The sequence below is a fragment of the Triticum urartu genome, chromosome 2 (assembly GCF_003073215.2).
Source record: "Triticum urartu cultivar G1812 chromosome 2, Tu2.1, whole genome shotgun sequence".
Taxonomy (NCBI): Eukaryota; Viridiplantae; Streptophyta; class Magnoliopsida; order Poales; family Poaceae; genus Triticum; species Triticum urartu.
The window spans coordinates 550,127,340-550,199,428 of NC_053023.1; the positions used below are offsets into that span (position 1 = coordinate 550,127,340).

Here is a 72,089-nt window from a genome sequence, read left to right on the forward strand (position 1 = left end):
GCACGCATGAGATTTGGCAACCAAATTATGAATAAATACCACATTATAGCATGCAAGCTTTGAGTCATATGTGCATGATGTAGATGTTCGTTTAATTCTTATAGTTCATTTCATTCGAAATCATCTAGTTTTTATAAGAAAGCTAATCTATTTTAAGATTCATGGAATTGTGCGTCGTAAGACATAAAGTAAAAACAAATAATGGCAAATCATGTAGAAAAACATTTGGGCAATTCTGATACGGAAGATTATAGAACAAATAAGAAGTGCTTGTGTTTTGATGTTTGTGCATTATGCTTAAGTTCAACCATGGAGTCTTCTAGATTATACATGTGGCGAAATCTGGTGGAATCTAGATGATATCCAACGGCCAGTAGTGCTCAAATTTGCCATCTTTGGACCATCGGATTCACCTCATCCAACGACCATCTTTCAAAGTTAAAGTTACCCACACACAATATAAAAATATATATAATATAATATATATAGGGGTATAGATATAGATATGTGATGCAAAAGCCACCCATCATCTCCAATTAGAATAGTGTGTCCATGCATGGATGCGACGGGGCCAAATGATGTCTGTCATCGGTATCTAAAATTCAAATCAGTCTGACCTTGTTTAATGTGTATACATTACAACATGCTCGTTTCCAAACCACACCGCTCAGATCTCCATTATATTCATGCATGCATGGGTTTCAAACATCAGGATCTCTTATTCAAATATTTGAATTCAACTTTACATTGATTATGACCTCACCTATTCAGCTATTTTTTTTACACCCACACAGTAGTCTTCTCTTTATAATTGTACCACTAACTTTCTCTCGTGCATGCATGCACACACACTACCAATCAGCATTATCCATCGCACGCATGCAATCTTTTTCTTTAGGTCGGTCTCCCATGAAGGCACACACCAACACACATCCCCCTCTCCATCATATCGGGCATTCTTTATCTCTCACGCGTGCATGCGCAACGATCGATGTTCCTCTATGTATGTGTGTATATAGCTAGGTCTTTCATAGTTTTCCACACAAACCGATCAATCGATATATCCAGTGAGGTCTCACCCTCTTTCCCACGTCCACATCGATCAATCTATACCTCTCTATATAGGATTAACATATATAGCTAATACACCCACATTAATTATGTATCCAACGTCCCCCTCTCATCATCCATGCCTTCCGCTTCATCTCTTAGATGCGTGCACAATGGCGAAGACAGGGGCGGTAAGGGCCCTGCCCCCTCCCCCCTAACATCACTATATATCAAGGCTAATATGAATGTGATCATTAGACAATTGCTGCTAAAAATGGTTTAAGTTCATGAATTGACCCTCCTCGTAAAGGATTAGCAATGCTTGGGCCCCTAGCTCATTTATTTTTCATGGCTCTGCCAATGCGCGCATCAGCGCACGTGTTCGCCCCCTCTCTCTAAATATCGATCTCGCACTTGTGCATTCCTTCATAGTCTCCCTCCACTCGGCCCCTCGCACCATCTTCTAGCCCCCACCGGATTTTGCCACATGTACAATCTAGCAGACTCCATGGTTGAACTTAAGCATAATGCACAAACCTCAAAACAACAGTGGTTCTCTTTTGTTATAGAATCTTCCGTATCATAACTGCCCAAACTTTTTTCTAGTTGAATTGCCATTATTTGTTTTTTACTTTATGCTTTACAACGCATAATTCCATGAATCATAAAATAGATTAAGATCTTCTTTGATTCAAAGGATTCTCAAAGGAATTTTGGAGGATTCTAATCATTAGGAGTTTTTCCTATCTTGGTTGTTTGATTCGTAGGATTGTAAACCATAGGAACTTTTCCACATGATTCATTTGCACTAGATTTCATAGGAAACATCCCATCCACTCAAACCTCTTTGAAAGAATTCTGCATTTTTTTCTATGCACAATCAAACACTCGTACAATCCTATAGGATTCAAGACGACATTCCACTATAATCCCATGTTTTTCCTATTCCCGCGTTCTTAGCTTTTTTTATAAAAACTAATTGATTTTGAATGAGATGAACTATAAGAATTAAACGAAGGGCTACATCAGGCATATATGACTCATAGCTTACATGCTATAGTGTGGTATTTATTCATAATTTGGTTGCAAAATCTGATGCGTGCAATGCACGTGTACCTTACTAGTACTTCGAGTATGTGCAAAACACGTAAATTAGAATACCAATGGCACGCTACATAGTGTCTCTCTTACAGTTCATGAAGCCATGTGGCACATGTGTAGGCGTTGTCGCGACCTCCTTGTGTGGATTGATCACAGTGACGTGCTGCTGGTTCCAGAAGAATGTACTCGTCCTCCCTGAGCCATACTGGCGGTACATGCACGAAGCGAAGATGTGCACGCACGCCATGCACACACTCATTCCTCGCACGCACACACGGGTACGCGGGCGGACACAATTTTGTACCAAGATCCACCCCATGTGATAATTTGACGCGTGTAAAGTCGTTCACTTCATTGATGGTCAATTAATACAGCGCATGCAAATTGAGTGGACGTGAGGGCGGAAGAAAGACATTATTACTCCACCGCGCGCATGCAAGTAGTTAAATCGTGGGTTGCTAGTAGTACTTCCATTGGTCTACTTCGTATTTTGTGCCAATTTTTGACAGTAACATAATATTTACGCATTTGGCAGTGTAGTACTTGAAATTTATGTTCCGCTAAACTCATCGGGAGCCGTTTCGGGCCTCGAAACCAAAACCATCAATTAATCTTTACCTTGTTCCCATCACATTCGAAAGCCTACTCACACCTACTAGTAGTACGTACCAAACCTGAACGTGTTCCCACTATGCAGGTATTAGTACTAGTGCTAGTACTTAGGTTATAAAAAGGGGAACTACCTAACCGAAAATCACTCTACCTTTCCTCCTCATAAGTGCTTCTTCTTCGTCTGTCGTTGCCATGGCCGGTGAGCAGATCTCTAGGTCGAGAACTACTCGTAACAAGGGAGCGGCAACCAAGGCTGCGGACAAAAAGAGAGGGCTCGCCGCCACGCAGAGACCTCGAAAGATCTCTCACGGGCAGGCGATGGCTCCCAGGAGCGCCCTAGCCGCGGAGGCGAACATGCCGAGCCGGCGGAGCTGGAGTCGTTATCCCTCAACGGCATGCCCGATCAGCTCAATAAGCAGAAGGAATTCATCCAAGGCTTGATGGAGTTGCTGAAGGAGAGCCTCGACGACATGCCCGCTGAGCTCAATCAGCAGGGGGAGTTGACCGCTGGCTTGGTGATGCTGCTGAAGAAGAGCATTGCCTCGGAGAAGAAGGCGACCAACGAAATCCTGCGACTTTGGGAGGACAATGCGAAGCTCTGCCACGAGATCGACCTATTGAAGGAGAAGAACGCCGGCTGGAAGAAGCTTCATGAGAATAGTAGTTCCTCGATGAAGATGTTGCAGGCCCTCGCCATGGAACAGAAGGAAGAGTTGGCGAAGCTCCGCATCGAGCACCCGGCTGCTGTCAAGGTACGTAATATGGCCGTGGAACAGATGAAGAAGGCTCGCGTCGAGAAATGCCGCGTCATGGACACAATGATGAAGATGGCGGAGGAGACGCGCAAGGAGATGGAGGTCATGGAGGCGATGAAGAAGCAGTTACGACTCCGCGGCGAATTAGATCATTTGGGGTGATAATCTTCCTTCTTCTTTTGCTCCTGTGTTTCATCTTTTGCTTTGGGTGTTTCGCCGCACGTGTCACGTTCTCTGCGAGGCATGAATAGAACACTGTTTTTTTTGAGGGAATGAATAGAACAATGCTAACAATGATATGGCTAGCAAATTAGATCATTTTTTATCGCCATATGGCACTGGGCTGCCGTGTTTCGTGCTCCTCCGTCGCAGTACTACTCCAGTGGAAAACTTGAGTATACCACACGGTTCTTTGCTCCTCCTCGATCAGGTCGTCGGCGCATTTATACGAGCAGTCAAATCACAAGGCCACGCCTTCCAGCAGTAATGAGCCATCAAATCACAAAGGCCCTCGTCTCTCGTGAAACCGACCAAGCTAGACTGCCCCGCCCTCTAGCCTTTTAAAAAATGTATACTTTTGTACAGCAGTAGTATCGATGGATTGCGCCATGGAGCAAAACTTGAAATTAAAAAAAGGTGGTACATATAGAGAGCGCTCATCGCCAAATTATGCATATAGTACTATTAAAAAGGCTAGTCACAATAATGGTGTCCAGCACAACCCACCCCTCAAATAAAACTAAGAGGGTGCTTGGATACATTTTAGTCCCATGACTAAAAGTAGTGGGACTAAAACATGCTAGCCTCACCCATGCTTGGATCCAAATACTAAAAAGGCTAAAATCAAGTTAATGAGCATTTATTATCCTCCAAACCCTCCAATCCAGAACTCGCCTATGTTAAAGGAGAGGAGTTAAATGAGTAGAGAGAGGACTAATCCACATTTTAGTAGGGGTACCCCTGACTAAAAAAAATTAGTCTCAAGACTAGTTTTAGCCCCTCTTTAGTCAGGGGTGCTTGGAACTTTATCCTCTTAAAGAGACTATTTTTAGTTAGACTAAAATAAGTCCCTCGGATCCAAGCACCCTCTAAGCATCCTGGAATTCTTTGACAAAACTAAGCACCCTGAAATTCTTTGACAACTAAATTGCTGGCTATATGATGTTGGCCATATATAATATACGTATATAATGTGAAGAAATGAGTGGTAGTACTATACCAACTAAAAGATGAAATGTAAGAAATACTAGTATGTACGTACTGAAGAGTTAAAGTAACGCAAAGAAACATAACATAGTTCTGCTGGGGGCTCAGCACAACACACCCCTCAAATTAAATTAAGCACACCTGAAATTAAACTTTGCAACTATTCCGGTAGACACTGCATTAGAACCACCATGAGCAATGACACTACCACCTTACTCGGAGTCCTCGTCCACGTCCTCGACTTTGTCCTTGTCCCTCTTCCTCTTGGCCGATAGTTCTTTGCTTGAACCGCACACTTGGCTGTTGCTCTTCATCCAACCCTTGTAGACATTGAAGCAAAGGTAGCCATCCATTGCAGCGTAGTGGATGTGGTCTATATCTAGTACATTCCGCTGCCATGCATGACGATGAAACGTGTAATGAGGTTTCTCCAGTTTACCATACGAATGATGAACCATGGCTCCTGCCAGGGTCAGCATTGAAGGCTGACGAGAGGACACCAGCCGATTCTTTTGGAGATCGAAGGTGTTGCCTACAACGAGGCCTATCCGACGCAGGACTTCTTTGTCGTTACCAAAGTCTACAGTAACGAATTTGACTAGGTTGCTCTTGAGGAAGTTCTTAAAATCCTAGCACTCAACGTCGGCATGGCATATGTGGTAGACCAAGCAAACGTTATGTACGCAAACCTGGATCACGGCGGGCTTCTTCCTCTCTTCATCCTTTAGATCCTTCTCTCATCCCAGGACTGTGGTGTACTCAACATCTAGCCCAGCGACCCACTCATCATCTGAGTTTTCGAACATGCGTCTGAAGCGAGAAAGGCATCGTTTCACCGTCGCGGAAGAACGGGTGTAGATGATATCGAACTCATTGCCGGTGATGGTTCTAACCTTGTACTCACCGCCGATCATGGAGAATTGGGACGCCATGGATTTGGGAGGAGGTTTAGGATTAGTGGAACTGCCGTAATGTGAATGGACGGGACGACTAGGAGCGAACCATCGTAGTATTGAAGGACGTGCAGGGACGAGTAGGAGCGAACTGCCAGCGTGTGAACGGCAGGGTAGTGGCTTTCCATTCTCCCATGATACGGGCTTCCGAGAGCCCTTGGATCTGAGATCGAACGGTTGCATGGTGTGATTCTAGACCTATGGGTGAATATCCTATCCTGGAGGGTTATTCTGCAAATTTTCAGCAACTTAGCATGTGACCGTTTAATCTCAGATCCAAGGGCTGCCAGCAGCCCGTATCATGGTCGCGCCTACCACGACCGTCGCGTCGCTCGCGCGGTCGCTCCCTTGGAGACTTAACACGGTGCGTTAGGCTATCTGATGTTGGCATGTCATACATAGTCATCACTTAGTCACTCATACTACAACAAGGTTGGCTATAAGTGTATTTGTTTACTCCTCTCTATCTCTTTCTTCGTACTCAAGGAAGAAAGGGTGCTAAGCGCGTGTATTTATTGCATTTGCCAAGGAGTGACCTCTTCCAATGAAATGGTGTTGCTAAGTTTTCTTCATTTAATTAGCTATAGACTCAAAATTGTCTTTTCACCTAGGTACACGCGGTTAGCATCGTTTCTTCCTCGGGTCACCAAACTAGTCTCTCTCTTCTTGATTAACTTGCCACATCAGACTTTATGCCTATGTGGCAAGCTTAAGCACCTGTAGGAGCAAGTAAAAGTAAGTACAATAGTGCGCTTTACATGGCATTTTTGCATATGTGGAGGAAAGAGAGGCAAGGAAAAAGTGGAGAAGTGGGCTCTCATGCAAGAGCCAGCCTCTACTACATGGTGGAGCATTGGGAGAGGCACCTGTATGGAGGTGGTCAGGAATCTGGGAGACTCACGCCGGTCGTAGCGCCGCAGTTAAAATGATAATGGCAAGACAAATCACGGGGCCCCACCTGTCCAGCAGTAACTCGCTGTCAAATCACACAGCCCTACGTTTGCAGCAGCCTACTCCCTCGTCTTCTCGCGTCTCTGTCGAACCGACTAGGCGGAACTGCCCCGCCGCCTACCGCGCAGGAAAAGCCCCGCCCTCGACTTTTAAATAGTATACAGTATACTAATTTTGTATCCTTGGATTGCGCCCGTGCCATGGAGCAAAGCGTCTAAAAAACGGAGGAGAGACGGCGGTCTTGCAATAGAGAAGAGGGAGAGGCGAGACGGTGGTTTTGGAATGGAGATGATGGAGAGGAGAGGAGGTGGTTTTGCAATGGAGAAGAGGGAGAGGAGCGTGCGACAGCGATTTAGGATTGGACGAGAGGGCCGGCGCGCTCTGACTGGATCAAAATCAAAATCAATTTACCATTCAATTAAGAAAGTGACCCCACATTAACTAGTCTCCCTTTTATTCTGGGTCATAATTGACCATGATTTTCGCACATAAAACATATGTCATACGTTGTATACAAGGCCACTATCAAAATTACAATTTGCAACTATACAAGGCCACTAACATTAATCGAGGCAAAATTGATGGCGTTTGCCTCGTACTAGCACCCGAGGACATTAATATCCCTTGTGTGCATGCAGGAGTGAGAAGGTTAGCTTGAATTCCCAACATTAATCAACCAATGAGGAGTAAGAGGGTTGGCTTGTTGTGCTTGGGAGAGAAAACCCACATTAATTAACACGACAATCAAGGTGACAAGCTAGCTTGCAACATTGACTTAAACATAGCATTGATTTTTACCTTGGTACCTATAATATGAGTTTGTGGCCTTGTATACAAAAATGGAGGGAGTATAATTTGAAAGTACATTCAGATACGAACCAAACGATACAATTTTTGGTGACATGCATTCACATTTTGCTTGTCAAATACAGTACGTGGTCAAACTTTGACCCAAAATATGCGAAACAACAAAAAAATACTTCCAAGACCAGCGCCGCTATTCCGCTCTTCTCCTCTTCAACCACCGCCACTCCTCTCCTGTTCCAATCTAAATGCAGCACTGCTCCTCTCCTCTTCCATTTCAAAACCACCACCCCTCCTCTCCTGTTCCAGTCCAAAACCAGCATCGCTCCTCTCCCGTTCTAATCCAAAACCAGCGCTGCTCCTCTCCTCTTCCATTCAAAAACAACCACCGGCGAGTGAAGGTGCTGTGGAGAAGTAGATCGATGGAGGAGTACAACCGATATGTGAGGATCGCAGATGGCGACCCTGTGAAGCTAGCTAGGATGTTGGAGATACAGTCTTGGTTTGACAACAAGGACCAACTAGCGGCGACAGCGACATCCATGGCCAAATATCTGCAACAGAGCGAAAAGGCGGCGATACTCCCGGAGGGAGTCGCGTCGGAGTACATAGAGCTGCTCCTCTGGGCCATGGAGCAAACAGATTCACCGAATCCGATCGTGAGGGAGCAGTGGTGGGAGTATCAATCCCAGATGGAGCATGCACCAGAGATTGAAGGATCGAGCATCTACAGGGTGCCGTTTGTGAGGCTGTCCTGCCAGAGCGAGCCGGTGGAGTCTTCGTCGACCGAACCCAACTGCAAGAGGAGAAAAGCAGTTGGCCCGACGACGCTTCCCCTCCATCGTCTCCCTCGCCGTTCACATTGTCTCGCGGGGCGGCTGTTTGCCGCCGAGGAATAGGAGGGGGCTGCCCCCCCAGCCCAATAGTCAGGCAGGTTGTGAATTGTCAGGAGGAGCTTAGGGTTATCAGTATTTACAGGTTGTGAATTGTGTTTTGTGTTGTGTATTTTGAGAGTACTTTCAGATATGAATGTCTTTTGAATTTCAGATTTGCAGTATTGAGCATATAAAGTATTTTATAAATTCTAGAGATCTATTTTTAGCACTTAAAAAATGTAGTTTCATAGGAGTATAAAAGTGCAGACAATGTGATTCTCAAAGAAGAAACTGCAAGTTTCAGTTTCAGATAAGAAACTGCAAGTTCGGTTTCAGATAAGAAACTGCAACTTTCAGAGGCAGAGCATTTATATTAACACGGCCTTTTCAAACAGGGTTAACATCATGTTGGAAGTTTTATTCATGGTCGAAAATGGAAGTACCAGCCAGTTAACATCATGCTGATCAACATTCATGCATAGCACATCTTCATATGATGCTCAGTCAAAATGCCCACACAATGTCGAGTGTGCGAAACACAGAGAAAACGAGGGACGAAGTTTTGGCAAGTGTTGGACGTGGTTTTGGGCTGCCCTGTCTAGGCTTTCATTTTTAACATGCGCAACCCACGACCTCGGATGGGAGGTCCATAGGCCTGTTTGTATTTTCTTAGGGCCGTCATGTATCGACCAGCCTATGGACTTCCCATCTGAGGTTTTATTTTTGGCAGCCCAATTTATGTATTTTTTTGAAGAAAACGCAGAGGTATGTTCTATTTTTCTATATAAGAATAGGAACGCCAGGTCCAACTTATGTTTCCCTTCTAACTATATTATATATATATAAATTATTTTATATGTTGACTGTTTAGTTCACATACTCCCTCCTTTTCGGTTTGTAGGGGTTATCTCAAAATTTTAGTTTTTCCATTTTATAAGGCTCAGTTTGGTTGTTTTCCATCACATGTTCAGATTCCAAGGTGCATTAAATCATTGCATGCAAGTATTAAGAGAAAATTGACCAATGCATGTACTTTATGCATGCATGCATTGCAATTTATGCATTGATAAACATAAGTTTTTGAGGAAGACAAGTGCATTAATTAGGTGCTTTTGCAAACTACAAAAAGTATTCCACCATTCATCATCTACCTTGGTTGGTGAGATTTTTGAATTGAGCCCTATAAACCAAAAAGGAGGGAGTAATTGGCAAATAGATCTCGCCGCCACCCCCCGCCTCCTGACTCCGGGTGCGCCTGCCCCCCTCAGCAAGTCCGCTCGCGCGCCCCATGGAGTCGCCGGCCATATCCACGGGGGAATGGCTGGAAGACAGGCAGATGTACAAGATGCATCTCCCACATGTCTACAAAGCCTTCCCGCGGATGCTCCAGCCGCTCGACTCCGTCGTGCCGGTGGTGCTGCGGGAGACTCGAGGGAGGAGATGGAGGGAGCGGGCGATGCGGATCCGCGACGACGCTCTCTCCTGGACCCAGTGCATGCGCGAATGGAGGGAAGCAGAGGAGGAAGCTACGAGGGAGGAAGCCGAGGAGGGACCGAATCTGTTCTCTCACTCGTGCAGGTATGCTCAGATGTGCAAGGATCATGTGGATTGGAAGCTGCTGAATCTAGCCCTGCGGATCTACTTCAAAGGAGATTTCTCGGAGAAGTACAGGATGCCCCACCCCAGTGAGCCGCCGATTGCATTCGTTCGATGGGCGAAAGGAGAAGTGAATTCAGGAGATCCACGCCGTGCTGTGAGATGGGAATGCTTGACTAGACTCCTGCCCACCAGCACACCACCGGAGCCGGAGCAGGTGGATCCCCTACCTTACCTCTCCCCCAAACCTGCAGAAGATTGAAATTAGGCTTGCAATCTGCTTCAATTGAGCTGTCTGGTGGTTATTTCTGCTTCCTGAGAGACAACATCTGGCTAGAGGATGAGAAGGAACCAGGAGCTCTGATGAATTTCCCCTATCACAATGGGGAGAGCGCCGGTTGGGCGGTGGTACGGCCCACCTCCGCCCCAAATGGGGGCACAATCTGGGCAGGCTCCTGTAATTTCCCAAGATCAATCTGCTGGTGGTTCTGACTCTCAGATCAGTGGGAAATCTCAAGGCAAGAATCAGTAAAAGAAGAGATAGGACATCCAGAAAACTGCTCCTGCCCCTGCTTCGGGCCTTATGGCATACTCTGAGGTGATCTGCTACAACTGTGGGGAACCAGGGCATCATCATTTGGATAAATGTGTCAAACCCAAGAGTTGTTTTATCTACAAAATGGTTACCCATAAAGTTGAGAATTGCCCTGTCAGAAAAAAAACCCATAGTTTTACTAGATATGTTGGAAGTGCTGCTCCAAGATTATGTCCACCATTGACAGAATTTTCTGTGATACAGAATTAGATAGTTTCTTTCCCCTTTCTAGTTGTAGAGCTCTGCCTAGATGTGGTAGTGACCACACTCCTTTGCTCTGGAACTCTGGTCTTAACCAAACTCCAAAGAGCAATAGTTTTAAATTTGAAAAGTGGTGGTTGCTTAGAGAAGATTTTACTGAGCTAGTCAGGAAAATCTGGAATGAGCCTACTGGGAGCAGTTGCCCCCTAGAAAATTGGCAGATCAAAATCAGGAGATTTAGAAGAACTACCAAAGGGTGGAACTCCAATGAGGAAGCTAATCTTAGAAGATACAAAAGGCTTCTCCTCCTTGAGTTTAATTCTCTAGATATTAAGGCAGAAACCACTGACCTCTCTGAGGTTGAGACTAATAGATTAAACTTTGTCCATGGAGATCTCAAGAAAATTTGGCTTCAAGAAGAAATCAAAGCCAAACAAAGGTCTAGAGATAGGAACATTAAGGAGGGTGATAGAAATACTGCCTACTTCCATGCAGTAGCTAACCAGAGGAGGAGGAAAACCCTCATTCACTCCCTTGATGGCCCTAATGGCCCTGTTACTGAGGTAGATGAGATGCTGAAAGCGGCTAGTGACTTCTACAAAGACCTGTTTAAGAAAGAAAACCCTTCTGGGTTCTCTCTACAAAACAATTTTTTCTCTGCTTCTGAAAAAGTCTTTCCTGCTGAAAATGAGCTGCTAGAAGCCCCTTTTTTAGAGACAGAGGTGAAGGAAGCCATTTTTAGCTCTTATCCTGATGGGACTCCTGGTCCTGATGGGATTCCCTTCTTGTTTTACCAGCATTTTTGGGACTTGGTGAAAAATGATCTCTTAGATCTTTTCCAAGCCTTTCATATAGGAGAGTTGGATCCAGCAACTTACTCATGGGGGGTCTGTTGGGGTCAAGTTAAATAACTGTGAAAGTGATTTTTTCCTTGCTGGTAAAGGCCTTAGGCAAGGTGACCCCATCTCCCCGCTTTTGTTTAATTTAGTAGTGGACATTCTTACTAAAATGCTGAGCAAAGCTGCTGATCATAGTCTGATTGCAAGGCTCTGTCATGAGGTCTGCCCTGGTGGCATCATCTGCCTTCAATATGCAGATGATACCATCCTTTTCTTAGACAATGACTCCACACATGCTAGCAATCTGAAAACTGTTCTAAACTGGTTTGAACAAGTCTTAGGCATGAGAATCAACTACTCTAAAAGTGAACTCATCCCTATCAACATGGATGATCAGGAGTTAGCTGACTTCATCTCTATTCTAGTCTGTAATAAAGGTAAATTCCCCATTAAGTACCTAGGAATCCCTCTCCACTATGATAAACTGAGGAGAGAGGATATCCAACCCCTTCTGGATAAAATCATTAAAAGGATTGCTGGGTGGAGGGGCAAACTTCTCTCTTACAGAGGTAGATTGATCCTCATACAAGCTTGTTTGGCTAGCATTCCAGTGTATCTCCTCTCCTTCTTCAAGTTCCCTAAATGGGCAGTGAACCTCATCAATTCTCAGATGTCTCATTGCTTGTGGAATGATTTTGAGGGAAATAGGAAGCTACACCTTGCTAATTGGGCCCTAGTCTCTATGAAAAAAGATTTTGGAGGCCTAGGCATACCTAACCTCCAAGAAATTAACATCTGTCTTCTAGGGTCTTGGATTAAAAGATTCTATGAGGAAGACCTGAAACCCTGGAAGCTTCTTATTGCCCATAAATACCTAGGAAATAAACCTAATATTTTTGTCCCTTCCTCCAACCCTAAGACCTCTAGATTCTGGAAAGGATTAAAATCTATTATGCATGCTGTGAAATTTGGCTACAGATGGAACATAGGGGATGGGAGCAAAACCAGGTTCTGGGAAGATACTTGGTTTGGCACATCCCCCTAGCAGTCCAATTTTGGCCTATTTACTCTGTCCGCAATGAGCTTAACAAAAGTGTCAATGAAGTTTGGGACGGTCAATGCCTAAAACTCTCTTTTAGAAGGAACTTTAGTGATAGTCTCATGGAACAATAGTTCCAGTTGGAGGAAATTGCCAAAAGCATTACCTTTACTGCCGAGCCGGATGCCCTGATTTGGCACCTGGACAATAAGGGGAAGTATTCGTCCAGCTCCCTCTATCATGTTATCAACTTTAGAGGGGTTCAACCCATGTTTATCTCTGTTGTCTGGAAATTGAGAGTTCCCCCTAAAATTCATGTATTTCTCTGGCTTCTCTCCAAAAACAAATTGATGACTAGGGATAACCTTAGGAAGAGACACATCATCAAACCCCTTGATTGTGTTTACTGCTTGGAACAAGAGTCTTGTTCTCACCTATTTTTTGAATGTATAGTTACTAAACATCTCTGGGCCCACATTGAGGAATATTTCTCTAGTCAGATTGGCTCATCCTTCGAATCTGTCGCCAGATTCTGGATTGCTACCAAAAAGTGCTTAGTTTTAAACATTCTTAGCTCGGTTGTCCTTTGGTGCCTATGAAAATATAGAAATGCTATGATTTTCAGTAACACCTCCTGGATTTCCATTCCGCAGGTCTTGAGGTTGATCAGGAATATGGTGAGGAACTGGGCGATTCTCTCATCCGGATCGGATAAGGACAAGTTGATGAGCTTCATGAAAACCCTAACAAGATCCCTCCAGAAACCATTGGCGATCACTTGTGGCTGAACAAGGCTCGACCTGCTCTGGGGCTAGGCCCTCAAGATCTCTGATGAAGATGATGGGCACCTGGCGCCGAAAAAGAGGGACATCCACCATGCTACGCCTTCCAGCCCGGTGTCTCCGCTTGCTTACTGGTCGCCGCAGGCTGACACGGCCCCTCGGCTGAAGACCATGAAGGCCTCGCTGGACCCTCCTTGTGTCATTTGAGTGCTCTATCCGCTCTGCCTTTGGCACCGCTCAGGTGATTTGTGTTATTTAGAGAACTTGTTCATCCACCCCCTAGTTTGTAGCTTTTCTACCTTTGCTTTCGAACTGCTCTTTGAGCTGCTGTATCAGAATATGTTGTGGTTTCGTTCTCAGCAATGGAACCGGGGAGATGCTCCCTGTTTTTCTAAAAAAATTATTTTATATGTTATTATATATTATTTTTATTGTCATCATATATTTAACAGATACTTACATATGTAAGAAAACAATATCCCACATCTTATTAACTTATAAAAATAATTTCTTAACAAATAAAATCCTGAATTGTTTTGGCACGAAAATCCTAGTGATTGTGTACAAAAGCTTGGTAAGATTTAAGGACGAATGTAATAATATCACTTATTATTTAAATATATTTATAACAAAATGCTCAGCCCCTTTTTATTTTCTGATAACATTGCTGGCCCAACCCAACATTATAATTAGAATCAGCCCAGCAAAATCGTGTATTTCGAGAAAGTGCAAATGGCCTGTAATTTTTTAGGAAATAAAATAAACGGGTCGCATGGACGCTACATTATTTGTTCACCCAGCCCAGCTAATGGCTGTAATTCAAAAAAAGATCAAATTGACTGTAAATTCTACCGCGCAAAAAAAAGACTGTAAATTCTGAAAAAATGGATTGAATACGTGCCACATTTTTGAAGGCTGAAATGTGGGCCAATAGGTCGAAGCAAGTCGTTGTCAATTTAGTCAACAAATGATTCTGACATGTTAGCCGTTGGATTTACATCCAACGACTGGCATCCATCTTCAATCTCTCGTCTTCTTCCTCCAGCGCCGTCGGGACCACCTCCCGCCTCCTGCTGCTAGCAGCTCTGCTTAGCACGCTTCACTATGAAGCGCTACTCCACCGTTGGCCAGGCCATCCCTCCACCCCTCCACACCTCCTGTTCTTCTCCATCGACTGCCGAACCACACCGCACTAGAACCAGTTAACCCTCGTACACCTCTCTGTCTGCGACTCTACTCGTGCGTCTTCCCATCTCCGGCTCGTTGCTGTCTGGGGCCTCGCCGTCGTCCACCACCTTGGATGCGCTCGGCGCGGCGTGGTCAACGTGGTCAACGAACGACACCATCGGAAGTATACTGTGCGTGGAGAGGCTGACAGTTGGGTCCACGGCCGCACACAAGGAAATGCCTCCTTATTACGTGTAAAATAATGATTCCTCCACCTGATATCTGGGACCCACCGGAAAGGCCTCTGTATTTCGCGAAATAAAGTGCCCCCCGCTAACATGTCGGACCCACCAGCTATCTTCGCACGCAAGGAAGTGCCTCCTTATTACGCACAAAAAAAATGAATATTCCCCTGCCAGCTGGAACCCAGCATAGTGGGAGGCTGACTTGTGGGCCTACCAAGTTGACGGGGACGGAGGGCTTTGTCAACTTAGTCAATATGAACGATTCTAGCTCCTATTATCGTACGATGTTCATCCAACGGTCGTAGTGCTTCTTCAACCTCTGGTCTTCTTGCTCCAGCCGCCCAAACCAGCGCCGATCGTGTCGCGTGCTCCTGCCTCCCGTGGCCGGCTGTGATGTCGCGGAGGCCTCACCGCCCCCTACTACTCCCACCGCTGGCCAGGCCATCCCTCTACTCGCCCACACCCCCTGTTATTCTGCGGCGACAGCAGCCTCACACCGCAGCCGAACCAGTGAACCCTCGTACTCCTCTTCGCGTGGGCATCCACTTCTGCATCTTCCCCGGCTCCCAGTCATCCCCTTCCTAGTCCTCGCCGTCGTCCACCGCCCTGGTGCTCTCGGCACGGCATGGTCATCGTGGTCAATGACCGACTTCCATCGGAAGAGTACTGTACATGGAGAGGCTGACAGCTGGGTCCACAGCAGCCGCAAGGAAGTGCCTCCTTATTACGCGGAAAATAATTATTCCTCCACCTGACAGCAGTGACCCACCGGACGAGCCACCAGTATTTTGCAAAAAAAATCGTTTCCCCCTGACTGCTGGGACCCACCGGACGGGCCACCATATTTCGTGAAAAAAACGTTCCCCCGCTGTCAGCTCGGACCCACCGGAAGTGCCTCCTTATTACGCACAAAAAAATGAATACTCCCTCAGCTAGCTGGGACCCACCTTGCTGGGAGGCTGACTTATGGGCCTACTAAGTTGACGGGGACGAAGGGCTTTGTCAACTTAGTCAATATGAACGATTCCAGCTCCAGTGACCGTACGATGTCCATCCAACAGCCGTAGTGCTTCTTCAACCTCTAGTCTTCTTGCTCCAGCCGCCCAAAGCAGCGCTGGTCGTGCCGCATGCTGCTGCCTCCCGTGGCCGGCTGTGCTGCCACAGAGGCCTCACCGCCCCCTACTATTCCCACCACTGGCCAGGCCCTACGGCGATGGCAGCCTCACACCGTAGGCGAACTAGTGAACCCTCGTAGTCCTCTCCGCGCGGGCTTCCGCTGTTGTGTCGTCCACTTCCTAGGCCTCGCCGTCGTCCAGCGCCGTGGTGCTCTCCACGCGGCGTGGTCAACGTGGTCAAGGAACGACTTCCATCGGAAGAGTACTGTACGTGGAGAGGCTGACAGTCGGGTCCACGGCCACAGCCCAATTTTTTTGTGATTTGCCGAGTAAGTCGCTTTGTCAGGCCTGTTGGGCTACAAATCTTTCAAGACGAGGAGAGCTTTCATTCGGCTGGCCGAGAAAATGGCCCATCAATAATGAGAAATGGGTTGTACATTTTTAAAACACATCAAACCGGCAATTAGTTTCAAATATCTTTTTTTCATTTCAAGATTTTAAATTACATTAATTTTTATGCGTGGAGAATTTGTTGGATTTTATATTGATATACATTTATTTTTAAAATCAGTTTGAATGTGAGTCAAAATTTTGGGATTAAAAACAGTTCGGACCGCACCTAAATATGCAAAATTTCGTATAGTTTTTTAACCATTGCCACAATATGGGCTGTAATGCTAACAAAAAGAATATGGGCTCCAAAAAAACCTTAAGGATTAGCAAATGGGCTGTAAATTATTAGAAATAATGGCAGATGGGCTATATGTTGTTTTCCACAGATTTGAGGCCTTCCTAAAAAATGGTTGACGCGCAAGCACTGACTGTTGGATGTCCATCCAACGGCCATCGTGCTTCTTCAATCTCTGCTCTTCCTGCTCCAGCCGCTCAAACAAGCGCCGGCGGGACTGCCTGCTCCCTCCTCCTCGCGGCCGGCTGTGCTGCCACGCACGCCTCACCGCCCGACCATACTCCCACCGCTGACCTAGCCATCCCTCTACTCACCCACACCTGCTGTTATTCTCCAGCGACGGCAGACGAACCAGTATACCCTCGTACAGTCGTACTCCCCTCCGTGTGGGAAACAACTGTCGAGTCTTTCCTACCTACGTGTCGTCCATTTTCTAGGCCTCGCCGTCGTCCACCGCCCTGGTGCTCTCGGCGCGGCGTGGTCAACGTGGTCAAGGAACGACTTCCATCGGACGTGGGCTGTACGTGGAGAGGCTGACAACTGGGTCCACGGCCGCAGCAAGGAAGTGCCTCCTTATTACGCAGAAAATAATGATTCCTCCACCTGACAGCTGGGACCCACCGGACGGGCCACTGTATTTCGCAAAAAAAACGTTCCCCCTGACTGCTAGGACCCACCAGCTACATCTTCGCATGCAAGGAAGTGCGTCCGGGCAAAAAAACGATTCGCCCCCTGACTGTTGGGACCGACCAGCTACATCTTCACAGGCAAGGAAGTGCCTGACAGTCGGGACCCACCTGGTCGAAGCGTACGTAGCGTTGTCATTCTGGTCGTGAACGTGTACGTACATACTGGTCGATGTAGAGGCGCGCACGTGTCGTAGTAGAGGCGCGCACATAGCGTTTACACATACGTACAACGGCCAGGGTGCAAGAAAGAAAATACGGCCATGTATGTGTACATACGGGCGGGGTCTCGAACGCCTACTCGCGCATACGTACGGCCAGGGCTCATGTACATGGCTGGGTTGGAACAGAGAAACAGCGTTGTCGTCGTGTTCATGGGAAGGCAACAGAATGTGTCATGTTCATGGGGAGGCAACGGAATGCGTCGTGTTCATGGGGAGGCAACAGAATGTGTCGTGTTCATCGGGAGGGCTTGGACGGAACAGGCGATGGAAACTAGGCCTGGCGTACCACAGAATGGAGGAAACGGCCTTGTGTTCGACCGGCCACGTTCGAAACGGGATCCTATTCATCGGGAGGGGTCTGGCGTACCGCAAAACGGAGGAAACGGACCTCCTACGGTCGAAACGGGGGTCCTGTTGATCGGGAGGGGTGTGGCGTACCGCAAAACGGACGAAACGGACTTGTGTTGGAGCGCTACGGTCGAAACGGGGGTCCTGTTCATCGGGAGGGGTGTGGCGTACCGCAAAACGGGACTCCATGGGATACTGTTCATCTCCACCGTTGACCTCCTCCAGCCTCCATGGGCTCCTGTTCATCCAGCCTCCATCGCGCGCTACTCCACGGGTTACTGTTCAACCACCCCTCCACCGTCTACTGTTCATCCAGCCCTCCACACCACGGGGTCCTGTTCAACCACCCCTCCACCATCTACTGTTCATCCAGCCCTCCACACCACGGGGTCCTGTTCATCCACCCCTCCATGGGCACCCCTCCACCGTCTACTGTTTATCTAGCCCTCCACCACACCACAGGGTCCTGTTCATCCAGAGGCAACGCCACCGCTCACTGTTCATCCAAACCCGCCCGCAACGCTCACTGTTCATCCCATCGATCGGCTTCAGTTAGCAGCAGTAGCGAAGGAATCGCTCGATCGGGTTCAGTTAACAGTCATCGATCGAACGCTCGGGTTCAGTAACGCGTAGCCTGCAGTGCAATCGCACCGGTTCAGTTAGAGCCCAACGCCTCGCTCGGGTTCAGTTAGAGCCAACGCCTCGCACACACGTGCGTACGTGTACGAGAGAAGCGCGCATCGCTCAGCCCCTGACCTCCCACCGTAACCGGGAACTCCCCGAAATTTTCCTCCCCCTCACTTCTACCACGGTTTTTTCCATCATCGACGGCCCAAAGAATGTCATGCAGCTGCGTCTCCGGCCCGCCCAGGACGAAAAGCCCATTTTCTGTCATGATTTTTTGTCATAGAAGTAGGAGCCCACCACATCTATGATGATACCGGGTTTTGTCACAATTATCGTCATAGAAGTGTCATATGTATGACAGAAAAAAAATTCGTTCGGCCCAAAATATCACAGATGTGTCTTTTTTGTAGTGCACTAGTGAAACCTATGGCCCACGGGTCTATCTTCATCATATTAATCTTCCAACACTTAGTTATTTTCATTGCTTTTATTTTACTTTGCATCTTTATCATAAAAAGACCAAAAATATTATCTTATCATATCTATCAGATCTCACTCTCGTAAGTGACCGTGTAGGATTGACAACCCCTTATCGCGTTGGTTGCAAGGATTTATTTGTTTTGTGTAGGTGCGAGGGACTCGCGCGTAGCCTCCTACTGGATTGATACCTTGGTTATCAAAAACTAACGGAAATACTTAAGCTACTTTGCTGCACCACCCTTTCCTCTTCAAGGGAAAACCAAGGCAGTGCTCAAGAGGTAGCAAGAAGGATTTCTGGCGCCGTTGCAGGGGAGGTCTACGCGAAAGTCAAACATACCAAGTACCCATCACAAACCCTTATCTCCCGCATTACATTATTTGCCATTTGCCTCTCGTTTTCCTCTCCCCCACTTCACCCTTGCCATTTTATTCGCCCTCTCTCTCTCTATCCTCCCTCTCTTTCTCTATTTGCCTCTTTTTTGCCTGTTCCTCGTTTGCTTGTGTGTTGGATTGCTTGCTTGTCGCGATGGTCAAGATAACACTAAATTGTGTGACTTTACCAATACCAACAACAATGATTTTATTAGCACTCCGATTGCTCCTCTTACCGATGTTGAATCTTGTGAAATTAATGCTGCCTTGCTGAATCTTGTCATGAAAGATCCGTTTTCCGGCCTTCCTAGTGAAGATGCCGCTACCCATCTAAATAGCTTCGTTGATTTGTGTGATATGCAAAATAAGAAAGATGTGGACAACAATATTGTTAAATTGAAGTTATTTCCTTTTTCACTTAGAGATCATGCTAAAGCTTGGTTTTCGTCTTTGCCTAAAAACAGTATTGATTCGTGGAATAAGTGCAAAGATGCTTTTATCTCTAAGTATTTTCCTCTCGCTAAGATCATCTCTCTTAGAAACGATATTATGAATTTTAAGCAACTTGATCATGAACATGTTGCACAAGCTTGGGAGAGTATGAAATTAATGATACGTAATTGCCCTACTCATGGATTGAATTTGTGGATGATTATACAAATTTTTTATGCCGTATTGAATTTTGCTTCTAGAAATCTTTTAGATTCGGCCGCGGGAGGCACTTTTATGGAAATCACTTTAGGAGAAGCTACTAAACTCCTAGATAATATTATGGTTAATTATTCTCAATGGCACACTGAAAGATCTACTAATAAGAAAGTGCATGTGATAGAAGAAATTAATGTTTTGAGTGGAAAGATGGATGAACTTATGAAATTATTTGCTAATAAAAGTGTTTCTTCTGATCCTAATGATATGCCTTTGTCTACTTTGATTGAGAATAATAATGAATCTATGGATGTGAATTTTGTTGGTAGGAACAATTTTGGTAACAACCCGTATAGAGGAAATTTTAATCCTAGGCCTTATCCTAGTAATTCCCCTAATAATTATGGTAATTCCTACAACAATTCTTATGGAAATTATAATAAGATGCCCTCTGATTTTGAATCTAATATTAAAGAACTTATTACTTCACAAAAGAATTTCAATGCTTTGATTGAAGAAAAATTGCTTAAGATTGATGAGTTGGCTAGGAACGTTGATAGAATTTCTCTTGATGTTGATTCTTTGAAACTTATATCTATTCCACCTAAGCATGATATCAATGAGTCTCTCAAAGCCAAGAGAATTTCCATTGATGAGTGCAAAGAAAGAACCGCTAGGATGCGTGCTAAGAAAGATTCCTTTATAAAAGCGTGTTCTTCTAGTTACCATGATAATAAAGATGAAGATCTAAAAGTTATTGATGTATTCCCTATTAAATATTTGTTTTGCAATATGAATCTTGATAATGATGGGACTGAATATGATCCACCTTTACCTAGAAGGTGTTCCAAAAATTCAGAGTTTTTAGATCTTGATGCTAAATTTGATAAAAGTGGGATTGAAGAGATCAAAACTCTAGATGTTAATGAACCTACTATTTTGGATTTCAAGGAATTTAATTATAATAGCTGCTCTTTGATAGATTTTATTTCCTTGTTACAATCTGTGCTAAATTCTCCTCATGCTTATAGTCAAAATAAAGCTTTTACCAAACATATCGTTGATGCTTTGATGCAATCTTATGAAAAAAACTTGATTTGGAAGTTTCTATCCCTAGAAAACTTTATGATGAGTGGGAACCAACTATTAAAATTAAAATTAAAGACCATGAATGCTATGCTTTGTGTGATTTGGGTGCTAGTGTTTCCATGACTCCAAAGACTTTGTGTGATTTGCTAGGTTTCCGTGATTTTGATGATTGCTCTCTAAACTTGCACCTTGCAGATTCCACTATTAAGAAACCTATGGGTAGGATTAATGATGTTCTTATTGTTGCAAATAGGAATTATGTGCCCGTAGATTTTATCGTTCTTGATATAGATTGCAATCCTTCATGTCCTATTATTCTTGGTAGACCTTTCCTTAGAACGATTGGTGCAATTATTGATATGAAGGAAGGAAATATTAGATTCCAACTTCCGTTAAGGAAAGGCATGGAACACTTTCCTAGAAAGAAAATTAAATTACCTTATGAATCTATTATGAGAGCCACTTATGCATTGCCTACCAAAGATGGCAATACCTAGATCTATCCTTGCTTTTTATGCCTAGCTAGGGGCGTTAAACGATAGCGCTTGTTTGGGAGGCAACCCAATTTTATGTTTATTCCTTGATTTTTGCTCCTATTTAGTAATAAATAATTTATATATACTCTGTTTTGGCTGTGTTTTTTTGTGTTTAATTAGTGTTTGTGCCAAGTAGAACCGTTGGGAAGACTTGGGGAAAGTCTACTTAATCTTGCTGTAAAAAACAGAAACTTTAGCGCTCACGAGAACTACTTACATTTTATTTGGAAAGTGCTATTTAGTTAATTATTTTTTAAGATGATTAATAGATAAATTCCTCACGTCCAGAAATTTATTTTAGAATTTTTGGGGTTCCAGATCTTGCGCTAGCTATAGATTACTATAAACTGTTCTGTTTTTGACAGATTCTGTTTTTCGTGTGTTGTTCGCTTATTTTGATGAATCTATGGCTAGTAAAATAGTTTATAAACCATAGAGAAGTTGGAATAAAGTAGGGTTAACACCAATATAAATAAATAATGATTTCATTACATTACCTTCAAGTGGTCTTTTGTTTTCTTTCGCTAACAGAGCTCACGAGATTTTCTATTTTAAGTTTTGTGTTGTGAAGTTTTCAAGTTTTGGGTAAAGATTTGATGGATTATGGAACAAGCAGTGGCAAGAGCCTAAGCTTGGGGATGCCCATGGCACCCCCAAGATAATCTAAGGACACCTAAAAGCAAAATCTTGGGGATACCCCGGAAGTCATCCCCTCTTTCGTCTACTTCTATTGGTAACTTTACTTGAAGCTATATTTTTATTCACCACATGATATGTGTTTTGCTTGGAGCGTCTTGTATGATTTGAGTCTTTACTTTTTAGTTTACCACAATGATCTTTCTGAACACACCTTTTGAGAGAGACACACATGATTCGGAAATTATTAGAATACTCTATGTGCTTCACTTATATCTTTTGAGTTATATAGTTTTGCTCTAGTACTTCACTTATATCTTTTAGAGCACGATGGTGGATTTGTTTTATAGAAACTATTGATCTCTCATGCTTCACTTAGATTATTTTGAGAGTCTTAAATAGCATGGTAATTTTCTTAAATAATCCTAATATGCTAGGTATACAAGATTAATAATAAAATTCTCTTATGAGTGTGTTGAATACTATGAGAAGTTTGATACTTGATAATTGTTTTGAGATATGGAGATGGTGATATTAGAGTCATGCTAGTTGAGTAGTTGTGAATTTGAGAAAAACTTGTGTTAAAGTTTGTGATTCTTGTAGCATGCACGTATGGTGAACCGTTATGTGATGAAGTCGGACCATGATTTATTTGTTGATTGTCTTCCTTATGAGTGGCGGTCGGGGACGAGCGATGGTCTTTTCCTACCAATCTATCCCCCTAGGAGCATGCGCGTAATACTTTGCTTTGGTAACTTGTAGATTTTTTCAATAAGTATATGAGTTCTTTATGACTAATGTTGAGTCCATGGATTATACGCACTCTCACACTTCCACCATTGTCAGCCTCTCTAATACCGCGCACCTTTCGCTGGTATCATACACCCACCATATACCTTCCTCAAAACAGCCACCATACCTACCTATCATGGCATTTCCATAGCCATTCCGAGATATATTGCCATGCAACTTTCCACCGTTATGTTTATTATGACACGCTCCATCATTGTCATATTGCATTGCATGATCATGTAGTTGACATTGTATTTCTGGCAAAGCCACCGTCCATAATTCTTTCATACATGTCACTCATGAGTCATTGCATATCCCGGTACACCGCCGGAGGCATTCATATAGAGTCATATCTTGTTCTAAGTATCAAGTTGTAATTCTTGAGTTGTAAGAAAATAAAAGTGTGATGATCATCATTATCAGAGCATTGTCCCAAGTGAGGAAAGGATGATGGAGACTATGATTCCCCTACAAGTCGGGATGAGACTCCGGACGAAAAAAAGAGGCCATAAAAAAAGAGAAAAGGCCCAAATAAAAAAATGAGAGAAAAAGAGAGAAGGGACAATGCTACTATCCTTTTACCACACTTGTGCTTCAAAGTATCACCATGATCTTCATAGTAGAGAGTCTCCTTTGTTATCACCTTCATATACTAGTGGGAATTTTTCATTATAGAACTTGGCTTGTATATTCCAATGATGGGCTTCCTCAAAATGCCCTAGGTCTTCATGAGCAAGCAAGTTGGATGCACACCCACTTAGTTTATTTTTGAGCTTTCATATACTTATAGCTCTAGTGCATCCGTTGCATGGCAATCCCTACTCACTCACATTGATATCTATTGATGGGCATCTCCATAGCCCGTTGATACACCTAGTTGATGTGAGACTATCTTATCCCTTTTTGTCTTCTCCACAACCACCATTCTATTCCACCTAAAGTGCTATGTCCATGGCTCACGCTCATGTATTGCGTGAAGATTGAAAAAGTTTGAGAACACCAAAAGTATGAAACAATTGCTTGGCTTGTCATCGGGGTTGTGCATGATTTAAATACTTTGTGTGGTGAAGATAGAGCATAGCCAGACTATATGATTTTGTAGGGATAACTTTCTTTGGCCATGTTATTTTGAGAAGACATAATTGCTTAGTTAGTATGCTTGAAGTATTATTATTTTTATGTCAATATTGAACTTTTTTCTTGAATCTTTCGGATCTGAATATTCATACCACAATTAAGAAGAATTACATTGAAATTATGCCAAGTAGCATTCCACATCAAAAATTCTGTTTTTATCATTTACCTACTCAAGGACGAGCAGGAATTAAGCTTGGGGATGCTTGATACGTCTCCAACGTATCTATAATTTTTGATTGCTCCATGCTATATTATCTACTGTTTTGGACATTATTGGGCTTTATTATACACTTTTATATTATTTTTGGGACTAACCTACTAACCGGAGGCCCAGCCCAGAATTGCTGTTTTTTTGCCTATTTTAGGGTTTCAAAGAAAAGGAATATCAAACGGAGTCCAAACGGAATGAAACCTTCGGGGACGTGATTTTTGGAACGAACAAGATCCAGTAGACTTGGACCCTACGTCAAGCAACCAACAGGGAGGCCACGAGGTAGGGGGCGTGCCCTCCACCCTCGTGGGCCCCCTGTTGCTCCACCGACGTACTTCTTCCTCTTATATATACCTACGTACCCTCAAACGATCAGATACGGAGCCAAAACCCTAATTCCACCATCGTAACTTTCTGTATCCATGAGATCCCATCTTGGGGCCTCTTTCGGAGCTCTGCCGGAGGGGCATTGATCATGGAGGGATTCTACATCAAAACCATAGCCCTTCTGATGAAGTGTGAGTAGTTTACCTCAGACCTACGGGGCCATAGTTATTAGCTAGATGGCTTCTTCTCTCTTTTTGGATCTCAATACAAAGTTCTCCCCCTCTCTTGTGGAGATCTATTCGATGTAATCTTCTTTTGCAGTGTGTTTGTTGAGACTGATGAATTGTGGGTTTATGATCAAGTTTATCTATGAACAATATTTGAATCTTCTCTGAATTCTTTTATGTATGATTGGTTATCTTTGCAAGTCTCTTCGAATTATCAGTTTGGTTTGGCCTACTAGATTGATCTTTCTTGCAATGGGAGAAGTGCTTAGCTTTGGGTTCAATCTTGCGGTGTCCTTTCCCAGTGACAGTAGGGGCAGCAAGGCATGTATTGTATTGTTGCCATCGAGGATAACAAGATGGGGTTTTCATCATATTGCATGAGTTTATCCCTCTACATCATGTCATCTTGCTTAAAGTGTTACTCTGTTCTCTTGAACTTAATACTCTAGATGCATGCTGGATAGCGGTCGATGTGTCGAGTAATAGTAGTAGATGCAGGCAGGAGTCGGTCTACTTGTCTCGGACATGATGCCTATATACATGATCATACCTAGATATTCTCATAACTATGCTCAGTTCTGTCAATTGCTCAACAGTAATTTGTTCACCCACCGTAAAATACTTATGATCTTGAGAGAAACCACTAGTGAAACCTATGGCCCCCGGGTCTATATTCATCATATTAATATTCTAACACTTAGTTATTTTCATTGCTTTTATTTTACTATGCATCTTTATCATAAAAATACCAAAAATATTATCTTATCATATCTATCAAATCTCACTCTCGTAAGTGACCGTGTAGGGATTGACAACCCCTTATCGCGTTGGTTGCAAGGATTTTTTTTGTGTGTGTAGGTGCGAGGGACTCGCGCATAGCCTCCTACTGGATTGATACCTTGGTTCTCAAAAACTGAGGGAAATACTTACGCTACTTTGCTGCACCACCCTTTCCTCTTCAAGGGAAAACCAACGCAGTGCTCAAGAGGTAGCAGTATCCCACGCAAGACATGCATCAAGTGTTCTCAAACCCTTAAAGACTCAATCTGATAAGATAACTTCAAAGGGAAAACTCAATCCATTACAAGAGAGTAGAGGGGCAGAAACATCATAAGATCCAACTATAATAGCAAAGCTCGCGATACATCAAGATCGTACCACCTCAAGAACACAAGAGAGACAGATCAAACACATAGCTACTGGTACATACCCTCAGCCCCGAGGGAGAACTACTCCCTCCTCGTCATGGAGAGCACCGAGATGATGAAGATGGCCACCGGAGAGGGATTCCCCCCTCCGGCAGGGTGCCGGAACGGGTCTAGATTGGTTTTCGGTGGCTACGGAGGCTTCTGGCGGCGGAACTCCCGATCTATTCTCGTCCTCGAAGTTTTTAGGGTATATGGGTATATATGGGAGGAAGAAGTACGTCGGTGGACCTCCGGGCTGTCCACGAGGCAGGGGGCGCGCCCCCACCCTCGTGGGCAGCCCGGGACTCTCCTGGTCCAACTCCGATACTCTGTGGGCTTCTTCTGGTCCAAAAATAAGTTCCGTGAAGTTTCAGGTCAATTGGACTCCGTTTGATTTTCCTTTTCTGCGATACTCTAAAACAAGGAAAAAACTGAAATTGGCACTGGGCTCTGGGTTAATAGGTTGGTCCCAAAAATCATATAAAATAGCATATAAGTGTATAAAAAACATCCAAGGTTGATAATATAATAGCATGGAACAATAAAAAATTATAGATACGTTGGAGACGTATCAATACGCTACCCATATCCCCAAGAGGGAGCGCAAAGGCGCACTCAGGGATGTCTATGCGATGGAGCCAGTCGCCCCAAAGTTCAACCCATGGTCCTCCTGCCCGATCACTTTCGATCGCAGGGACCATCCGACCAGTATCCGTCATGGCGGTTCAGCCGCACTGGTCCTTGATTGTAACGCCCACGATGCGGCTATATCTCCCACGTGTCGGAGCACGACTTAGAGGCATAACCGCATTGTAGGCATGTTGCAAGAGGGGTAATCTTTACACATCCCATGTACTGAATAAGAAAGAGGTACAGAGTTGGCTTACAATCGCCACTTCACACAATACATGAATATAGCATTACATCATCCAGATACAATCAAGGTCCGACTATGGAACCAAAACAAAAGAAGATCACCCCTAATGCTACAGATCCCCGATCGCCCCAACTGGGCTCAACTACTGATCGACTGGAAACGAACCAACACAACGAACAAGATCTTTATCGAGCTCCTCCTTGAGCTCGGTTGCGTCACCTGCACGGAGTCATCGGCACCTGCAAGCTGGTTTTGGAAGTAATCTGTGAGTCACGGGGACTCAGCAATCTCACACCCTCGCGATCAAGACTATTTAAGCTTATGGGTAGGAAAAGGTATTTGAGGTGGAGCTGCAGCAAGCACTAGCATATATGCTGGCTAACATACGCAAATGCGAGCGAGAAGATAAGGCAAAGGCACGATCGATGAACTATGATCAAGAAGTGATCCTAGAACAACCTACGTTCAAGCATAACACGAGACCGTGTTCTCTTCCCGGACTCCGCCGAAAAGAGACCATCACGGCCACACACTCTGTTGATTCATTTTAATTAAGTTAAGTTTCAGGTTTTCTACAACCGGACATTAACAAATTCCCATCTCCCATAACCGCGGGCACGGCTTCAAAAGTTCAAATCCCTGCAGGGGTGTCCCAACTTAGCCCATCACAAGCTCTCACGGTCAACGAAGGATATTCCTTCTCCCAAGACAATCCGATCAGACTCGGAATCCCGGTTACAAGACATCTCGACAATGGTATAACAAGTCCAGCAAAGCCACCCGAATGTGCCGACAAATCCCGATAGGAGCTGCACATATCTCGTTCTCAGGGCACACCGGATAAGCAATCCGTACAACTAAAACCAGCCCTCGAGTTTCCCTGAGGTGGCGCTGCAAGGGGCTCTAGTTTGGACCAACACTCAGAGGAGCACTGGCCCGGCGGTTTAAATAAAGATGACCCTTGAGTCTGCAGAACCCAAGGGAAAGAAAAGGCTAGGTGGCAAATGGTAAAACCAATGTTGGGCCTTGCTGGAGGAGTTTTATTCAAGGCAAACTGTCAAGGGGTTCCCATTATAACCCAACCGTGTAAGGAACGCAAAATCAAGGAACATAACACCGGTATGACGGAAACTAGGGTAGCAAGAGTGGAACAAAACACCAGGCATAAGGCCGAGTCTTCCACCCTTTACCAAGTATATAGATGCATTAATTAAATAAGAGATATTGTGATATCCCAACAAAATATCCATGTTCCAACAAGGAACAAACTCCAATCTTCACCTGCAACTAACAACGCTATAAGAGGGGTTGAGCAAAGCGGTAACCTAGCCAAACAACGGTTTCCTAGGACAAGGTGGGTTAGAGGCTTGACATGACAATATGGGAGGCATGATATAGCAAGTGGTAGGTATCGCAGCATAGGCAAAGCAAAAGAGCGAGCAACTAGCAAGCAAAGATAGAAGTGATTTCGAGGGTATGGTCATCTTGCCTGCAAAGTTCTCCAAGAAGGCGAAAGCTTGATCCTCGTAAGCGTACTCAACGGGTTCGTCGATCACGTACTCGTCTCCCGGCTCTACCTAAAGCAAGAACACAAGCAAAGGGAGACACAATCAACCACGGTGCAATGCACAAACAACATGATGCAAAACATGGCATGATATGCGGGACATGATATGCAATGCATATGCATATGCATGCTCTGGAAGGAAAAGATTGAATCAGGCCTCAACTTGGAAAACCAAGGGTGTCGCTGGAAAGATGAGTTGATTTCAGTCCAAATCGATATAAAGATCACCGGAATCGGATGCACGATTTGCAAATGGCAAGCAAAACAAATAAGGCACCGATCTGCGATTAACAGCGCGAGGCCATCTAAATGCATCAAGAACAACAAGCTACTGCACTCTAACATAACAACAAAATACATGGCAGGGATCCACTCAAGATGCTTGACAAAAGATGAACACTGAGCTATGGCTAATTCACACAATAGCAGGTTCAAACAAGCATGACAAAAGGGCAAAAGATATCAGGTCACAGACTTAGTGAAATTAACAAACATACCATGAATTTAACATCAGGAAGCAATGTTTAGAGCAACATAACAACATGCTACAGGAACATATCATGGCAAAGCAAGACATGGCATGAAGCTACTCAAAACATAAAACAAAAGTCCCTTACTGATCATAAGCCAAAAGGGATCAGAAAAAACAATGGAAACCATGTGAACATAGCAATTATCGTTAACAGATTCAGACTTAGCAGAAAATTGGAACATGGCAAAACAGATATTAAGTAGGCATGTTTACGAGCTCGATGCACTCACCACAAGGCATTGCATGACAAACTAAGCATACACCCAGCAAGTAGACATGGCATAGAAGCTAAACATGGCAAGAACAACCTTATAGCATGCATGGATCAACTACAACAACCTCGGCAAAAATGCTTAACACATAAACATTCTGCCAGGAACATTTTATAGCAAAAATAGAGCTCGATTGAGTCAAGCTAGGGTGCTCCATAATTGCAAACAAAGATATGGATGGATAGAGCACAACAATATCTACAAAACATCCTTACTGATCATGCTCAAAAGAGGCATGGATCACTCTGTAGCAACATGAATACATGGCATAAAAATATTAACAGGGCAGAGACTTAGAAGATTTCTAAGTCCCTGAAATCAGCAACATTACGGCGGCTACTTTGCATGCTTGTGCTAGTCACCACAGATATCACAAAAATACATGGCATACACCCCTGTAAAGATGGCCTGGCATACTTCAAAACTCATGTAGGGCTCAAGTTCATAGGAGGCACACATTAATCATGGCAAAAATGACAAAAGTCCAATTACTGATAAGAATCAGCCCCTAACATTACATAGCACTCTTGCAACAGCATTTAGGGCATCAAGATGAGCTCAAATGAACATGGTGCAATGGGATGAAATGAAGTACTCATCGAGACGAACAATTTGATATGCTACACGCCCAAAACGGAGCTACGGATGAAGAGTTATGATGCGATGAAGTATGCATAAAAATATGCAGATCTGGGGACTTAAACATATTTCACCTCGCGCGAAGTTGGACGGGGAGATCCCAGGACGGAGCGGAGCGAGACGGCGGGGGCGCGTTTGGTTCGGGACTGGGTGGATCTCATCCCACCCGGCCGGATCTGGGACAGGGCGGCGGCGAGGTGCGGTTCTCGGCCACACGATCATGATCGAACGACCGAGATGATAGAAGGGGTTTTGGTGGGTTTGGGGCCACTTTGGAGAGGTGTTGGGCTACAACACACACGAGGCCTTTTCGGTTCCTCGGTTAATCGTTGGAGTATCAAACGAAGTCCAAATGGCACGAAACTTGACAGGCGGTCTACCGGTAGTAACCCAAGGCCGCTTGGCAAGTCTCGGTCCAATCCGAGAACGTTTAACACCCGCACACGAAAAGAGGCAAAAGGGAGCACCGGAGGACATAGGAGCGCCAAATTGCAAAACGGACAACGGGGAAAATGCTCGGATGCATGAGACGAACATGTATGCAAATGCGATGCACATGATGACATGATATGAAATGCATGACACGCAAGCAAAAGACAAGGCAACAACAGCGAATAACTGGAAGACACCTGGCACATCGGTCTCGAGGCATTACAACACTCCACCACTACGAGAGGATCTCGTCCCGAGATCTAGAATGGCACCGGAGGGAAACGGAAGAGGGGATAAGAGGTAAAACTAAGTTGCTTCTTTGACAAACGAGTGAAACCAAAGACCCATGAGAGGTTGAACAACTGGAAAGAAAGAATACAACAGAGATGAACGAAGTTGCAAACACTCTGTTAGAAACGAGGAACATGGAAGAACAAATTCGGACAGTACTCCGTTTGAAAAGAGATGCAAGACTTGATAAGACGAAAAGAACTTGAGCAAAGGGGCACAACACTCCGGTTAAATGGATAAGCAAAGGAAAGGACATGATCTTTGATAAAACAAGATGATGGTTGAACAAGCAAAATCACAATGCCTCCGGAACGAAAGAATAGAAGTAGGATCGTCGGAACAAAAGAACGGAGAATAAAACACCATCTTCTACCTCTATTGAGCTTGAAAAGCATCTTGAAGAGAAGGGTCGAACGGAATTGTTGGAAAACCGACAACGAAAAGAGTAAACTTGTTGTGGACTTATAGAAAACATCTCGAAATTATGAGGTGGAATTCTGCCACTAATGGAAACAATAGATTGGATTGATATGAACAAGAAGACAAGGAACTTATCTCACCGGGAGGATAAAAGAAGAACTTGGGTCATTTATGAGCACCATAAATAACAACAATCCTTAGGGAAAACTTTAGGTGAAATGTAACCCAAGATAATTGCAACGAAGGGATTTGGTGGATTTAAAATACCTCATTCTCAACAACATGTGAATCATGAAACATGAACTCAGATTATCAAGAATGACATAATACCACCTCCAATGATACGGTAGAAAGAATTGCACTCCGGATTGCAAGATGAAAAATGCTTGAACTCCTTAGAAAAGAATCTAGATGAAAACTTCGAGAATAAATTAAATCCTTGATGAACCATCAAGTGGAGCTTCCATGAAGAACTCCGGTAATCAAAAGGATGATGAAGACGGAAGGAAAAAGAAGTTGAAAACACAAGGTGAAGCCTTGCGATGATTTAAATGGAGCTTCGCGATGAGATAATGCGGAAAAACTTGGAACTCCGGAAAATAAAGATGACCAGATGAAATCAAGAATTTTGATGAACCTCCGGGATAAGGAATTAATCACTTGGGTGAAACAAGAATAAGAATTACGTTATGTGTATCCTTCACCAATTAAATTGATGACAAGCAACGGATTTTTGCATACTACTTATTCTCATGGAAAGAATTAAGATAGATATAGCGCAAAACTTGAGAAAGGTCTTCAACGAACCACCGGTAGGATTGTGACAACGGATAAATTAATACAATAGCAATGGAAGAGAATTTTTGAACGAACCACCATAAGAATTGTAAATGAACGAAGTAAAGGGATGAATCACCGGTAAGAATTAGAGAACGAATGAAGATTCTTGAGAGAATTTAGATGTAAGTGAACGAAGAGATCTCGAGCTGATTAGAGACTACTTGAATGATGCATCGGTAAGATTTCGAGAATGAGAGCTGAAAGCGGAGAAAGAATAATTCTTCTGAAATGATGGGCTTCGGAGGAAATAAATGAAAACAACTCATGAGATGCTCCGGATGGATGAAAATAATTCTCACAATCAAAACAATTATGAGAGGATGGCAACAAGCTAGAATCACGAATCTTGAAGAGAATGGAGCAGATTGAGGAGAAACTCTTCTTCGGTCTTCAAAATCTGAGAATGACGACGAGAAATGCCACCATGAATTGTTGAGATACTCCGGGATGAAAAATTAGAAAGGTTGAACCAACGATGAAAGAATTTGAAAGATCTTGGTGAAATACATATGACTGATGACAATTCATTCTTACGTCAAACTTTGAAAAGAATTTGAGGATAGCTCCAGGAAAATAAGAAGAGTCAGGTAAGATCCAGGGAAAAGACCTGTGGGTTAGGGCCCACTCAAGAGAAACGTCGTTGAACAATTTAAGAGAGATTGTGCCGGTTGAATTAGATGGCTTGAATGACATAACAACCTCGAAATAGGTTGAATGGATCTTGAATGAAAAGACGGGCCTTCTGAGATATCTTCAGCACTCCGGAACAATGAATAGCGGGAAGTGTATGATTAAGAGGTGTAACGGCATGGGAAAGCATTGAAACAAGGAAGGAATATGATCAGCACCAAAGCTTGAATTGGAAACACCGGAGAAGAAAAAGAATGAGGGATGACGAACTAGAAGAGCATCTTCAAGAGAACCACCGGGTAAGAACATTGATTGAAAAGAATGGAGAGACTTCACATCCATAAAATGGATAACGAATTAAGAAATCCGAGTCCTTGCAGAAACAAGGGTGGGAGGGAGGGAAAACAAAGACAACTTGGGGGCGGATGAAGCAAACACCGTTGAGAAGAACTGGTAATTGATCTTGCGAATGTTGAAGTGATCGGATCCACTTGAAGAGAGACACGCCGGTTGAAAAAGGATTGACGTGACAATCTCGATTATCAAGAAGGAATGGTATTCACATCGGAGTATGAGAACACCACTTAGGAAAGGTATGGAATCAAAATTTGACTTCGAAGCAACTCGAATACCACAACTGAAAACAAAACAAAGGATTGGCTTGCAGAATAAGCCGGAATAAACATATGATAGAGATTTCGTCCGAAGTTTTCATGGTGGGGCCCACACGGGCTCGATCGTATAGCACCATCATGTACAAGGCAGTGCACATGACATACGAAGCTTCCCTGAGTCAGCATAGCCAAGGACTCTTTAAGACACAACGAGACCACTGTAAAACCAACCGTGGATAGGCGGACCACTAGACGTCGAACCCCAATTTCATATCATACATTTGTCGGAAAGATATCCTAGGAGCTACTTGAATTCCCACTTATAAACTCCCGAAACTTTCTGACTATGCAATCAGGTGTTGGGGATACAGGGGAAGCATAATATCTCACCCAAAACTAACAAATCCTACATCCAGCTGTATCCATCCTTCAACACATAACCAAGAAACCTTCGGAAATCATTTACCTCAACCTTCGAAAAGCATTTGTTATGCGAGTTATGGCAATACTCCCGAACTCCCGCCCCAGTACTGGGTGGCGTCGAGGTTATCTCACCAACAACTGCATAAAAGAGATTTTCGATGTCGGCGAAACTCGGGTATTCCAGAACTGCAACGATAAAATTGTGACGATAACACCTCAGAGATCAACTCCCCGGGACACTGCCACAACCCCTAAATGTCAGGAAGCACCAAGAACAATGTTCTCATCACAAAACCATCGGAACGATTCCAAGATACCCGTGTGATCCTAAAAAATAATTTAGTGAAATTTGAGAAGAGAAGAGTCAAAACTCTACGTCAGGAAGCCTCACCAGAGCGACGAAGGGACTGAGGAGTAAAAAGAATCCTACTCTCCGATATATATAATCCTATAAGACTCAAAACATTTTTCTAGACTCAACAATGCCAGCGATTCGATCAAGCAGAGGTCTCCTAAGTCGGGGAAGGCTCTGATTACCAACTTGTGACGCCCACGATGCGGCTATATCTCCCACGTGTCGCAGCACGACTTAGAGGCATAACCGCATTGTAGGCATGTCGCAAGAGGGGTAATCTTTACACATCCCATGTACTGAATAAGAAAGAGGTACAGAGTTGGCTTATTAATCAAACCATATTAATCTTTACACATCCCTTGGTTGTGGCATATTAAATAGCCCTGTTGCTTATTGCACTACTTGTACAAATACGCTTTGACATATTAATCAAACCATAATGGAAATAGTTTGCAGCCCAACTTTTTGTGGCAGTAGTTTGCTCTTTTGATAATCTTACCAAATCGCACCCGTACACTTTGGTACGCTTTAGTCCGCCAGGGGCTTCATTGCGCCTCATAATACGGCAACAAAGTCTGAACACTTTTTACAGTATAGTTCGGCACCCCGAATTTAGCATTATATGCATTAGCTCCGAATCATGTCTTTGGTCAATAGTTGGGTTGCCCGGCTCTTGTGCTTACTACCTTACGTTCCGCTATATCATCTAGGGTAGTAAAGGGAGAACTACTGTGATTGTGTCCTGGTTTATCCGGATGAGCACCTCAATAGAGAAAGCCAAAAATTGACTGTCATGATGCGGCGTGAGCCGGTCAGCTCTTCGGAGGTTTCAAATCTTTAGCGATTTTTTCTGCATTATGCGATGAATCGGTTCTTATCCGATCAGGTGTTTACAGCACCCTAGTTCGGATACTAGGGGTTGCGCCTACATTTTTATTGTCAAACTCCTATGGCTAAGTGAGGGTGATAAAGCCACATAGTTTGATTGCCTGGTTCGTTGCGCTAAACACCTCCTTCAAGGACCAAATTCTCAGATAAAGAGTGTTTAGATTCATCCCGAACACCCCCGTACTACCTATGTGGGGGCTGAAGCCGACGACTGGCCAACTCTCAGACTTGATAAAAATGGTCGCACAGGAGGTAAAACTTTAAATCATAAACAACAAAGCATTATATTACATATCAGCATTGTTTTCATCATACATGACGGGATAACATGAATGCATTCATTCAAAAATGATGTCCTTAGCACATTGCTCCACCACAATGCGGGATCCCTTCAAAACATCTTCAAAATACTGCTCGGGCATGCGGTGCTCCTTGCCTGTGGGCGGTCCTTCCGTCGCGAGCTTGACGACGTCCATCTTCGCCCATTGTATCTTGATACGGGCAAGCGCCATCCACGCACCTTCTATGCAGAACGACCAGCTGTTTCAAGAGTCCGAAGTAGCTGCCGGGTATAGCTTCTGCAGGCCACAGCCGGATTATTAAATCCTTCATGGCTAGTTTGACCACCCTGTGCAGCTCGACCAGCTGTTTTAGTTGGTTGATAAAGGGCACTAGATGTTTTGGCGCAAGGTATTGCGACTAGAATAGCTTCTCCATTGAGCTCCCCTCTTCGGCTCGGAAGAACTCCGCAACGTCAGAAACACTACGTGGCAGATCCGCAAACGCCCCTGGAGAACTCCAAATCCGGGTTAGCAAGAGATATCTCTTCTTCACATACTTGCTCTACATAATAAAATCCTTACCCGCCGCAATTTTCTTGGCCTCTTGGGTTTCCTGGAGGGCGCCCTGGGCTTTGACCCGGGCCTCTTGTGCACTTTGACGAGCCTTGGAAAGTTTGCACTCTTGGTTCGCATTCTTGCGCTCCAAGGACTCGCATTTCTTCACGGCATCCTGTAGCTCCCGCTGGACCTCACCGGCCCTAGCCTCGTGCTTTTCGCGAGCGGCCTGTTCATCTACCGCCCTCTTCTAGGCTTCGGTTAGCGCTGCCTTGAGGGTTTCCACCTCGGACATCGCTCCTACAAATTATCATACGATCAACACAAGCAATTCATATCTTGCTCTATCTGAATAGGTCATTATATACCCTACTTGTCCTCCAGCTGTTTTTTCACTCGTCCGAGCTCTTCCTCAGCCCGCTCCAGACTCTGCCTCAGTCCGGAAACTTCAGCAGCATGAGAAGTCGCGGCTAGCAGCGACGCCTGCTTATACAAATAGACATATCTGGTTAGTCTCCTGCAAAAAACTATTTGATCCTCTATTCGGGTCTTCTTTCCGAACACCGGACAGAGTCTCAGGGGCTACTGTCTATACTGTGACTTTATTTTCACAAATTGCATTGCTTACCTCAAAGCCAGTTAAAAGGCTTGTGCAGGCTTCAGTCAGTCCGCTCTTCGCGAACTGAATCTTCTCAATCACCGCACCCATGAGGGTATGGTGTTCCTCAATGATGGAAGCACTTCACAGCGCTTCCAGTAGAGTATCCGGCGCCTGTGGTTGGACAAAGGTCACCAGTGGAATGGGCACACTTCCTTCCGATGAAGGAGGCTGCTTGCCGGATTCCGGAGCCGTATAGGTCTCTGGGACCGTATTCAGCTGGGGACCGAATTGGACATGGCCCCCATCGCCAGTCTCCATGGGGATCTGCTCCCCCATGTATCCGGCGGCCGAGGTCTCGCCCTCTGGCACCGTCCTGACGGCCTCCTGCGTCTCTCCCTGGCCGGGGATCCTTCGGGACAACACCTCGGTGTCATCCATGGCCCTGGGAGAGGAGGCCGCCGGATGGGACCCGTTGTCCATCACCTTCAGGTCTAGCGAGTTCCCCAAAGACGAGGATCGCTCGAGGGTGGAGCGAGTCGGACTGCAAGTGCATGATTTCACATGTTAAAACTATGAAGTAAAGAGGCTGATATATGAATGCGTCAGGGTCTTCGAATACTCACGATTCGGCCTGGGGCTTATCTCGGGGGCACCGTTCTGGGCTGCTATCGGCGTCCCACGTGGAGCTATCCATGAGGGAGACCTTCCCCTTCTTGGACGACTCCGCCTCCAAATTTGTGGAGGCCGCCCTCTTCTTCATTCCCCCCTCGGGGGGGATTTCTTTCTCCTTCCTCTTCCTCCTCCTCGTCATCTTCGGCGGCGGAGTGAGTTTAGGCGTCTTCGGACGCCATGTCCGAAGTACCCTTGGGACGGAGGCCACCTATGGTCCCCTTGGCCTTCTTCTCCAGCGCCTTGTAGGGCACCGGAACCAGCATCTTCGTCAGAAGCGGGATGGCTGGTTCCTCGGGCAGTGGAGCCGGACACTAAATCAGCTCCGCCTTCTTCGTCCAACCTTGTAAAAACAAATAGGGAAGTTCGGACATCCTCCTTGAGTAAGCAAGTAAGGGATACACCTTGAAACGCGGAAAACTTACCGAACTGGCGGGATGGGCCAGGTCATGCCCACGGTCCTCGGTCGTCTTCGGCCATGTCTCGTTGGCCTTGAAGAGCACCTTACAGATATCTTCGTGAGTAGTTCCGAAGAACCGTTGCAAGGTCTCGTGCTCGGCCGGATCGAACTCCCATAGGTGGCAAGCCAGGCTCTGGCATGGAAGGATCCGGTGAACTAGCATCACCAGAATCACGTTGACAAGCTTGACGTTCTTGTCCATCATGCTCCTGATGCGCGTCTAAAGCACTGTCAGCTCGTCCGACGAAGACCAATCCAGGCCCTTCTCTTGCCAGGAGGTAAGCCGCATTGGGGCCCCGGATTTGAATTCGGGAGTCGTGGCCCAGGTAGTGTCATGGGGCTCTGTGACGTGGAACCACAACTTCTGCCACCCCTTGACGGTCTCCATGAAGGTGCCTTTGGGCCACGGGACGTTGGACATTTTGCTCACCATGGCGCCTCCACACTCTGCGTGTTCGCCGCCCACCACCTTTGGCTTCAAATTGAAGGTCTTCAGACACAATCCGAAGTGGAGTGGGATGCGGAGGAAAGCCTCACACACGACGATGAATGTCGAGATAGTGAGGAAGGAATTTTGGGCCAGATCATGAAAATCCATCCCATAGTAGAACATGAGCCCGCGGACGAAGGGGTGGAGTGGAAATCCCATCCCGCGGACAAAGTGGGGGATGAGAACTACCCTCTCATGGGGCTTCAGGGTAGGGACGATCTGTCCCTCGGTCAGAAGCCGATGGGCGACCTCCGTGGCCACATATCCAGCCTCTCGAAGCTGGGTGATGTCCTTCTCCTTGACGGTGGAGGCCATCCACTTGCCCTGCGCTCCGGACATGGTCGGAGTGCTTTCTTGAGGCAGAAAAGATGAGAACTTGGGCACTGGAGCTCGAGAGTGGGTAGGCGGAAAGAGAGAAGGCATGGGTGAAAGAGGTGAATCCTTATCTCCTTATAAAGGCGGTGAATATCAAGCGCCTCCCCACTCGCCATAAAACTCGCCTATTCCCCAGGGGCCATGCAGGCGGCTTGGTTGGATTACCCATACCTGTATTGATGAGAATCCCGCAATATGGGGACATGATCTCTGCTTTGACAAGACGTGCCAATAAAGCCGCATCTCAAAATATGGAGCGGCAGGCCGAAAAACGGTTCAAAATAATAACCAGGCAGGAACGTGATATCACGTTACAAAAAGTTGTCAGAAGATTGGACTCGTGAAATACTATACTCTCTGCGGTGGTATGTGGTACTTGTTTTGCAGACCCGGACACGTTCGCTGTGTTTGAAGATTGTGTTGGAGTATTCAGAGGAGGAACCCGCCTTGCAATGCCGAAGACAATCTGCGCGCCGGACACCTCGTCATTGAATCCTGGTTCAGGGGCTACTGAGGGAGTCCTAGACTAAGGGGTCCTCGAGCGTCTGGCCTGTTGGACATGGTCCGGACTGATGGGCTATGAAGATACAAGACCGAAGACTCTCGCCCGTGTCCGGATGGCGTGGATGGCAAGTTTGGTGTTCAGATATGAAGATTCCTTTCTCTGTAACCGACTTTGTATAACACTAGTCCCCTCCGGTGTCTATATAAACCGGAGGGTTTAGTCCGTAGAGGAAGATACAATCATAATCACATAGGCTAGACTTCTAGGGTTTTAGCCATTACGATCTCGAGGTAGATCAACTCTTGTAATACTCATATTCATCCAGATCAATCAAGCAGGAAGTAGGGTATTAACTCCATAGAGAGGGCCCGAACCTGGGTAAACACCATGTCCCCTGTCTCCTGTTACCATCAACCTTAGACACACAGTTCGGGACCCCCTACCCGAGATCCGCCGGTTTTGACACCGACAATGATGAGCCCAGATTCCGCAAAATGGCTTGAGGCCATGAAATATGAGATGGGATCCATGTATGAGAACAAAGTGTGGACTTTGATTGACTTGCCCAATGATCGGCATGCCATAGAGAATAAATGGATCTTCAAGAATAAAACGGATGCTGACGGTAATGTTACCGTCTACAAAGCTCGACTTGTTGCAAAAGGTTTTCAACAAGTTCAAGGAAGTTGACTATGATGAGACCTTCTCACCCGTAGCGATGCTTAAGTCCGTCTGAATCATGTTAGCAATTGCCGCATTTTATGATTATGAAATTTGGCAAATGGATGTCAAAACTGCATTCCTTAATGGATATCTTAAAGAAGAGTTGTATATGATGCAACCAGAAGGTTTTATCGATCCAAAAGATGCTAACAAAGTGTGCAAGCTCCAGCGATCCATTTATGGACTGGTGCAAGCCTCTCGGAGTTGGAATATACGCTTTGATAGTGTGATCAAAGCATATGGTTTTATACAGACTTTTGGAGAAGCATGTATTTACAAGAAAGTGAGTGGGAGCTCTATAGCATTTCTGATATTATATGTAGATGACATATTGTTGATCCGAAATGATACTGAATTTCTGAATAGCATAAAAGGATACTTGAATAAGAATTTTTCAATGAAAGACATTGGTGAAGCTTCTTATATATTGGGCATCAAGATCTATAGAGATAAATCAAGACGCTTAATTGGACTTTCACAAAGCACATACCTTGATAAAGTTTTGAAAAAGTTCAAAATGGATCAAGCAAAGAAAGGGTTCTTGCCTGTGTTACAAGGTGTGAAGTTGAGTCAGACTCAATGCCAGACCACTACAAAAGATAGAGAGAAAATGAAAGTCATTCCCTATGCTTCAGCCATAGGTTCTATCATGTATGCAGTGCCGTGTACCAGACCTGATGTGTGCCTTGCTATTAGTTTAGCAGGGAGGTAACAAAGTAATCCAAGAGTGGATCACTGGACAGCGGTCAAGAACATCCTGAAATACCTGAAAAGGACTAAGGATATGTTTCTCGTTTATGGAGGTAAAAAAGAGCTCATCGTAAATGGTTATGTCGATGCAAGCTTTGACACTGATCCGGATGACTCTAAGTCACAAACCGGATACATATTTTTATTAAATGGTGGAGCTGTCAGTTGGTGTAGTTCCAAGCAGAGCGTCGTGGCGGGATCTACGTGTGAAGTGGAGTACATAGCTGCTTCGGAAGCAGCAAATGAAGGAGTCTGGATGAAGGAGTTCATATCCGATCTAGGTGTAATACCTAGTGCATCGGGTCCAATGAAAATCTTTTGTGACAATACTAGTGCAATTGCCTTGGCAAAGGAATCCAGATTTCACAAGAGAACCAAGCACATCAAGAGATGCTTCAATTCCATCCGCGATCAAGTCAAGGAGGGAGACATAGAGATTTGCAAGATACATATGGATCTGAATGTTTCAGACCTGTTGACTAAGCCTCTCTCACGAGCAAAACATAATCAGCACCAAGACTCCATGGGTGTTAGAATCATTACAATGTAATCTAGATTATTGACTCTAGTGCAAGTGTGAGACTGAAGGAAATATGCCCTAGAGGCAATAATAAAGTTGTTATTTATATTTCCTTATATCATGATAAATGTTTATTATTCATGCTAGAATTGTATTAACCTGAAACTTAGTACATGTGTGAATACATAGACAAACCGAGTGTCACTAGTATGCCTCTACTTGACTAGCTCGTTGAATCAATGATGGTTATGTTTCCTAACCATAGACATGAGTTGTCATTTGATTAACGGGATCACATCATTAGAGAATGATGTGATTGACTTGAACCATCCGTTAGCTTAGCACGATGGTCGTTTAGTTTGTTGCTATTGCTTTCTCCATAACTTATACATGTTCCTATGACTATGAGATCATGCAACTCCCGAATACCGGAGGAACACTCAGTGTGCTATCAAACATCATAACGTAACTGGGTGACTATAAAGATGCTCTACAAGTGTCTCTGATGGTGTTTGTTGAGTTGGTATAGATCGAGATTAGGATTTGTCACTCCGAGTATCGGAGAGGTATCTCTGGGCTCTCTTGGTAATGCACATCACTACAAGCCTTGCGAGCAATGTGACTAATGAATTAGTTGCAGGATAATGCATTACGGAACGAGTAAAGAGACTTGCTGGTGACGAGATTGAACTAGGTATTGAGATACCGACGACCGAATCTCAGGCAAGTAACATACCGACGACAAAGGGAACAACGTATGTTGTTGTTCGGTTTGACCGATAAAGATCTTCGTAGAATATGTAGGAACCAATATGAGCATCCAGGTTCCACTATTGGTTATTGACCGGAGATGAGTCTCAGTCATGTCTACATAGTTCTCGAATCCGTAGGGTCCGCACGCTTAACGTTCGGTGACGATCGGTATTATGAGTTTATGTGTTTTGATGTATCGAAGGTAGTTCGGAGTCCCGAATATGATCACGGACATGACAAGGAGTCTCGAAATGGTCGAGACATAAATATTGATATATTGGAAGCCTATGTTTGGACATCGGAATGGTTCTGGATAATTTCGGGCATCTTCTGGAGTACGGGAGGTTACCGAAACCCCCCGGGGAGTATATGGGCCTTATTGGGCCTTAGTGGAATAGAGGAGAGGAAGGGAAAAGGTGGGAGGCGTGCGCCCCTAGCCCAATCCGAATTGGGTGGGGGCCGGCCCCCCTTTCCTTTCCCCTCTCATCCCCTTCCTTCTCTCCTACTCCTACTACTTGGAAGGGGGGAATCCTATTCCCGGTGGGAGTAGGACTCCCCTAGGCCGCGCCATAGAGGGTCGGCCCTCCCCCTCCTCCACTCCTTTATATACGGGGGAGGGGGGCACCCCATAGACACACAAGTTGATCATTGTCTTAGCCGTGTGCAGTGCCCCCCTCCACCATAATCCACCTCGGTCATATCGTCGTAGTGCTTAGGCGAAGCCCTGCGCCAGTAGCATAATCATCACCGTCATCATGCCATCGTGCTGACGAAGCTCTCCCTCGACACTCAGCTGGATCGAGAGTTCGTGGGACGTCACCAGCTGAACATGTGCAGATCACGGAGGTGTCGTACTTTCGGTACTAGGATCGGTCGGATCGTGAAGACGTACGACTACATCAATCGCGTTTTCATAATGCTTCAGTTTACGGTCTACAAGGGTACGTAGACAACACTCTCCCTTCTCGTTGTTATGCATCACCTAGATAGATCTTGCGTGTGCGTAGGAAATTCTTTGAAATTACTGCGTTCCCCAACATACTCAACAAACACCATCGGAGACACCTCTAGAGCATCTTTATAGTCACCCAGTTACATTGTGACGTTTGATAGCACACAAAGTGTTCCTCCGGTATTTGGGAGTTGCATAATCGCATAGTTAGAGGAACATGTATAAGTCATGAAGAAAGCAATAGCAATAAAACTAAACGATCATTATGCTAAGCTAACAGATGGGTCTTGTCCATCACATCATTCTCTAATGATGTGATCCCGTTCATCAAATGACAACACATGTCTATGGTTAGGAAATTTAACCATCTTTGATTAACGAGCTAGTCTAGTAGAGACATACTAGGGACACTCTGTTTGTCTATGTATTCACACATGTACTAAGTTTCCGGTTAATACAATTCTAGCATGAATAATAAACATTTATCATGATATAAAAAAAATATAAATAACAACTTTATTATTGCCTCTAGGGCATATTTCCTTCACTTAGTTGGGTCTATAAGCGGACCAGCCTCGTGATCCTTCCGTATCCAACATGAGAACCCAACGTTGAGACCAAACAGTTCGTTCATCTAACTCATGTTTGCCCTATGTTTAAGGGAGTCACAACTCACTTCTACCTTCTGACAAAAAAAAGGTGGTCACTAGTGAAGGTTTGTTGTATTTTGTGAAAAAAATATTTCATCCTAAAATGCCATAGATGACATAAGGTTCAGAGAGAATTTAAAACTACAAGAAAGGCTTTTAATGGCTAATGAAATTAATTAATACTTGTCTAATTGACATGATGGATGGTCGGCAATCGATACTACCTTTGAGTGGAATAGCCCAACGTTTCTCTATCTCAGGTGGGTATACAAGCCGACTTGCCTACCATTTCTCTATCGTTAGGTGGTGTATAAACCATCTACCCTAAAATTTTCCTATCCTCAGGTGGCCTCTGACCCTTCTATACCCAGCCCGAGAAGCCTACCCTAAAATTGACTGATTTGATGTTCGCCCTATGTCCAAGGTAGTTGAGTCACAAAAGTAATCATCAATGACGCTATAGACAGTGGAAGTTGGTTGCTTATCAACACGAAGAAAAAGAGTGGACACTACCAAAAGTAGCTATATTTTCTAAAAGAAATATTTCATCATGGGATGTCAAAGATAACAGAAGAATTAAACAGCCGTGGCATTCAACTGTATAGAAGGGACGACAAAATTATTTTATACATCCTTTGTTTTTAAGTATAAGATGTTTCAGTGGTTTAATTTAGGAACGGATGTAGTAGTTCTTCTGAATTGACATGCTTGTTGGTCGACAATGGTATGCTTTAAAATGGGGCAACCCTTATCCTAAAAAAAGGGGGCAACCCAACCCAAGACTTCCCTATCTTCAAGCAGCCGACTAGCCTCATGACTCTTCCGTATCCAGCATGTGTCAAACAACCAAAGAGAGAACTACTTCTGAGTATTAAACAACCAACAGAGAAAATTTCCAATGGAATAAAAAATGACAATGAAACTAATTGATACTTTTGTTAAATTGGCATGGTGTCTGGTCAATAGTTCGAACTACTTCTGTGTGGGACGATCCAACAAATCTTTATCCTTAGTTGGGTCTATAAGCGGACCAGCCTCATGATCGTTTCGTACCCAACGTGAGAACCCAACGTTGAAGGCAAACAATTCGTTCATCTAATTCCAGCCCTATGTTCAACGGAGTCACAACTGACTGCTACCTTTTGACAGAAAAGGTGGTCACTAGTGAAGGTTGGTTGTACTTTGTGAAAAAAATATTGCATTCCAAAATGCCAAAGATGACAGAAGATTCAGAGAGAATTTAACACTAGAAGGAAGGCTTTCAACGGCTAACAAAATTAATTAATTAATACTTGTTCAATTGACATGGTGGATGGTCGGCAATCGATACTACCTTTGAGTGGAATAGCACAATGTTTCTCTATCTCAGATGGTATACAAGCCGACTTGCCTGCCATTTCTCTATCCTCAGGTAGGTGTATAAGCCAACTAGGCTAACATTCTCCTATCCTCAGGTGGTCTAAGACCCTTCTGTATCCGGCGCGAGAAGCCAACCCTGAAGCCGACTGATTTGATGTTCGCCCTACGTCCAAGGGAGTCACAATTCACTCTTGTTTGTCCATCTATCTCCAAAAGTACATGGTGCACAATCATCAATGACACTATAGAAGGTGGAGGTTGTTTGCTTATCAGCACGAGAAAAGAAGCCGGACACTACCAAAACTCCAAGAGTAGCTATATTCCCTACAAAACATTTCATCCTGAAAGTGTCAAAGATAACAGAACATTGTACCATATGAAGAGAATTAAATAGCCAAACAGAAAAGGCTTTCAACTACATAAAAAGAACGACAATGATAACAAAAGATCGTACCATATGAGAAGATCTTACATTAGTTTACGGAGAGGGTATTTCTTTTAAATTGACATGGTTGCTGGTCGATAATGGTGTGCTTTAAAACGAGGCGACCCAACATTTCCCTATCCTCAGGTGGCCGGCTAGCCTCGTGACTCTTCCAAATCGTCTATCCAATTCAAGTTCGCCCTATGTGAGAGGGAGTTGGAGAGCACGAGTTGGAGTGGCATTGGCACTGCTGGCACGCCGGCTCCTCCTTCTTGTGGTGCATATAAGGAAGGAAAACGGTGGCGTGGAGATTTCATCTACTAATCCCGATCCAAAAACGTGCCCGTCCTCGGCGGGTCTACAAGCCGACTAGTTTCATCATCACAGTCCAGTTCGCTGTGCATCCACGGGAAGTCGGCACCCCATCTTTGGAGAGCTCGGAGCTGGCTTGCTCCCACCGTCCTGGTCGGCCGAGGGACAGCGACATTCCGATTTCGAAATCAATAACCCGCACGCGACCGCTGCCTGGCTAAATCGCCGAAGCGAACCGCCCCCAGATCAAGATCAGTCCACCACGTAGCCCACGTCTCCTTCCTCCCGAAGTAAACAGAGTTGGAAATCCCCCCTCTCTCTCCCTCGTCGCTGCTCCTCTCCAAATCCCCTGAACCCGCCTCTCCCCGGAGGAACCGCGGCGGAGGAGAGATGTCGTACGCCTACCTCTTCAAGTACATCATCATCGGCGACACAGGTGCGCTCCCCTCTTCCCCGCCTCCGCCGATCCCTGCTCGTTCCGGGGAGATTGGGCGGATCCGTGCGGCACTTTGCTGCTCCCGTCGCCGCGGAGATCTGTCTTTCCGTCCCTGCCTCTGCTGAATCTGGCTCGCGCTGACGGTCGGGTGGGATGGTCGTGCAGGTGTCGGCAAGTCGTGCCTGCTGCTGCAGTTCACCGACAAGCGCTTCCAGCCCGTCCATGACCTCACCATCGGCGTCGAGTTCGGCGCCCGGATGATCACCATCGACAACAAGCCCATCAAGCTCCAGATTTGGGACACGGTACCGCCTCCTCTCCGCGACCAATTCCTCATTTCTCTTTGCCTTTCCTAGGTGACACGTTGACATGGCCTGGGCGTGCCTGCCTAGATCGAGTTGTCTTCTTACTGTACAAGAAGTTAGTACCAACTGCGGATGGGAAGAGGTGGCGCTAGCAATTATTTACCTCACTAGGATAATCGTAACCTGCTTGGGAATTAGAACTGCCGTTTGTAGTAGATTCTGGGTTCACCATTGATAATCGTGACTTCATCGAGTTTCTATATGAATTAGCTCTCATCAGATAGCAACAAATGTTTAGTTTAGCTTCTTTCTCATTGTCATGCCATAAACCTTTGTGTCATATTCACTTGTCAAGGTAAAGAGAAATAAAATCTTATGTGGTTTCTTTAATACTACAGGCAGGCCAAGAATCATTCAGATCGATAACTAGATCGTACTACAGGGGAGCTGCTGGCGCTCTTTTGGTTTATGACATCACCAGGTACTTGCCCAGTATAGTGAAAGCTGCCTGGTTAGATTAAGTGCATGCTTTTCTAAACCTAGCTGAGCACGGTGTTAATATTTATTGTCATATTGACTTTAGGAGGGAAACCTTTAATCATCTTGCAAGCTGGCTGGAAGATGCAAGGCAACATGCAAATGCTAACATGACAATAATGCTAGTTGGAAACAAATGCGACCTATCTCATAGGCGTGCCGTGAGCTTCGAGGAAGGCGAGCAGTTCGCCAAGGAGAATGGTCTCATCTTTATGGAGGCGTCTGCAAAAACTGCACAAAATGTCGAGGAGGTGATGATTGATTCTTGATGCATCTCTGTGCAATTAAGGCCTTTCCCTGAACGATTGTTGTCTCATTCGATTTGGAATGCAGGGCTTTGTCAAGACTGCTGGAGCAATATATAAGAAAATTCAGGATGGTGTCTTCGATGTATCTAATGAGGTAAAATTTTGAATATCAAATCTGTTCTGCTTAATGAAAAGTGAGAATGTATAATGTTATCTTTATTATTACTTATGCACCACAAAATTTGTCTTTGATGTACCTAAATGAGATTCAATTTCAAATCTCATATCATTTCTTTGGTCTGCTTAGTGAAAAGTGAGATTATATATTAGCAATCATTTATGCAACTTAATTACATTATTAACCACAAAATTTCCCTGGTATGTAGAGATGCCTTTTAAGTGCCGTGTGATCCTTAAGTTGCATCATTTAATATTATTAGGTGATTTCAGGCTCAGGTTTCTGATGTATATTCTACTCCACTTTACAACGCATAAATGCCTGCCTTACAAGTTACAATATTTTTATTGCGAAAGTACAAGATACAACTCGTGCATATGCCTTGCTTCATTCCCATCTTACAGAAACCCCACAACTTTACTGAGTGCCTTTATATGGACCCTGATAAGATAACTAAAAGATGATGACGATGTTACATAAATTTCGCTCTAGTAGTTTAATGGAGTAAGGAGATTCTTTTCTTCATGCTGAAAAAGAGAGATCCATTGCCCTCCATTGTTGGCCGAAGAAGTTAATAAGCGGTAGGGCAGCAATGTTGCTATTGCAGCAAATGCCATTTTCCTGCCAAGAACACTCCCTTTTAACATTTTTCCTGTTGAGCTGAAAAAAAAAGGTTACATTGCTGCTTTCACTAGTTTACTTTGTTCCTGGCCCTGAGCATGGACTGATTTTTCTTCTTGATTTTTGCAGTCCTATGGAATCAAAGTTGGCTATGCAGTTCCTGGCCAAGCTGGAGGTGCTGGTGCCTCGTCTTCCCAAGGTGGCAGCTGCTGCGGCTAATGGAGCAATCCATGATCAATGATGTACAAAATCGCATGGCATGTGTTACAATACCTGTTACATTATTTCGAGTTGCCGAGTGATTGTAACTCCAGGGTGCTTTGTTATTTCACGCGCCTATGGATTATGTTCCAGTAAGCTAGTCAAAATAGGTTCAGTTCATTTCCTTATACTGTATACAATCACTGTAATCCATCAGATGCTTCCAGTCGTGTCATGTAGGATTCATGAATTGTATCCATTTGCATGTGTGATTAAATAAGAATGTATGATTCAATGTGTATGTTTAAATCACCTCAAAACATTTGGGTCCTCAAGCTTTAAAGTTATTGAACACCATTTTTTGTTATGAGTAGTTGCAGATGTGTGCCTGACTAGGTAACCCGTGGTTCTATAAGGACACTTGAGCTTGTGAAATTTGAGCTTTGACTCACTGAACATGAACCATCGAAAATGGTTGAGTTTAATTGGATGAAGCTTGTTGCTATTTGGCTGGATGATATGTGTTAATTTGTTTTTATTATATGTCTAAATCTGAATATATCTTGTGGAGAGTTTTAGAGGTAGTTGTTGTAAAATAAATTGTTCTTTTTTGTTCTCTTGTAAATAATTTGTAATTGACTTGTTTTCCTGTTTTCCCTTAATAATGTTTGTCTATTATTTTTCCTTAGAGATCATAAGCAAAAAGTTTCCAAAGCATTTCTAAGTTCCTTCGACCCTAACTTTGCTTGTTTGTCGACTGCAATTTGTGTTGAGTTACAACCATAGGTCTTACATTTTGAGACAAAAGGGAGTAGTTTATTGCTCCCTCCGTTCACTTTTATAAGTCATTTCAGACAAATGAAATTAAGTTATTTTGCATAATGTCTGAAACGTTTACAAAGCCTTATAAAAATGAACAGAGGGAGTATTACATATATATTTTCTCTTCTTAGGGTTTATAAGGTCTGGAAGTAGGCCAAACCATTCCAGCTCGTTCCTACAAAATGATCGATGCAACACAAGAAACCGAGAGCCCTGTATCCATATTAGTCGTTGCTGAAAAGAATGTGTCTAGACGTATTTCAGACTTTTCCGTTCTAGATACTTCAGTTTGAGCGACAATAAAAATGGACCAGAAGGAATAGAAGATAGTAACAGCAGGAGCAACACAAAAACAGTCCGTACCCTCGGCTGCGTACCAGAGCAACAAAATTCTGCACAGTTTGCTATACATACATACATGCATACATAGATGCACATGAGTAGGCCGGCAAGCCGACGGCGCGCTAGCCGGCGAGGGTGTGGCTAGTTGGTGTGGCAGTCGTAGCAGGTGCGGTTGCGGCCGAGCTCGCTGAGCTTGTCGTAGCCGTGGCGGAAGACGCCCATCCCGAAGAGGACGCCGACGAGGAGCGCGCTGCACAGCAGCACCAGCAGGCAGCACCCCACCCTCTCCTTGCTGTTCAACTTGAAGCACATCCTTCCTCCCCCTCCTCTCTTTTCTTCCTCTATATAAACCTTGATCTCTCTCTCTCTCTCTCTCTCTAGGCGAGCGACGGTGCTGCGGCGTGAGGGTTTTGGAACATGCAGGCAGGCAGGCTGGAGCAGCGCGGGCACGCCCTTTTATCAGAGAAAATTTTAACCCGGCAGCTACACTTTACTCGAAAAGAGAGAGCAAAACTGATGGAGCTGGACAACTATGTAACCACTCCAACGAGCGCCCTTCTTTCTCGCTTCAACGGTGGTGTGCAGGGCATCGCTTGCCAGGGAAGCTAAGACTGTGTGGAACGGTCGGGTGACGGGAAATCTCTCTCCGGGTTGCCTTTCCGCCATGCACGGAATCTCGATCCCGTGTGGCCTGGCCCAAGACACATGTCTAACAAGACGGGATTATTGATGCCGTGATGTGTCATCTTGGCATCGAGGGGCATGTGGGGGGAATCAATTTGCAGAGAGCAACAGGCGGCTCGGCTCTGCTTTTCCTCCATCTTTTGCTGCGGAATATTTGTCTTTTGCCTTTTAGATAGATAGAAGATGGAAGAGGATAATGCGTGCGGCTTGGCTGATTGGGGTTGGGGGTGTCCTCCATTGACAACGCATATGGAGGAAGACTAGGACTGGGAGGGCATGGATGGATGGACGGACGACGGGCTTGACAGGATGGAATCAATTCGATTGGGACGCGCATTTATGCGAGGGGTTATTATCAGAAATTTGTTCTAACACTTTGATAAAGCTTATAAGAAACTGATCGCCGTCGAGGTTTTAATTCGTCCCGATCCTGAAACGTAAGACGGTGAAGAGACAGAGGCAAATGCTCCGGCCAACATTTGTCCCAGACATGACACCACCATGGGCCGGCCGGCCGGCCAAACCTGTCGCTTCAAACGCATCACCCATAACGCTCGCTGCATGATTCAGCACGGCACTGCCTGAACGATGGATACATCACGACCGAGAGGTTATATCTGATTCCGCTGTGGAATGTGGCCGGTTACAGAAACTTTTACCAACTTTTTTTTTGCGAACACATTCCAAAAACTTACTTGACTATACTAAGCCTTTTGGAGTTACATTCCAGTAAAACAATTGTCTCAACAAACAAGATGGAGAGATTCCAGGATATATAAATGCTCTAAAAAAAGACCACCCATCAAACGTAGCCTACGGTGAAAGAGGGAGGTGGAACCAACATCACCCACCATCCAATTGGATTTTGAGTGGGCATTGCAAGTAAAAATGAAGATTCCATTAGTTCCAAACTCATAGGAAGCAAAACCACACCGGGCAGAAAATCAAATCACAGAAAGTGATCAAGCCTAACATCGCAGCATACAGGCAAGAATTGTAGACGGGTGCATGTTTCAGATGAATATGTCAATATGTAATCTGCAATACCAGTGCCCCCATCCCAGTTTAATTTCAAGCATTGCCACAAAAGAAAAAGGGTCAGCTTCTACTCAAACACAACTTACTGCTACGCAAAAGCACAAGGGCAAGAATTCCAGGGTAACAAGTAACAGCACATGATGCCACTTAGCATTTCAAAAGTCTGGAGGCCTGCAAGTGAAATTCCCGAGAAAATGCATTACGAACAATATATAAGAACATAGGTCAAACAGGCGAGATGATTCCGCATCAACACGTACTTAGATTGACATCTTCTAACAGAACAGAAACATTCTTCGACATAGCTCGCAGAGGAAGCAGGTTACGCTGTAGGGACTTGCACTGCACGAGCTTCCAAAGCAGGGAACAATAAAGCTCAGCGCCCCCGGCCCCGGCCACGCCCACGGCCGCGTCCACGACCCCGACCCATAGGCTTCCCTGGAACAAAAGTAGGCTGGTCAGTTTACAGTTCTTGTGGAAACTGACCATAGAATAGCTGTGGTAAAAAAAAACTGTACCTGTAGTTGGCTTCTTAGACTTGACCCTGGGAGTATCCTCAACCAGCAACGTTTCCAGGTTTAAGCTATCAGGGAGGATGTAGTACCGAATGTTGTTTCCTCTCACGCTGATGTGATCAAGGGTTACAGGATTCTTCCCTTTCATTGTGAGCTTTACGGTCTTCAGATGAGTATTCATGCTTATGTCAACACCTACAAAATATGCATCAGTCAGAGGATCTGCAGTACCAGTAATCATGATCCCAATCAGTTGGTACAAAAATAGTTGCAGCAGCACGATGTTATGGGAGTTGCAAAACTGAAGAGCCAGACAGGGTCCAAACAATGATTTCCCGAATTCTACATGACTGAAGAGTAAAACTGGGCAACCCGGTTTTCTAAACTGCAACAAGAAGTTACATAATACGAATCTTCCAGGATGCATTTTTTTTCTTTTAATAAGCAGTGGAAACTTATGGAATATACTCAACAAAATCCAATTTGGCAAACATTATAAACCCTAAGGCCAGAAGACCTCAAGTAACAAAACGAATGTAGAAATATGAAAACCATTATTCCAACCTTCAAGTCATATTTCCTACAGTACCCTTTTTAAAACAAAACAAATGTTCTCCAGTTGCAAAGAAATTTCATCAAATGTTCTTACATTGTTTATTGCACCTTTCATCAAACTTAGTGCGGTGTGTTCCTCTTCTAGGTTTAATAGTATAAACATTCATCAGGGAGCAACAAAGAGGATTAGGAGGGGGCATACAGAGGTACATGATCCCAATGCATTCTCATTCTGAGCAACTAATGTATGTTACTACACTATCATAAGGAGATGACATCACTATATTCCTTGGAATAATATATAGAAGACTAAAGATTTCAATATACTCCTACCGTCCGAAAAAGCTTGTCCCAAGCTTGTTTCTCAAATGGATGTATCTAGCACTAACTTGGTGCTAGATACATTCATTTGAGTGACAAGCTTTTTCAGACAGAGGGAGTACAAAATACATCATGTATTTAACAACAGGAGTGGACAGCACCGGACACATAAGAGAAGATCGGCTGAATGTAAACGCACTCCGCACAATTCGTATGAATCAAATTGCTAATTGACCAAGCTGAACAGCCACTGCAAAGAAACATCACTAATTGTGCGCCACAAAACTAATGGAGCAAATCATCTTCATCTCAGTTCCACACTGTATGTAATAATTACCTAATCCTTCAACTACGAAAGGAAATCACTGGCCATACATAGAAGATATGTTCACTTCCACGAGCTCTAAACCAAACAAAACAACGCCACACAATCAGGCAAGCACACGCAACTAGATCTCAAAAACACAAAGCACGGGGACAAAACTAACGGATCCTAGACACGGACGCGCTGAAAGAAACCCTAAAATTTCAGGATTTCACACTCGGGAGGAGTGAGGTCGAAGCATACCGGTGATGGTGCCGTGGACGGTAGTGCCGTTCTTGAGCTCGATGGTGACCGTCTCGTTGTTCAGCTTCATCAAGAACCTGCGGCCCAACACAAACGCCCAAATCCGCGGCGGGAGATTACACCGACCAGATCAGCGAGGAACGGCAAAACAAAACCAATCCGAAAGAAGGGAAGAAAAGTGGGGGGAAGGAGGGGGGGGGGGGGGGGGGGGGGGGGGGGGGGGGGGGGCGTTACCTGACGAGCTTCATCTTGGCGGCGGCCGGGAAGATGCGGAGGAACGGAGGCGGACGGAATCGGAGGAGCTCGAGCTGTTTGCTTTCTCGGAGCGGGAGGGCAAAACCCTAGTTTGAAGGCTGACCTGGCTGGTTGCTGGTGAGTCGGTTCACTTGGGCCGGGCTTTACGTCTTAGGCCTCGGTAGAGGCCGTGAGGCCACTGCGCTTCTCAGAAACAATACGCTGGCACCGACTATTTTTGTTCCCCAACAAACTAACAAAGCCTGTTGTTTTCTCAAAAAGAAACTATTCGTGTGTACAAGGTACCTACTCCCTCCGTTCGGAAATACTCGTAGTTACGGAGGGAGTAGGTTTCTAGGGTTTCAGTACCATGCTGGCCATTTTCTGTGTCCGACGAGGGCTTCTCTTTTCAAACTTTTTCCTCGTGATGATAACTGGTTCTCCATGAATACTTAGTTCAGGCTGATCATAGGGCTGGTTGGTCCAGCATTCTGCCCTTGGTGAGTGGTTTGGTTAGAATTCTAGATTGGTTTGAGTCCATAAGAGATGTACCACCGTCAGAAGGCCAGATTGTGTCTACTAAAGGGAAGGAAGAGCCCAACATTTCAGGCACCATGCTTGAGCCCAATTTGAAGTGTTGCAGAGTCTTTGATCTGAAGGAGAAAGGCACCGTGAGTGTTCACAAGGACCAAAGGTTTGAACAATCCGAATAAGGCTTCTAACTGCTAAGTCATTTGGTCAGAACTCGTCGCAAACTACGATGTAGTTTGCTTGGGCGGTGCCGCGTGAAGTGCACTTTAGGATTGTGGAGGACATCCTATTTTTCATGTTGCAATCTGATTATCGGTATCACATCATGTATGAGGAACCCTAGAACTTTTGGATTTTTTATTGATACCGGCAAGTGCGATGGCGTTACAAGGAATGTTGATATGACACTAGATTAGTTACATGTTAACTTGGTGACTAATCTTGCAATGAAGGTGAGGAAGTTGTTGTTGGGGAACGCAGTATTTCAAAAAAAATCTACGGTCACGCAAGATCTATCTAGGAGACACATAGCAACGAGATGGGAGAGTGTGTCTACGTACCCTCGTAGACCGAAAGTGGAAGCGTTTAGTAACGCGGTTGATGTAGTCGAACGTTGTCGGTGTCAAAACCGGCGGATCTCGGGTAGGGGGTCCCGAACTGTGCGTCTAAGGCGGATGGTAACAGGAGGCAGGGAACATGATGTTTTACCCAGGTTCGGGCCCTCTTGATGGAGGTAAAACCCTACGTCCTGCTTGATTAATATTGATGATATGGGTAGTACAAGAGTAGATCTACCACGAGATCAGAGAGGCTAAACCCTAGAAGCTAGCCTATGGTATGATTGTATGTTGTTGTTGTTGTGTCCTACGGACTAAAACCCTCCGGTTTATATAGACACCGGAGAGGTTAGGGTTACACAAGGTCGGTTACAAAGGAGGAGATACACATACCCGTATTGCCTAGCTTGCCTTCCACGCCAAGTAGAGTCCCATCCGGACACGAGACGAAGTCTTCAATCTTGTATCTTCATAGTCTAACAGTCCGGCCAATGGAGATAGTCCGGGTGTCCCGAGACCCCCTAATCCAGGACTCCCTCAGTAGCCCCTGAACCAGGCCTCAATGACGATGAGTCCGGTGCGCAGTATTGTCTTCGGCATTGCAAGGCGGGTTCCTCCTCCGAATATATCACAGAAGAATTTGAATACAAGGATAGTGTCCGACCCTGCAAAATAAGTTCCACATACCACCGTAGAGAGAATAATATTTTCATAAATCTAATTTGTTGACTTGTTTTGGCAACATGACATTAAGCCGTGGTCGGGTGATTATTCGAACCGTTTCCTTTAACTAGCCCCGCACATAACGCGAGGCAGTTTTTTGACACGTCTCATCGAAGCAGATATCGTGTCCCCTTATTACAGGATTCTCATCAATACGGGTGTGGGTAACCCAACCGTGTCTAGGACTCCTAGATTATAGGCAAGTCCCAAACGGCTACGGAGAGGACGATTGATATTCACCCTCTTTATAAAGGGACAAGGCTTTTACTTTTTTCCCTCCCGTGCTCAATCGAATCCTTCCCCCGCCTTGAGTTCTAACACCCAAAGCCCAGGTCAGGTGCTCCAGACCTTCAATCATGTCCGGATCTAGCCTTCAAGGCCGATGGATGCCCTCCTCCGTTACGGAAGAAGACATCAAGAAGTTGAGGGAGGCCAGATACCTAACCGCCGAGGTTTCGCATCGGCTGCCTGCCCGAGGGCAGGTCGTCCCTACTCCTGAACCCAACGAAGACGTCGTGTTCATCTCCCACTTCCTCCGAGGACTAGGCCTCACTCTGGATCCCTTCGTTAGGGGGTTGATGTTTTATTACGGGCTAGATTTCCACGATCTAGCCCCGGACTCCTTTCTCCACATCTCGACATTCATTGTCGTGTGTGATGCCTTCCTCCGCGTTACCCCTCACTTTGGCCTGTGGCTCAAGACCTTTGACGTGAAGCCGAAGATGGTCGAGGGGCAGTATGCAGCGTGTGGAGGCGCATTAATAAGCAAAATAGTAGAAGCTCCGTGGCCCAAAGGCTCCTTTCCAGAGGTGTCCGGATTATGGCAACAGGAGTGGTTTTACATCACAGCTCCCAGAAGTGCCAAGTGGGTGGCTGCCCCTGCTTTCCGCTCAGGCCCTCCACCACAACTGATGTCATGGATTAGCAGAGGGATGAGCTGGGGTCCTGCCAAGGACGTGCCTGTACTGCAAAGCCGCATCCAAAATCTCTTCGAATGAGATTTCAGTTTGATTATGGTGGCGCAAGTCATACTGGTTCGTCGAGTCCACCCTTGCAAACGCCGGCCCCTCCGCATGTGGGAGTTCAACCCAGAAGGGCCGTGTACTATTCAGAATTTCCTCGGCTGACGCACGAGGAGATGTACAAATCATTCTTCGGACCCCAAATAGAGTGTCCGAATACTACCGAGGACATGGGCCTAAGCAGCAACCATACCGCTGACCAAGTAAGTAATCCTTTAGCCGAACACACCATCTTTTATTTACCGCGACGTCATTCTAAGAAGTCGCTCTTTGACCATGACTGGCTAACTAAGGCGAATATGATTCGGTGTCCGGCCCCCCTTCCTGAGGGTTTGGAGAATCCGGTACTGGAAAAGATGCTCGAGCTAGCACCCTGCCCGGAGCCCTCAAAGGAAGACAAAGGGGGGGATAATGAGGTCGAAAGCGGGCCCCCATCGCTACCAATTCCAACCGAGGGAATGAGCACCTCCGTGAAGGAGGATAACCGAGGAGAAGAATCCGACCTTCTCTCGCTTCGGGGAAGGAAGAGGACTGCCTCTAAAAATCCGGAAACCGAGGCTTCCAAACGGGAGAAGAAGTCTCCACTAGAGGGTCCTGCATTGGAGGGTGCTTTTGCCGCACAAAGTCCACGCGAGGATCAGCCCTCCAACGAGCTGTAAGTAATCAGAAAGTACTTTAATAGTGGAGATGTACTACCTTACCTCTGAGGAAAATAATCGAAGCGTTTATCTTGCAGTTCGGATCTTAGCCCTTCTCAGCAGAGCTCGTCTTCAGGGGATCTTCTTCTGGAGATGATGGAGAGCGAAACACCTCCCGTGGACTCCCCCGCTCAAGAAGCGGGCAACCTTGAAGTGTCGTCGCGGAGGGCCTCTCCGGATCCGGTGAGGCCAGAAGATAATCCTATAGTTACCCGAAGTCCTCAGCATCCGACTCTTGAAGAGAGCAAACAAAAGAGTCCGGCAACGTCTGTTATGCGGTCGGACGTACTGAGGGAGCTGTTGGAGCGAGCAGCCATCTCAGAGGAACACCGTACATTGATGGGTACGGTGATTGGAAAGGATTTCATTCACCGAAAGCGGGTTGCATGATGCCTTTGTGAGTCTACTGACGGGCTTTAAGGTACGTAAAATGATGTACATTTGTGATGGTACCGCACATTTTTAGGTGTGCCCTGTGTAGATAGTAGCCCCTGAGACTCTGGTTGTCGCCAAGGACGGCGGCAAATAGAGGATCGTAGTCCCAGACAATAACCATACCACTTTAATGTGCAGGTAATGGGAGCTCCGATGGCTAGCTGGACTCATGAGTTTGCTGAACTAAAGCGGCAACTAGATGCGGCAGACGCCGACATCGAGCTTGTTAACAAGCGGCTTGATGAGTCACGGGGTAAGTAATGTTTTTCTGATGAATGTCACATAATAAGAGCAGCATGATGCCAGTATCTTTAATATGTTGTGATTGCAGATGGAGCTGCCACCGTGGAGACCCTTCGGGCGAAACTTGCCTGAGCCAAGGAACAAGCAAGAGTTAGTAATGCGGCTGCTTTGAAGGCAGCTGAAGAGTTAAGAGCCGAGAAGGCCGCACATTGCGAAAGCAAAGAGAAGATGGCCAAGATGGCCGTAGAATTAAAAGACACCGCCAACCGTTGCCAGTTCCTTGAAAAAGAGAACCGATTGAAGGCAGCAGACCTTGAAAAGGCCACGATGGTGACCAAAGACACTCGCTCTGCTATGAGGGCGAAGAAGGAGGAGCTGCGCGAAGCCGGGGATATTGCGGCTGGGAAGCCCTTTCTGCTGTAGAGGAAGTTCAGGGATCCGCGGTATGCCCCTCTGGATTGGCTGTGGAGTTCGGCAGACGCATATATGGACTTGGCGGCAAGCGCTGTCGATGCGGTTGAATACTTCCGAGATCAGACAGATCGTGAAGTGGACAAGCTGTTCTGGTCGCAATTTAACGTTCTAGAGTGTCCGCTTCTCTTGACTGATCAGCTAGCCGAATGGGACGAACTTAATAGGTTGTCTGGGCTTGCCATGAGGTCTGTCGTAGATCACTTGTGGCCGGAGAAGCCGAAGCCGAAAAGCTATTTCAGCTTAGTGCAGCAGTTCCTTGGTGCAGTGCCGCGCATCAATGCGATGAAGAGGTCGGCGTGCATAGAAGGCTCGCGGATGGCCTTTGCCCGTGTTAAAGCATACTGGGCGGAGATGGATGCTACCACTGTTGCGGCGCAGGGTTCGTCCATAGGCCGAGTGGATGCCGAGCACTATTTCGGAGACGTTCTCGAGGGTGCTCGTTTGATAGAGGCCCAGTGCTCAAAGAATATTATGTTTGAGCGACATGTATTCCCATTGTAAACACAATGTTTTTATGAAATTTATTAAGGCTGTGTTTATACTTTTGCCTGAAAGTAATATGATGCCTCCTGTGCGGCCGTTTATGTATACATGTGTATAACCTGAAAGATTGCAGTCGTCGGTTTCAGCCCCCACACATATAATGTGGAGGTGTTCGCAGAAGACGCGTGTTCACACTTAACCCAACATCTTGGTCCTATTAAGGAGGTGATAGCGCAGCGAACGAGGCAACCGGACTATAATGCTTTAACACTTTCACTTAGCCATAGGAGTTTGACGGTGGGGCTACTATATAGCCCCTGTTGGCTCCACATTCTCCCGAATTCAGGGTGCGTACATGCCTGGCCGGGAAACGGCCCTTCGTTAAGGCGGAGGAATTCTAACTTTCCGATAGGTCATCGAGTGGTTAACCAGTCTCACGCTATATCATAACAGTCAGTTTTCGGCTTTCTCTACTGAGGTGCTCGTCCGGATGACCCGGGGCACAATCGCAGTAGCTCTCCTAGTGCTACCTTAGCCGATAGAGCGGAACGTAAGGTACCAAAACATAGGAGCCGGGCAACCCCAACATTTGACCAAAGACATGATTCGGGGCTGATGCATATAAGGCCAAACTCGCGACGCCGAACACTCCCTAAGGTATTCGGTCTTTATGGTATAAACCGGGCCTAAATAGCGCCCTTTGTAAGAATCCCCTTGTGTCCAGGTATGGGCGTTTATTCTGACGTGGCCACATGCCAAGACGTCAGCATCCTTCTCAATTGTATTTGAGAATCCGAGGGATGTGTATCAACAAGAGACAGTAAAAAAGGTTTACGCAGGGTCTTAATCTAAAAAGAATCCTTGGAGCGGGTCCCTGCTGCACGTCTGCGCCTGTGTCTTCGTTGTGCCGTATCCTGGACGGGTGTAGCACGATGGTCATCTATAAAAGAGAGAAACTTAGGTGAAAAGTTGTCGTGCAAAAAGGTAGGTTTGAAGAAACCATGTATAATTCAAGATGAGTAAAAATTGCCACTTGTCTGCGCGCGTTGAGCCCCTTGTATTTGTAATAGGGGTGTGGCTTATCAAACCTGTGTGAGTTACATATAGCTGTGCCGGACTCGTCTAACCATGTCCGTGGTCTTGACGACCTATCAAATGCTTTAGCTGGTGAGGCCCTTTTTAGTGTGCGGCTGCCAAGGCAGTCGCACTCTCTTCGGCGCGCAGGGATCGCTTAATATTTCCATTCACTGTAATGATGCCACGTGGACCGGGCATCTTAAGTGTAAGGAAAGCGTAATGCGGTATTGCATTAAAGCGAGCGAAAGCTTCGCGTCCAAGTAGTGCTTGATAGCTACTTTGGAACGGAGCAATCTGGAATGTTAAATTTTCGCTACGGAAGTTATCGGGGAAGCCGAATATAACCTCTAGTAGTAGGGAGCACGTGCAATGAGCCCCTGGGCCTGGCGTTACTCCTTTAAGGGTAGTGTTGCTGTGGCAAATTTTCGTTGGGTCTATCCCCATTTTGCGGATTGTATCCTGGTATATCAGGTTTAAACTGCTGCCACCGTCCATCAGGACTCATGTAAAGTGGTATCCGTCAATTATTGGGTCTAATACCAGGGCAGCCCATCCTGCACGCCGGATACTTGTTGAGTAATAACGATGGTCGAAAGTGATCGGTTGAGACGACCATTGGCAGGACTTCGTGGTGATAGGCCCTTGGGCATATTTTTCTGGGAGTGCCGCTTTGTTTCTCCCCTTGATCACGTGTAACACGTTTACTATTTTGACTTCTGGTGGAAATTTCCTTTGTTCCCCAGTGTCTTACTTGAGAGGCTCATCCTCGTCTTCGCTTGGTGTATCCTCCCCCTTGTGTACGGCGTTGAGCTTGCCGGACTGCTTGAAGACCCAACATTTTTTGTGGGTATGATTAGCGGGTTTACCAGGGGTACTATGGATCTGACATATTTGGTCCAGAATTTTGTTGAGGCTGGACAGTTCATCTCTGGCGCTTTTAGAGGGCGGCTTTTGCTGACCTGGCCGAGAGCTTCTGAATCCGGCGTTTACCGCCATGCTCTTCGGGTTGTCTTCTTTATTCCGACGCTTATTATTTTTTGTAACATCCCAAATTTTCAATTTGGAATGTTATACATTAGATCATCATTGCATACCATATTTTATTGCTTTTCTGGTTGATCCTAGAAAATTCTACGCAACTCAAGGACCCTCGGAGAGAGTTGGGGATTTCGCTATTTTCATATTTGAGTTTTTCTCAAATTTTGAAGATAGGATCATTTGATTTTATTTATTTTATCTTTAATTATTTCTATATTAAAAATATGAGAGAGGGAATAAAATGACTTTCCCAAAATAAAGAAATATTGAGGATTTAATAAAAAAATTAAATAAGATTTTATTTTGGTTTTATTTGCTATTTTATTCGAATTTAGGAAAAATTGCACGTTTTCAAAAATTGCATTTAGAGCCAAAAAATGTTCATCCTGTTCTAAATATTTTATTTAGACAGAGAAAATTTGTTTTGGCATTTTTAGATTTTTATTTATTTTTCTAGAATTTTTTTTAGGCGCAGCGAAATGGTTTAAAAAAACCCGTGCCCGACTGGGCCAAGGGCCTAGCCGAGCCAGGCCGGCCCAAGCCGCCGCCGCCGCCTTCCCCGCCGGACCCAGAGAGGAGTCCGAGCCAGAACCGCCGCCGCCCGTCGCCCCCTCCCCCTCTTAAATAGCCGCCCCGCCGCTGCCCTCTCCTACCCCGCCGCCACCAGCGCTGCCGCACTCCGCCGCCGCTGCCGCATGCCGCCACCGCCGCTGCCGCACGCCGCCGCCACTGCCGCACGCCGCCGCCCCGCCGCCCTGCCGGAGCCCCGCCGGAGAGCCTCCGTCGTCGAGGTAGTCGCCGGCCGGTTTTTGGAAAAAAAAACGATTTGGTTTTTTTGAAAACCCTAGTTCTGTTTTTTAAATAAATAGATCGGTTTTTTTCCGGTTTATTTATTTTGCGAGCGCCCTTTCGTCCGTTCGTTTTAACGAACGCGTTTTCGTTTAGTTTCTGTTAACGAACGTTCGTTCGTTAACTGTTCGTCATTTTTCTTTTTCTCGGATTAAATCGGCAGTTTTTCTAATCGCGATCTCTGATCCGATGTTCGTTCTAGTTTAACTTTTCGCTCGTTTATCGGAATCAGGCGATTCAAGCGCCTGGAGTTTCGTCTCGAAACCCTCTTTCCGTTTAACCAACTCAAACAAGATTTTGCCACTGTAAAAATTGCCTTAGACCCATAATAGGAAACGAAGCTTGTTTCTCTTGCCGTTTGTCTTTCGTTGCTTCGTTCGTTTTGATTCTTTTTGCCAACCGGAGTTCTTAAGTTGAACTTTTTGGTTAGTTCTCTTGTTCGAGTTTTACCTGTGCATTAGTTGAGTATTTATTGTATGTTGTTTGTTTGCGATAGAGTACCCGGAGTGCGCCGCTTGCTACTTCGAATCGCTAGGTTTCCCGGATCATCAGCAAGGCAAGTACACTTTGATCATATCTCCTACTACCCAGTTTTATTGCATTAGATCAATCCTCACACATTGCATCATTAGGATCTAATTACATTGTGGGTTTGGGGAGTAGTTGTGGTAGAACCTATTACCTATTTATTATCAAACCTTTGGGAGTTACTCTATGTTTGCTTACTATTGCTATGCTATGCTAGTAGACGTGGATTGGGTGAGTGTATCCATGATAGATGTGAGCTTTGTTAATTAATGGGTTATTTAAGGTGGCAACCTAAACACACATCTGGGTGGATTGAGGCACCTGGGTATTCCAGCTATTGCCTGTTTTCTTTTGGACCGCCACCCAGGCTCAAAGGGATCATGAGATTATTCATACTAGAAACTTCCGTGTGCAGCCACAAGCTACTATGGGCTCTAGCATAGTTGACTAAGTCGTGCGAACTCTTACAGTGGTAGACTAGCAGATGTAGGGGATGTAGGTTGGTACGGTCTACCCGTTCGTAAGGTGCTAGCGCTTCCGAAAGACTATGTCTCAGTCATCCGTTTCTCAAACACCATGTAGTGCGAGAAAACCAATGGAGGAGATCGAGTCTTGTGGGGAAAAGTGCGCAAACCTCTGCAGAGTGTATAAACTAATCATGGTTAGCCGTGTCCCCGGTTATGGACATCTTGAGTATCTAGTACCTGGATTATCATGTGAATCTCATCATGTTACTCTAAAGTTAATTGTTGGGTTTTAATGATGATGCTTAATTGGGATTGAGAATGTTGTCAACCATTATCAATGTTTAACAACTACCATGATAGTTAAATAAAATTTATTCCTTTGCAGTAGGGAAAAATTGGCTTTACGCAAAATTGTAACCATAGAGCTTTCCACCAGCCATATATGCATATAGAATAGCTTATTTTATTCCATCACTCTCTATGTGTTACATTGCCACCATATTCCATGTGCTGACCCATTTCGGGCTGCAACGTTAATGTTGCAGACTTTTCAGACGACGATTAAGGTGCCTTTAGGTCATGGTTCTATACTCAGTGATGCCGTTGGAGTTGATGGACTCACTTATCTTCCAAGCCTTCCGCTGTTATCGTTTTCAGATAGCCTTAAGCCATATTTAATGTAATAAGTTCTCCTTTGAGACACTCGATGTAATATGTGTGTGATTGCTACTCTGTTATAAATCCTTCAAGTACTGTGTGGTGTTAGCATTACTAATCTAGGGATGACACCGGAGCACAGAGATTGGACCGTTTGAGGTCTGGTCGCTACAAGATGGTATCAGAGCACACGCTAACTGTAGGACACGACCACTAAGCTAAAGCCCTAGATCACAACTTACTCTTCTCCTTCTAACCTCTCATCTTTTCTACTCTTTTTGGATGGCGGATGCAAGGAACAAGTTCATACAACCAGATGAAGATACACTCTTTGGACGTCACTTGAAGGAAGTCACTAGATACCTAAATATAGGAGTACCAAGCTTCACCGGAACCTACAACGCCATATTACCTGAAGAAGAGCACTGGATTATTCAAGTTCAAGTTCCAGGAAGGACGTTCATGCCAGTCACTGAGCCCATAGAGTTTTCTTTTGATGCACCAACTTGGAGTCTAGAAAAGAGCATGGCAGCTCACATTGCCATGGGACGCATTGGAGAAGTTTACCGCAATGATCTCAAGGATACTATCTACCAGATTTGTGGGCGCCGAGATGAGCACTGGGAGATGATTAGCACCAGGAAGGATAGATCAATTGCAGCTTTTATCCAGGAGTTAAACCAGCACATTTGACGCGAGGAGAACCAGATGTGCGCAGACATGATAGATCTAAAGAAAGCAAGGACAAGAATCAAGGAACTGGAGGAAGAACTCAAGGCTACACGTGAAGATTATGAAGAGGAAATTGAAGTATTAGTGGAGAAGAATGACGATCTGATCAAGAATATTGGAATATTCATGGGAGACCCTACACCAGCAGAAGAAGACGAAGAACCCAAGGAGATTCGCCCGAAAGATTACATCATCATCGACGACACCGACTCGGATCCAGATGATAGTGATGATGACTATGTGGATGAAGCTGGAGCAGATATCATGGAGTCTGCAACCGAAGAATATTTCTAGTAGACCACCCTAACAGTAGTAGTAGTCCACCATGTAAATATAGTAGTCCGAGCACTTTTGCTATAGTTAGATCGATTGTATGCCCTTGTTTGATTGAATGAAGTAAATTGTTTGCTTTTGCCTCATGTGCATATGGGTAGTGTTTTCTCTTTAGACCCCCCTCTATTCTTAATCTCATCTTTTCTAAACCCTCAGATGCCTCCGAGACGTGACCCAGGATTTACCTTCCCACCGGAGCTCACTCAGTTGATCCAGCAGCAGAACACATTGATGCAGTTACTAGTCCAGAATCAGAATCAGGGGAACAACAACAACAACAACAACCCACCACCACCACCACTTGTTGATCACTTAGCCCGTTTTCTTAGGCTGAATCCGCCGGTGTTTTCCAGTAGCACCGAGCCGATAGTAGCAGATGATTGGCTCCGCAAGACAACTAGAGAGTTGACCACAGCAAGATGCACATATGCGGAAAAGGTGAAGTTTGCCGCACATCAGCTTGAAGGACCCGCAGCCTCATGGTGAGAGAATTTCACAGCCACTTTCCCTGCCGACACTGTCACGTGGGACCAGTTTTAGCAGGCTTTTCGTACTGCCCATGTTTCAGCAGGAGCTATGGACATGAAGAAGTGAGAGTTTCGCAACTTACGCCAAGGAGGATGGACAGTTGGCCAGTATGTGGAGGACTTTAGTAAGTTAGCACGTTATGCCCCAGATGACGTTGCTACGGATGCAGCTAAACATGAGAAGTTTCTGGAAGGACTGAATGATGAGTTGAGCATGCAGTTGATGGTAGCAACCTTCAACAACTACCAGGAGTTGGTAGATCGTGCTCTCATGATCGAAGGGAAGCAGCAGCAGATCGAGAACCGCAAGAGGAAGTATGGACAAGGGAAGTACAATTCTAGAGCTCAGCAGAAGCCACGTTTTACCCCTAGACCGGGAGGACATTTCCAGCATACCCATGGAGGAGGTAGCTCGCACAATCACAATGGCCCCAAGACTGGTAATGGGAATGGAGGAAGTAACGGCCAGAACTGCACCAACCCATCAACCCCAGCCAAGAAAGTCCTGAGTCAAGTCACTTGTTTGAAGTGCCAGAAGACCAGACATTATGCCAACGAATGTCCTGAATCCCAGAATGGAAATGGCAATGGAAGCTCTGGGAAGAAGCCGAACCCTTTCAACAGGGGACAGGTGAACCACGTTAATGTGGAGGAGGTTGAAGAGCAGCCGAATGCAGTAATCGGTAAGTTTTTGGTTAAGTCATTTACTACACTCGTTCTTTTTGATACTGGTGCATCGCATTCATACATATCAAGGGGATTTGTGGATAAGTATAAACTGCCAACCCAAGCCCTTAGGTCACCCATGTTAGTAACCTCGCCTGGAGCAGAGTATATGGCTAGCCTATGGTGTGATCGGTTACCATTAAGGATTGGTAACTATGTATTTCCCTCAGACCTAATAGTGTTGGAATCTCAAGGATTGGATGTGATATTAGGCATGGATTGGTTGTCAAAGTATGAAGGGAATGTTGAATGTGCCAGTAAGTCAATTTTGCTTACCCCCCCCCCCAGAAGGAAGAAGGATCAAGTATGTATCACGGCATGTGCCAAATAGGACTCAAGTAAATTGCCTAACATGAGTTGTGCAGGAGGAAGTACCAATAGTGAAGGATTTCCCTGATGTATTTCCCGAGGAATTGCCAGGCATGCCACCGGATAGAGATATTGAGTTTTTGATTGAGCTTTTGCCAGGCACAAGGCCAATATCAAAGAGACCATATAGGATGCCCGCAAAGGATTTGGTGGAGATTAAGAAGCAGATTAAGGAGTTACTGGATAAGGGTTATATTCACCCAAGTTCTTCACCTTGGGGATCGCCAGTACTTCTAGTGGAAAAGAAGGATGGATAGTTAAGGATGGTTGTTGATTATCGAGGTTTGAATGAAGTAACCATCAAGAACAAGTACCCACTACCAATGATCAATGATCTGTTTGATCAATTGCAAGGAGCTAAGGTATTTTCCAAGATCGATCTGCGATCAGGATACCACCAGTTGAAGATTCGAGAACAAGATATACCTAAGACGGCTTTTACCACCAGGTATGGGCTGTACGAGTATACCGTTATGTCATTTGGTCTGACTAACGCACCAGCATATTTCATGAACATGATGAACAAGGTGTTTATGGAGTTTCTGGATAAATTCGTGGTAGTGTTCATTGATGATATCCTGGTTTACTCAAAGAATGAAGAGGAGCATAAGGAACATTTGCGTTTGGTGCTTGGTAAACTCAGAGAACATCAATTATATGCCAAGTTTTAGCAAATGTGAGTTTTGGTTGAAGGAAGTTGGATTTCTCGGACACATTATATCGGGAGAAGGTATAGCAGTAGATCCCACTAAAGTTGATACCGTGACCAATTGGGAAGCGCCAACAACAGTTGGAGAGATCCGGAGTTTTCTTGGACTCGTAGAATACTACCGGAGATTCATTGAGAATTTCTCAAGGATTGCGAAGCCTATGACGGAGTTGTTGAAAAAGGATACCAAGTTCAAATGGACTGAGGAATGTGAGGCCAGTTTCTAGGAATTGAAGAAACGTTTGGTTACATCACCTGTGCTGATTTTGCCAGATCAGACCAAGGATTATGAGGTGTATTGCGACGCTTCACGTCGAGGACTTGGAGCAGTGCTTATGCAGGAAGGAAGAGTTGTTTCCTATGCCTCACGACAGCTTAAGCCTCATGAGTTGAATTATGCCACGCATGATTTGGAGTTAGCAGCCGTAGTGCATGCATTGAAAACCTGGAGACACTTTCTCATTGGAAATCATTGTGAGGTGTACACGGATCACAAGAGTTTGAAGTATATTTTCACACAGAAGGAGTTGAACCTCAAACAAAGGAGATGGTTGGAGTTCATCAAGGATTATGATATGAGATTGCATTATCACCCCGGAAAGGCTAACGTAGTAGCCAATGCACTGAGTCGTAAGAGCCATGTCAACACCCTAATGACGGGAGATTTACCAAGGGAGTTAGCCGAAAATCTTCGTGAGCTATGTTTGGAGATAGTCCCGAGAGGCTATGTAGCAGCATTGGAGATTCAGTCTATTTTGATGGATAAAATCAGAGAAGCCCAGAAGACTGACAAGGAGATTGCCTCTATTAAGGAGAAAATGAGCAAAGGAAAAGCTAAGAGATTTTGTGAGGATGAGGATGATACCCTATGGTTTGAAGACCGTGTTTATGTGCCTAATGATTTGGAGATCAGGAAGTTAATTCTGCAAGAGGCACATGATTCACCATATTAGATTCACCCAGGAAATACCAAGATGTATTTGGATTTGAAGGATACTTTCTGGTGGACCGGAATGAAGAAGGATATTGCGGAGTATGTAGCAGTTTGTGATGTATGTCAGAGAGTAAAGGCAGAGCATCAGAAGCCAGTAGGATTGCTACAGCCATTGCCGATACCCGAATGGAAGTGGGATAAGTTACGCATGGATTTTATTACAGGTTTACCCAGAACTCGTTCAGGCTATGACTCAATATGGGTTGTAGTCGATCGTTTGACAAAGGTAGCCCATTTCATTCCAATGAAGACTACCTATACCAGTGCAAAGTTGGCAAAGATATACATGACCAGAATCGTATGTCTGCATGGAGTTCCAAAGAGCATTGTATCAGATAGAGGAACCCAATTTACCTCAAAGTTCTGGAATCAGTTGCATGAAACTTTGGGTACCAGACTAGAGTTTAGTACAACCTTCCATCCGCAGACAGATGGACAGACCGAGAGAGTCAATCAGATTTTGGAGGATATGCTGAGAGCTTGTGCGCTAGATTACGGATCTAGTTGGGACGAGAATTTGCCATATGCAGAGTTCTCTTACAAACAACAGTTATTAATCTAGTTTGAAGATGGCCCCTTTCGAAGCCTTGTACGGAAGGAGGTGCAGGACCCCATTGTCTTGGGATGAAGTTGGATACCGTCAGTTGTTTGGACCGAATCTGATTAAGGAGTCTGAACAGAAAGTGAAATTGATTCGCGATAGGCTCAAGGTAGCCTAGTCCAGGCAGAAGAGCTACGCAGATTCTAAACGCAAGGAGACAATTTACGAAGTCGGAGACCGAGTTTATCTTCGAGTATCACCACTTCGAGGAGTTAAGCGCTTTGGAGTTAAAGGAAAGTTAGCGCCACGTTTTGTAGGCCCATACAAAGTTTTGGAGCGTATGGGAGAAGTAGCCTATAAGATGGAATTGCCCGAAGGATTGTCAGGAGTTCACGACGTGTTCCACGTTTCCCAGTTAAAGACGTGCCACACAGAGATGGCTGATATACCGCTAAGAGATACACTGCCACTGGAAGCAATTCAGTTGGACAGTGTTTTGACCTATGAGGAGAAACTAGTTAAGATTCTAAAGTATGCCAGTCGAGTCACCCGCAACAAGGTTATCAAGTTTTGTAAAGTTCAGTGGAGCCACCATACGGAGGATGAAGCCACCTGGGAGTGAGAGGAAGAATTGCTGAAGGACCACCCTCACCTATTTTCTAACCAACCCGAATCTCGAGGGCGAGATTCATCTTAAGGGGGGTAGGTTTGTAACATCCCAAATTTTCAATTTGGAATGTTATACATTAGATCATCATTGCATACCATATTTTATTGCTTTTCTGGTTGATCCTAGAAAATTCTACGCAACTCAAGGACCCTCGGAGAGAGTTGGGGATTTCGTTATTTTCATATTTGAGTTTTTCTCAAATTTTGAAGATAGGATCATTTGATTTTATTTATTTTATCTTCAATTATTTCTATATTAAAAATATGAGAGAGGGAATAAAATGACTTTCCCAAAATAAAGAAATATTGAGGATTTAATAAAAAAATCAAATAAGATTTTATTTTGATTTTATTTGCTATTTTATTCGAATGTAGGAAAAATTGCACGTTTTCAAAAATTGCATTTAGAGCCAAAAAATGTTCATCCTGTTCTAAATATTTTATTTAGACAGAGAACATTTGTTTTGGCATTTTTAGTTTTTTATTTATTTTTCTAGAATTTTTTTAGGCGCAGCGAAATGGTTTAAAAAAACCCGTGCCCGACTGGGCCAAGGGCCCAGCCGAGCCAGGCCGGCCCAAGCCGCCGCCGCCGCCTTCCCCGCCGGACTCGGAGAGGAGTCTGAGCCGGAGCCGCTGCTGCCCGTCGCCCCCTCCCCCTCTTAAATAGTCGCCCCGCCGCCGCCCTCTCCTACCCCGCCGCCCCGCACCGCCGCCGCCGCCTGCGCTACCGCACTCCGCCGCCGCTGCCGCATGCCGCTGCCGCACGCCGCCGCCCCGCTGCCCTGCCGGAGCCCCGCCGCCGCCGAGGTAGTCGCCGGCCGGTTTTTGAAAAAAAAACCGATTTGTTTTTTGAAAACCCTAGTTCTGTTTTTTAAATAAATAGATCGGTTTTTTTCCGGTTTATTTATTTTGCGAGCACCCTTTCATCCGTTCGTTTTAACGAACGCATTTTTCGTTTAGTTTCTGTTAATGAACGTTCATTCATTAACAGTTCGTCGTTTTTCTTTTTCTCGGATTAAATCCGCGGTTTTTCTAATCGTGATCTCTGATCCGATGTTCGTTCTAGTTTAACTTTTCGCTCGTTTATCGGAATTAGGCGATTCAAGCGCCTGGAGTTTCATCTCGAAACCCTCTTTCCGTTTAACCAACTCAAACATGTTTTTGCCACTGTAAAAATTGCCTTAGACCCAGAATAGTAAACGAAGCTTGTTTCTCTTGCCGTTTGTCTTTCGTTGCTTCGTTCGTTTTGATTCTTTTTGCCAACCGGAGTTCTTAAGTTGAACTTTTTGGTTAGTTCTCTTGTTCGAGTTTTACCTGTGCATTAGTTGAGTATTTATTGTATGTTGTTTGTTTGCGATAGAGTACCCGGAGTGCGCCGCTTGCTACTTCGAATCGCTAGGTTTCCCGGATCATCAGCAAGGCAAGTAACACTTTGATCATATCTCCTACTACCCAGTTTTATTGCATTAGATCAATCCTCACACATTGCATCATTAGGATCTAATTAAATTGTGGGTTTGGGGAGTAGTTGAGGTAGAACCTATTACCTGTTTATTATCAAACCTTTGGGAGTTACTCTACGTTTGCTTATTATTGCTATGCTATGCTAGTAGACGTGGATTGGGTGAGTGTATCCATGATAGATGTGAGCTTTGTTAATTAAAGGTTTATTTAAGGTGGCAACCTAAACACACATCTGGGTGGATTGAGGCACCTGGGTATTCCAGCTATTGCCTGTTTTCTTTTGGACCGCCACCCAGGCTCAAAGGGATCATGAGATTATTCATACTAGAAACTTCCGTGTGCAGCCACAAGCTACTATGGGCTCTAGCATAGTTGACTAAGTCGTGCGAACTCTTACAGTGGTAGACTAGCAGATGTAGGGGATGTAGGTTGGTACGGTCTACCCGTTCGTAAGGTGCTAGCGCTTCCGAAAGACTATGTCTTGGTCATCCGTTTCTCAAACACCATGTAGTGCGAGAAAACCAACGGAGGAGATCGAGTCTTGTGGGGAAAAGTGCGCAAACCTCTGCAGAGTGTATAAACTAATCATGGTTAGCCGTGTCCCCGGTTATGGACATCTTGAGTATCTAGTACCTGGATTACCATGTGAATCTCATCATGTTACTCTAAAGTTAATTGTTGGGTTTTAATGATGATGCTTAATTGGGATTGAGAATGTTGTCAACCATTCTCAATGTTTAACAACTACCATGATAGTTAAATAAAATTTATTCCTTTGAAGTAGGGAAAAATTGGCTTTACGCAAAACTGTAACCACAGAGCTTTCCACAAGCCATATATGCATATAGAATAGCTTATTTTATTCCATCACTCTCTATGTGTTACATTGCCACCATATTCCATGTGCTGACCCGTTTCGGGCTGCAACGTTAATGTTGCAGACTTTTCAGACGATGATTAAGGTGCCTTTAGGTCGTGGTTCTATACTCAGTGATGCCGTTGGAGTTGATGGACTCACTTATCTTCCAAGCCTTCCGCTGTTATCGTTTTTAGATGGCCTTAAGCCATATTTAATGTAATAAGTTCTCTTTTGAGACACTCGATGTAATAAGTGTGTGATTGCTACTCTGTTATAAATCCTTCAAGTACTGTGTGGTGTCAGCACTACTGATCCAGGGATGACACCGGAGCACAGAGATTGGACCGTTTGAGGTCTGGTCGCTACATTTTTGCTGCGTCATGATTTCTCGTTTTCATCTCTAACTTCGGATGTACTTGGGTCGCTGGTGGTGCATCTGGCTAGCCAGCTATCCTCACCTGCGCAAAAGCGGGTCATGAGGCTTGTTAATGCTGCCATTGTTCTCGGCTTTTCTTGGCCGAGGTGTCTGGCAAGCCATTTGTCGCGAACGCTATGCTTAAAAGCTGCCAAGGCTTCGGCGTCCAGACAGTCAACTATTTGGTTCTTTTTAGTAAGAAACCTGTTCCAAAGCTTTCGGGCTGACTCTCTGGGCTGTTGAGTTATATGACTCAAATCGTCCGCATCCGGGGGTCGGACATAAGTCCCTTGAAAATTTGCCCGAAAAGCGTCTTCGAGCTCTTCCCAGCTTCCAATGGAGTTTTCGGGTAGGCTTTTAAGTACTTGATGGCGTGGAGATCATCTCCTCAAGCCATATGGATATGGAGGATATAGTCCTCAATCCAGACCCCAGGGTCTGTTGTTCCATCGTATGCCTCTATGTTTACGGTTTTGAATCCCTCTGGAAATTCATGGTCCAGCACCTCATCGGTGAAACATAGGGGGTGTGCGGCACCCCTGTATCTTGGTGTACCGCGTTGTTCAGATGTTTGTTGTGTTGCATCGTATGCTGGAGCGCGCTTGTGTGGTCCGTAGATGGATCTGGTTGCGCCGTCCTTTTGGTGCGAGCCCTCGCGTGGATCGCGTATTGGCTTATGTGTGGCGTTGTTTGCCGCTCTATGTTGGCCGTGAGGTCGTCTATCCGGCCAGGTGGCCGTTTTGATTTTTGGTTGCGGGGGATCTAAGCCCTCCTCATCAAATTCGGGTAGCAACTTCCGTTTCGGGTAGCTCTTGGTGGGGCGATTACCGCCGTACTTTGCTACTGCGTTGAGTACTTGGCTCCATCTGATTCCGAGTGTGTCTTGTGCAGCCTTGAGTCTTTACTTCTGCTTTTTTAGACTCCTCGCGGTGGCAACAAGCCTTTGACGGGCATTATGTTGCTCCGGGTGTCTGTCCGGTGTGAGGTCGTCCGGACTATTATCTTTGACAGAGTCAGGTTGTTCGGTTTGATTCTCCGTATTGCCATGATCCGACGATGGTTCACCCTGCTCTAACGCTGGGTCTATATGATCATTGTTTCTGT

At 45.1% G+C, this 72,089-nt stretch overlaps 2 protein-coding genes across 3 annotated transcripts; one reads left to right on the top strand and one right to left on the bottom strand.

Moving 5' to 3' along the window:
* The first annotated feature begins 45,276 nt into the window (after positions 1-45,276).
* LOC125538685 (ras-related protein Rab-2-B) lies at positions 45,277-48,087 on the top strand. The gene is made up of 6 exons (XM_048701954.1): positions 45,277-45,696; positions 45,862-46,001; positions 46,400-46,482; positions 46,585-46,789; positions 46,872-46,940; positions 47,715-48,087. Exons 1-6 carry the CDS (start codon positions 45,651-45,653, stop codon positions 47,802-47,804), a joined length of 633 nt encoding a protein of 210 aa, XP_048557911.1. The 5' UTR covers positions 45,277-45,650; the 3' UTR covers positions 47,805-48,087.
* Positions 48,088-48,951: 864 nt separating this feature from the next.
* LOC125538686 (small nuclear ribonucleoprotein SmD1a-like) lies at positions 48,952-53,025 on the bottom strand. Of its 2 annotated transcripts, XR_007296494.1 has the most exons (5): positions 52,866-53,025; positions 52,632-52,708; positions 51,191-51,382; positions 50,933-51,110; positions 48,952-50,843 (listed from the first exon to the last, which is right to left on the bottom strand). XR_007296494.1 is itself a non-coding variant. In XM_048701955.1 (4 exons), exons 1-4 carry the CDS (start codon positions 52,877-52,879, stop codon positions 51,049-51,051), a joined length of 345 nt encoding a protein of 114 aa, XP_048557912.1. In that variant the 5' UTR covers positions 52,880-53,025; the 3' UTR covers positions 50,845-51,048. The 2 variants fall into 2 exon arrangements, 1 of the variants encoding a protein (XP_048557912.1); XM_048701955.1 differs by lacking the exon at positions 48,952-50,843 and having other exon boundaries at positions 50,845-51,110.
* Between the last annotated feature and the right edge of the window lie 19,064 nt (positions 53,026-72,089).

Bases quoted from the DNA above. Each gene is read 5' to 3' on its own strand.
- LOC125538685 (XM_048701954.1), top strand. From the start codon at position 45,651: ATGTCGTACGCCTACCTCTTCAAGTACATCATCATCGGCGACACAG. The intron at 46,002-46,399 runs GTACCGCCTCCT...TTAATACTACAG, and splicing joins AGCTCCAGATTTGGGACACG to GCAGGCCAAGAATCATTCAG. The intron at 46,790-46,871 runs GTGATGATTGAT...TTTGGAATGCAG, and splicing joins CTGCACAAAATGTCGAGGAG to GGCTTTGTCAAGACTGCTGG.
- LOC125538686 (XM_048701955.1), bottom strand. The intron at 51,383-52,631 runs GTATGCTTCGAC...CATATTTTGTAG, and splicing joins CGTCCACGGCACCATCACCG to GTGTTGACATAAGCATGAAT. The intron at 51,111-51,190 runs GTACAGTTTTTT...CTTTTGTTCCAG, and splicing joins GTCTAAGAAGCCAACTACAG to GGAAGCCTATGGGTCGGGGT.